Here is a 72,089-nt window from a genome sequence, read left to right on the forward strand (position 1 = left end):
GGCCGCTGAGCTTACTGGACACGACAGGGAAACTGTACGAACAGCTTCTGCGACCACGACTTACGGACGCGATACGGGACGGCGGAGGCCTCTCTGACCAGCAGTTCGGCTTCCGGAGGGGTCGATCAACGATTGGAGCGATCCAAGAGGTGGTTGACTCCTTCCGGTCGACAGACAGACATTGCCACGCTGTGCGACCCGTCGCGCTGCTGGTGACACTGGACGTTAAGAACGCCTTCAACTCGGCCAGGTGGGTGGATATCCTAGGGTCGCTGAGAGGCGACTTCGGGGTCCCGCCTTACTTGCTCCGAGTTGTTGAAGACTACCTTCGGAACAGACGACTGACGTACGAAACGACCGAAGGCCAAGTGACGCGACAGATTACCGCGGGGGTCGCTCAAGGTTCCATACTAGGACCCGACTTTTGGAACGGGATGTACGACGGCCTGCTCAGACTGGAGCTCCCACTCGGCGTTCGCCTGGTCGCTTACGCTGACGACGTGGCGGCAGTGATAGTCGAGCGAACTCCAGATCTGGCACAATACGCACTGAACCAGACGATGAGACGAGTCGGACGGTGGATGACTGACCACGGACTGCAACTCGCGACGGAAAAGACAGAACTGGTGCTTCTCACCAGGAGACGAATACCGACGATATTACGCATGACGGTCGGGACGGACGAGATCGAGACCAGAGGGGAAGTCAAGTACCTGGGGGTGACCCTGGATACGAAGATGACCTTCTGGCCTTACATACGACGAACGGCTCAGAAGGCGGCTGAAAGGATAGCATCCCTAAGCCGCCTGATGACAAACACGAACGGACCGAGACCAGGGAAACGGAGACTTTTGATGTCGACGGTGAACTCGATTCTCCTCTACGGTGCGGAGATCTGGGCAGACTCCCTGAAGACTAAGAAATACTGTCACGCAATGACGACGGTACAGAGACGAAGCGCGTTGAGGATCGCTTGTTCCTATCGGACGGTCTCAGCACAGGCCGTTCTGGTGGTGGCAGGCGTGATTCCCATAGACCTTCTCGCGTTCGAGCGCAGGAGAGTCTACGGAAGAGACGCGGACGTGACCCGACGGGACGCGGCAACGACGGAAAGAGACGCGACGATACAGACGTGGCAGGAACGGTGGACGGAAGAAACAACGGGAAACTGGACGAGACGACTCATTAAGGACCTGAGACCGTGGATCCAGAGGGGGTTCGGGGATGTGAATTTTTACGTCACCCAGCTTCTGACGGGCCATGGCTACTTCAGACGATACTTACACAACCTGAACCGAGTACGGACGCCCAACTGTACGTACTGCGGACACGAACGAGACGACGCGGAACACACGTTCTTCGAATGTGACCGCTGGACAGAACTGCGACAGAGACTCGAGACGGTCGTGGGAGGCATCACTCCCGACAACATTGTCGGGGTGATGCTCCATAGTACAGAAAGGTGGCAACTTGTTGCCACCTACACAGAGACAATTCTACGACGTAAGAACGCGGACGGCTGCCTGACGTAACGTAACTGACAAACTGCCTGCACGGGACGGACGGACGGACAGACTGACAAAACACACCGACAGAGCTCCCAGCTAGAAGTAATATCACCATAGTTCCTGGCTGGGAGCGTTGCACAGGAGGTGGCGGTTTAGTGGGTAGGCCACCCTGGAGTCCCACATCCGCGCTAGCCCGTATGACTGGTGCGAATCCGTAACTTGGATTCCGCAACTCCTCGGAAAAAAAAAAAAAAAAAAAAAAAAAAAAAAAAAAAATAATAATAATAATAATAATAATAATAATAATAATAATAATAATAATAATAATAATAATAATAATGATGATGATGATGATGATGATAATAATAATGATAATAATGCACAAGGTAAACAACGATATACCTCAGGTGGTAGCCCCAGCACAGGGGAAATCCACCCTGGGTTCCGATCGGGTGAAAGCCCCGGTGGCCCATGGCAGCGGCACGGATTCTGAGGGCCGCAAATTGTGCAAGGACCAGGTGACAAAGACGGCAACAAAGACAGCGGACACGAAAACTGGAACAGCGGACAGGACGATACTGGGACACCAACGACGAGACAGGACGGACAGCGTGTCGAGCACGGGCAGCGGAGCGAGTTGCGCTTCCGCTGTATCCACGATCGGCACGAAAACACGGATCACGGACGATATGGACATGACGGACTTATTGTCACTGATCCACAGTACGGCGACAAGGATGGCCGAAGCAGCGGCCATCCAAAAAAACATGAGTATGTCCGTCAAACTGGGCATAAAGACCATTCTCGAGGCTGCCGACGTTGCGCTTAACAGGCGCGCTAAAGCAGCCCCGAAAGACCACAAGACGGACAACGAGACGACGGAGACGGACGTTGAGACTGACCAACGGACACAAAACACTCCGCGGACGAAACGGAAACGGGAGGCGACTGGAGCCACTCCGGAATCCTCTCAGAAGAGGGCAACGGTTGTGGAACCGGTCGCTGACTGGCAGACAGTGACAAGGACAAGAAAGGAAAAAAAGAAACGGAAGACGCGGACGGACGGGACGAACGCGACAACGGACACGACGGCCGGGGCTGAGGGGCGCAGAGCGGCTCCCAAACACTGGGGGACGGCGGTGCTCGTCAAACCCGGGAACGACACGACGTACTCTGACATTGTCAGGAAGATACGGACCACGGTCGACCCTGCGAAGAGTCACGTTAAAGTGACGACTCTCAGGAAGACGAAGAATGGTCTGTGTCTCCTGAAGATAAAGACTGACGCCAACGGACGAGACGACTTCCGACGCGTCCTGCAGGACGCGGTCGGCGACGCAGGCAACGTCAGGACCGGGACCTCCAGGGTTCAACTGGAGATCATGGATCTTGACTGTGTCACGACCAGACACGACGTGATACAGGCACTGCGACGAGAGACGGGACGAGACGCGGACTTTGGGGTCCATATCTTCGGTCCGAACCGGGCCGAGCAGTTTATGGCCGTATGCGACCTAGAGTCGCAGGAAGCCAGAGCGCTGCTCGGCCGGGGACGGATCGGGATTGGATGGGTAGCTTGCCGCGTCCGACCACGATTGACGGTGACGAAATGCCACAAGTGCCTGGGATACGGGCACACAAAGACAAAATGTAAAAATACAGACCGGACGAAGTGCTGCAGGAAATGTGGCGAGACAGGACATTACGCCACGGACTGCAAAAACAGACCGGCCTGCCCACTGTGCGCCGAGGCGGGACACGGCGATGCGGCGCATGTCGCGGGCTCCGGGAGGTGCGCGGTGTACCGGGTTGCGCTGGAGGAGTGCAAGAAGCAGGCCGGAAGACGGACAGGATAGTTCAGGGCAACCTGAACCGTAGTAGGACAGCAGACATGCTACTACCACAGATAGCAGACGAACACGACGCCGACATTCTGATCCTGTGCGAGCCGTACAGGGTGCGACAAGCACAGGATTGGATTACGAACGAGACCAAGACAGCGGCTATCTGGGTGAGGGGCGCTGCCCGAGCCCGGATAACCGCTCGTGGCGTCGGGGACGACTACGTCTGGGCTAGGGTGGGCGCTGTCACTTACGTCAGCGTCTACCTGACCCCAAACTGCGCTGCGGCGGAGTTCCGGGCGAAGGTTGCGCTTCTCGAGGACGGACTCAGGGACCTGCCCGGGGACCTCGTGGTCGCGGGGGACCTCAACGCGAGGGCGGTCGAGTGGGGCATGACGACAACGAACAGACGCGGACGGCTGCTGCTGGAGATGGCCGCAAGGCTGGACCTAGTAGTGGCGAACACGGGAGACGTACCAACGTACAGACGGCCGGGATTTGGAGACTCCATCCCGGACGTAACGATGACGACGGACAGAACTCTGCCACGGATAGGGCGGTGGCGGGTGCTCGAGGGCTACACGGCCAGCGATCATCAGTACATCGCCTTCGAAGTGGCAGGAGAGACAAGGACGACACGGACGAGGACACGGCACCCCCCGCGGTGGGACGTAGACAAACTCGACGTACTGAAATTCTCGGCGGAGCTGGCGGCAGCGCCAGCCCCAACTACCGACGTCCCCCTAGAGCTGACTGGCCGGCAAAGGGCGGAAAGACTGGCGGACGAGACGGCCAAACTGACGAAGCGGCTGTGCGACAGCACAATGCCAAAACGACGGTACGGATGTAACAGACCACCACAATATTGGTGGACGGACGAGATAGCCGAGCTGCGGAAGAGTTGCCTGGCAAAACGACGACGGGTTACGAGGGCTGGAGGGAGACCCGAGAGGGAAACCCTTCAGGCCGAGTACAAGACTGAACGGAAACGACTGACGTACGCCATCAGAGACAGCAAGACGCGATGCTGGAAGAAGCTCTGCGAGGAGGTGGACCGCGACCCCTGGGGTGCCGGTTACAAGATTGTGACCGGTAGGCTGGGGGCCCGGATCCCGCCAGAACTCAAGGATGCTGAAACCGCACGACGGATCGTCGACGGACTGTTCCCGACGCACCCGACGCGTACGGACGCGACAGACGACGACGAGACGGCGGCGCCCTCCGTCTTCACCGCCGAGGAGCTCGTCGGAGCGACCAAAGCCATGAAGAGGGGTAAGGCGCCAGGACCGGACGGGGTACCGGCGGAGGTTCTTCGGCTGATGGCGAGCCTGAGGCCGGAGATACTCCTCGACCTCTACAACACGTGCCTTACGACAGGGACATTCAGCGACCGGTGGAAGGTGGCGAGGCTGGTCCTTATCTCAAAGGGTAAGGGTGACCCCAGCACGCCATCGGCCTACCGGCCGCTGAGCTTACTGGACACGACAGGGAAACTGTACGAACAGCTTCTGCGACCACGACTTACGGACGCGATACGGGACGGCGGAGGCCTCTCTGACCAGCAGTTCGGCTTCCGGAGGGGTCGATCAACGATTGGAGCGATCCAAAAGGTGGTTGACTCCTTCCGGTCGACAGACAGACATTGCCACGCTGTGCGACCCGTCGCGCTACTGGCGACACTTGACGTTAAGAACGCCTTCAACTCGGCCAGGTGGGTGGATATCCTAGGGTCGCTGAGAGGCGACTTCGGGGTTCCGTCTTACTTGCTCCGAGTTGTTGAAGACTACCTTCGGAACAGACGACTGACGTACGAAACGACCGAAGGCCAAGTGACGCGACAGATTACCGCGGGGGTCGCTCAAGGTTCCATACTAGGACCCGACTTTTGGAACGGGATGTACGACGGCCTGCTCAGACTGGAGCTCCCACTCGGCGTTCGCCTGGTCGCTTACGCTGACGACGTGGCGGCAGTGATAGTCGAGCGAACTCCAGATCTGGCACAATACGCACTGAACCAGACGATGAGACGAGTCGGACGGTGGATGACTGACCACGGACTGCAACTCGCGACGGAAAAGACAGAACTGGTGCTTCTCACCAGGAGACGAATACCGACGACATTACGCATGACGGTCGGGACGGACGAGATCGAGACCAGAGGGGAAGTCAAGTACCTGGGGGTGACCCTGGATACGAAGATGACCTTCTGGCCTCACATACGACGAACGGCTCAGAAGGCGGCTGAAAGGATAGCATCCCTAAGCCGCCTGATGGCAAACACGAACGGACCGAGACCAGGGAAACGGAGACTTTTGATGTCGACGGTGAACTCGATTCTCCTCTACGGTGCGGAGATCTGGGCAGACTCCCTGAAGACTAAGAAATACTGTCACGCAATGACGACGGTACAGAGACGAAGCGCGTTGAGGATCGCTTGTTCCTATCGGACGGTCTCAGCACAGGCCGTTCTGGTGGTGGCAGGCGTGATTCCCATAGACCTTCTCGCGTTCGAGCGCAAGAGAGTCTACGGAAGAGACGCGGACGTGACCCGACGGGACGCGGCAACGACGGAAAGAGACGCGACGATACAGACGTGGCAGGAACGGTGGACGGAAGAAAAAACGGGAAACTGGACGAGACGACTCATCAAGGACCTGAGACCGTGGATCCAGAGGGGGTTTGGGGATGTGAATTTTTACGTCACCCAGCTTCTGACGGGCCATGGCTACTTCAGACGATACTTACACAACCTGAACCGAGTACGGACGCCCAACTGTACGTACTGCGGACACGAACGAGACGACGCGGAACACACGTTCTTCGAATGTGACCGCTGGACAGAACTGCGACAGAGACTGGAGACGGTCGTGGGAGGCATCACTCCCGACAACATTGTCGGGGTGATGCTCCATAGTACAGAAAGGTGGCAACTTGTTGCCACCTACACAGAGACAATTCTACGACGAAAGAACGCGGACGGCTGCCTGACGTAACGTAACTGACGGACTGCCGGCACGGGACGGACGGACGGACAGACTGACAAAACACACTGACAGAGCTCCCAGCTAGAAGTAATATCACCATAGTTCCTGGCTGGGAGCGTTGCACAGGAGGTGGCGGTTTAGTGGGTAGGCCACCCTGGAGTCCCACATCCGCGCTAGCCCGTATGACTGGCGCGAATCCGTAACTTGGATTCCGCAACTCCTCGGAAAAAAAAAAAAAAAAAAAAAAAAAAAAAAAAAAAAAAATAATGATAATAATAATGATAATATGAAATTTTGCCATACGATTATTACACATTTCATTTTTTGGCAAACTTTTTTTTATTTTCTGAAAACTTTTTTCATTTTCTGAAAACTTTTCTCGTGGTAAACGAATGAATATGAATAATTGCTCGGTATATTAATAATAATAATAAATAAATAATTGTTAAGTATATAAATTCACATTTTTAAATCCATCAAATATCGTATTGATGGTGAAACGTTTCCGCCCGATGGTGGGTCGTCCGAGGCGTCAAACATCAAATATTTACATTAATTCTATGTCTACAGTTTATCCTATAGCTATTGGGGGGCTGGGACAAACCCCCAAGGTACGGTGTCGGTCTGTCCAGGTATCAATTGCCGCTTGTCATCCTGCCAACTCAGAGCCAATTTTTTTTGTACGATCGTGCTTACTTCGTGTTTTTTGCTGCGTATTAAACACTGTGGAAGAGTCAACTTTCGGTAAGCCGTCAGACAGCGCTTATAATCATCAAACGTGATGCTATTTATCGATGAATTTCTCACACCCTTGGCACGCTTACTCACTTTTACGCCACTGTCATATTTTTCCCCATCCTCACCCATCGTAGTAAGTGTGTACAGCTTTGCTCGCAGTCCCACATACTCAGTCATAATTTTACCATTATTTTCATCCTTCATTAGCCCTAGTTGTTTTTTGTTTTTAAGGGGAATACCATACACAGTGTCGGGCGGATAGTCAGAGGTGTCAAACATTGTATCTACATCACGTTTGATGATATCGTAGATATTAGGCACATTGAATTGATATATAAGGCTGTCTGTGTCGGTATACATCAATTTAGCCTGTTTATTCGAAAAGTTGGTTTTAATATAATTATAGTGGAAGTCGTAGAGAAAGATTTTTGACAGATCTAGAATTGATGCGCCGACGTAAATAGGTTTGGCGAAGTGAACTTTGACACGATTCGTTTCAATGATAACCATATCAGTGTCAAATACGGTGCAGCTGTGAAAGTTTGCTCGGGCAATAAGCGTTCTCGCACCACCTTTTCCCTCCCATTTTGTAACCAATTTAACATCTTTATGATTTCGCACATTCTCCATAGTCTTGCCGAACACAGCGTTATTCATGAGTTTGTAAAAGTTTTTCTCAAATTCATTCCTAGATTGCTCACGCATGTCTGTATTGAGCGTGATCTACGGCTCGAGCCATGGAGATTGCGCAAACTTCAAAATTCTATGCACTTTCGTTAATTTCAATCCTAAACTCAAACACTGTTTCAAATTTCTATAGTGCAATATATACTTTGTTTTGGGGTGAAGGGTGGTCGCGAGTTTGGCATTTTTACTACCTGGAGGAGTAAAATGTTCGGGACAAAGAGGTAAGTCTTTGTGATCCTCGTGGAGTTCTACAGGGTAGTCCAAATCTACCTCCAGAAAGTAACCGATCGGCGAATCGTCCGGATGGTTCGTTATATCGATGTGCTGATACTCCCACTCGAACGAACCGATTGGTAAATGCACGCTCATAGCTGCACCGTACAGGTTATTCACGTCAAAATACATGAGATACGATTCCGCTTTGTTTGGATCAAAATCTGTTCCCATGAATCTATTATTGGCCCGAGCGTGTCGATTAGAACATTGCGCTACGCCGCCTCAAATGGCTCTTTCAATAAATAACACCATTTCAGGGTTGTCTAAAAGTTGCAAATTTACATTAGTATGCTTGAGCATCGCGTCAAAAGCAAGCCCCGGTGCAGTGTAGTAGTGCAACGGATCTAAATTGTATGTTTTGAAGCAGCTAGCGCGGAAATTTTCGAAAATATCGGCAAGCAAAAGAACATCGGTCTTTAAATATAAATCTGAGTAGCCCCCCAATGACTCTAAATGGAATTCCCTCCAAACAGTTTTCGCGTGCTCGTAATCGGTGTCTGAAATATTTGCATCGCTGAGGTGCGAGTAGAAATGCTTCTTTGCAGGTAATCGCGGTTCATCGAGTTTCCCCCAACAATCGACGTATTCATAGGGAAAAACGCCTTTGCGGGTCATCAAACTGAACTAAGTCGGGTTATTATAAAATTTGCGTGTTATGCGTTTATCGGTATCGGTCAAATATGTGGAAAGTTTATCGATGCTGCTAGCCATAAATCGGAACGAATCGATGAATCTCAAGTGCATCATTGTTCCATCGACGCGTTTCGAGAAGGATATATTTTTCCTTATTTATGGGTAGCAGTGTAATTTTACCAGGAAAAGTTGACGCGAGGGATTTTATTAAAAAGTGAGAATCGTAACCGGACAAATTGTGGAAAACTATTGGAATTGTGTGCGTCTCTCTGAAATTCAAATTACACCGATTATGAGCAGGACCACGATATTTACCCGTGAAGTGACAGTGATCGTAACACTTTTTCTCCTCAGGGGTAAACGGTTTTTCACAAATATTACAATTCTTTGCGCGCATGTGACGATCGCGTTGCACTTGGGTAAGAGACTTCATCGGAATTATGTTTTTGATGCGTGACTCTACTTGAATTGATAAATCTTTAAGCTGTTTCATAAACCAATCTATGCAATCGACACCGCGTTTACCGTGGAACTCCGATAAAGTCTCATCGTACGTGCAATGTACATAGTACGCTACACTGTGCGGGATATGCTTTTGAATTTCACAAGTCTTACGAGTTTCAAATTCATCCACAGGTTCAGGGATTAATATACATTCGAGATCGGCGTATGCGACAAATGGAACGGTGCCTTTGTTTTGAAAATTGGAAAATACTAAATCTTTACACTTGGGAAATTCTATGCGTACTTTATTTAGCATAATACAATCTTGTCGATGATTGTCGTAGGCGTATTCCACGCTAAAGTGGCACAAACATCTGTCACATAAAAACAGCTGGCCATTATGATCAGACAATTGTTTGCTCACCAATCGGGAAAGATCTTTAATCCAAGCAAAATGGAATCTCGGTGCAAACTCACCAGTCATATCGTCTTCCGGATTACTCTCAACCATTAGAAGATGGATCGTGTCAATGTTTACGCTATGCAAATTTTTACTCAAATAAATTGGCACGATGACGCTTTTATTTGATTTTGCATGATGCGAAAAAGTTTCAGATTCTATACCATATACATTGATGCGCAAATTATTCAATCTCTCAAGCTTTTTCACATCATGTAGAGTAGCAGGGAATTTGATACCTGTACAGTCCAACTCGGAAATATATCGACGATAGTTGGGAGTCCTATCGGTGTGGGTGTCGACCGGGTGGAGGGCTGCTGTGACGGACCAGAGAAGGCATCTTTCGTCCTCGTTCCTCATGTTAATCACAGCCTTTTTATGTCGAATGTCTTGGGGCAGGTCGACGAATGTTGAAGCCCCCGCGGCGAGAGGCTGGTAGCGATTGATATTTACAGTGAGGTTAAGGATCTCAATCATACTCCAGCCGGAATCACGTTGCTCGAAATCTTCCACCTTTGACTGCAGATCACCCCGTGCACGTATAAACCAACCATTTATATCGCTTGATGGGAGGAGAATCGCCACGTTGGAGGTGTTGAAACTCTTAACTTCGGTGGAGATCTCCTCGTGCTTGGCATTTTCGAATTTGCACGATAATATGAGGTTAACCTTCACATTTCCCTCCTCGCGCAGTATCAGCTCCAACTTCTCGGTGACGACGCGCTGCACATCGTCCAGAAAGGCGTCCAAATTTTCATGACGGAGATTTGTGACAACCCCCGTTCTGATTCGGCTGGCAAAAGCGCTATCCACGTCGTCCCATTGTACACCCGCAGGAGTAACGATATTTCCACCCGTCACCACTGTGCGCTGCTGCAACTTCTTGATCTTCGTCACCCAAGATTGCTGGAGTGCGATCGTATGTTGGATCCGTATTTTCACACCAACGGTTGTTCCTCGTTGCATGGAAATATCGCGCAGAACTTGGATATTCGCAATTCCAATATCAGCCCAATGATTGATGACGGCGTCATTCTCTTCTCCGGGTGGTTGCTCTCTCAGCAAATTGTACGTCCTCTCCATCTGCTCCGCAAGTCCCATATACGCTTCGACTGCCATGACTTTGACGTTGATATAAGCCGAACTTTGTATAACTTTTTTGACTTGCACGTATCGTGTAAGACTGGCGAGTCTGCATCGGATACGTTGAGCTTATATGTATATAGGCCGATAGATTGCAAGAATTTGGGAACTGTGCGCACTGCGTTCTGTGCATATCGGAGGGTAAAATGACGTCAGAGATGCGGTGCGCACTGCGTTCTGCGCATCTCGGAGGGAAAAATGACGTCAGAGACGACTGGGCCCACCCTTTATCCGACCCGCCATCCCTAAATTTTTGGGTTTTATTGCTCTCCCGGCTCTGCAGAGATGATGAAATTCATGTAAAAAATGACGCCAAAGACGGCTGGGGTCCGCAGTCCCCGCCCCCACCATCCCTAAATTTTTGCGGCTTATCTGCCAGTTTGAAGTCACCCAGTTCCGCAGCTGCATCTTGCCTAAAAGCGTGTTGGAACAGGTTTTCACCCCCTCCCCCTTCTCCACGAACCCGCCGCTGCCTAATGTAGTTTTTGAGTTTTATGAGTCGTTAAGCAGCGTGGGCCATGTGGTGGGAAAAATCGGTCAACGAAAAGCGGGTGGCGAACAGTGTGTGGTGTGAGAAAAATCTTATCTTGCCCGCTCTTCACCGGATGGTATGTGTACACACAGTTTTGGGTTTTACGACTCTTTATAGCGAACAAGTCCGAGCCTGCACATCCCCCGCCATTCTCTATGATATGTATGTTCGGTTTCAATGAGCTACTATAACAAAGAAGCTGAGCCTTTGCTATCGAGGCGTGAATTTATAAACCGAGCTCCCCTTATCGTCATCGATTGCTCCAAGCAGAACGAAACATTGAAAACTGAACCTGTGGACATTCGATTGGAATTTGACTGTAGCATTACGTTCCCGCTACACACTTCTGCCTACTGCATGATCTTGCATGATCGCATTGTTGAATATAATCCGATCAGTGGTACTGTCAAGAAATTCGTATAAGTCAATTTTGAAATAATGATATGTTTAATTAATATGGATATTGAAAATAATATGTATTACCTTACTCGTTAAAATTTAGAATAAGATAATTGAGAATACAATAAGAAAACTAAATGTAATTGATGTTAAACAAAAAAATTGTTAAAAGCATTCAAAACGTCATTTTAAACCTTCCTTCAGGGGTCATTTCCTGGAATTTTTTCAATAGATTTAGCGGGTTTTTACCCTATCCGATTTATGTGCGGCTTTCCGGCGCCAAACAAGTCTCGAAAGGAATTATTGTGCGTGTGTGTGTGTGTGTATGTGCGTCGAATCCTATGAAAATAGCCACCGAACATGACCGAGGGGGGGGGGGGGGGGTGAGTTAGGGTGAGCCGTGGGTCGAGGGGGGAGCTAGGGGGGAGCTAGGGGGGGTGGTGGTCCAGAACTCTCATATATACACCACTCAATTCTGCACTTGCTATCCACTTCAATTCCTTATGTGCTTACTTTTCTTTTTTTCATCAATCGAAGCTTCCATTCGTTGGTTGAAAATTGGTGTTCCTTCTCTATTGATATCGATCCATCTCCTTGACTTGCTGAATTATTTTTGCTACCGCTCTGCCCGTTATTCTCCAAAATCACCTTCTTTATATTATTTTTTTCTCTATATTTGTGTTGCTGTTCACTTCGCAAAACACCTCTTTCTCTTGTGGTTAACATAGATCCTGGTCGTCCTCTTGTCTGGTTATAGGAATATTTGTTTATTATTATTTTCTGGCTTATTTCGTTATTCGCACTTACAATATTATTTTCCTTTTTTACTTTTGTGATACGTCCGACCATCCACCGTCTCCATCGCCTTGTCTGCTAGTTGAAACTCCTCCTTTCTGTTTGTTTATTGAAAAGCCAGTATGATATTTTTTGTTCGCTTCCCTATATTTTCGCTGCTGTTCTCGTCGTCTAATTTTCGCTCTTCTATGTCCATCACATTGGTTGGTCGTCCTCTTGATTTATTTTCCAAATCAATAATCACAATCGATTCTTCTAATTCTTCGACACCCTTTGTTGAATTATTTTTACTACCGCTCTGCCGGTTATTCTCCAAAATCACCTTCTTTATATCATTTCTTTCTCTATATTTGCATTGATGTTCATTCCGCAAAACACCTCTTTCTCTTGTGGTCAACATCGATCCTGGTCGTCCTCTCACCTGGTCATACGAATATTTTATGGATATTATTCTATGGCTTATTTGGTTCTTCGCACTTACGATTTTATTTTCCTCTTTCTTTTGTAATATTTCTGACCATCCACCATCTTTATCGCCTTGTCTGCTGCTTGAAACTCCTCCTTTTTCCATTGTCATCGTAAATCATGGCTGTCCTTTTGACTGTTTGGTGATATATTTAGATTTACTATTATTTGATTGTTACTTTTCATACTTATTACTCACTATCTGAATTTTATTTTGGTACTGCAAGACATTGAAGTGTCCACTGTCTCCGTCGCCGGTGAAGAGTAGCGAGAATTGTGTTTTATTTTGTGATCCGATCCGGTGTGGCTGAATTTGTTCTTCGCGATACACGATCAAACATATCTCAAAAATATCCGCAGCTGCATATATTTCATTTTTATTCATATGTGATTTGTAATCACCAGGTGACCTAATCACAGCACCGTTTGACTCATTACCCGTGATAAAACCCGCAAATGTGGACCAATTATCCACTATATTTGAAACGATACTCAGTCTCACCTCTGCGTGTCGATCTTGAGTGCCGTATACACAATACGCCAACGCGCGAAGAAGACAATTCCCGTCGGGAATCATCTTGATAATTTTCGTTTGCGTGTTCATTTTTTGTGCGTCAGAAACAGATACCTATAAAGATATTTGTCAAAGACTGTCATAAATAGCCGATGACAGCTGTCAAAGGGTTTGCTAGATGCTTTTTGTTTTGTTTTCGGCATCTCACCCCACCGCCAACTTCATGCGTATACTATTGTTATTATAATCTTTTTTTTTACTATTGTTATTATAATCTTTTTCTACGTTCATTTGTTTGAAACTTTTTTATTAGATAGAGAGATAATATTTAATTTACTTTTAAAAAAAGAGAAATTCAAAAAAAAAAAAAATTTTATTTACATTAATTGAATTCATTAAAAATAAATGTGATTATTGAAAAAATCCTACGTATTTTTTAATTATTTGCTCACATATTAATTAAAATGAAAATTTCATCCATTAAGAAAATGCCATTCAATTTACTTCATGAATTGTAGTTTGGAACATTCATACAATGGAATAGAACTTATTTCAATGTTTCAAGAAAACATACAGATAGATAGATGATTATTCATTCAATTTCATATTTTCAATTTTTAAAAATTAATTATTCTTCAATTCAAGAAAAATAATTTATTCAAATTATTTGTTTTCTTATTTCATTAAATTATTCAACTCAATTACCTCCATTTAGATTCAATTATATTAATGAATAATTTTTAATTTACTTTTAAAAAAAAAGAAATAAAAAAAAAAAAAATTTTTTTACAATTATTAAATTCATTAAAAATAAATATAATTATTGAAAAAATCCTATATATTTTTTGATTATTCGCTTAAATTCAAAGCAGGACGAGCTGCTATATTTGAAGAACATGATAAAAATCATCATGAACATATTCTAGGCATATAATTGATTAAACCTTCATGATTAAATAATCTTTGACTTCTCAAACGCTCATAAATAATATTCACTAAACAAAATAAACCTGAAGAACATAAACCATCAGATATTTATAATGAATAAGAACGATAAATTCCTCATCTTATTAAAGTTAATAAGCCAGATAATATTATTATTATATGAGCAATTGAAGAATAAGCAATTAAAGATTTTAAACCAACTTGAAATATTCTAATTGAACTAATATAAATTCCTTCTATTATTCTCAAAACAATTAAATAAACATTTGAAAAAATCCCCATATTAATTAAATATAAATAAACTCGCAATAAACCACACCCCCCTAACATCAATATAGTAGCAGCTAGAATCATTGAACCACAAACAGGAGCTTCTACATGAGCTTTAGGCAACTATAAATGTATAAAAAAAATTGTTAACTTCACCAAAAAAGCAAAAATTAAAAATACTAATAAATAAAATGAATGATCTTGAAATAAATTTTCTACAGAAAAAATATAATTTATATTGTTGAATTCATAAAATAAATAAATAATTCCTAATAATAAAGGTAAAGAAGCCAATAAAGTGTTAAATAATAAATGAATACCTGCTTGAACACGATCCAATCGACTACCTCATCCTAAAATTAAACAAAAAGTAGGAACTAAACTACATTCAAAAAAAAGTTAAAATAAAAATGAATTATTTACAGTAAATGTCAAAAATAAAAATAAAATTAAAAAAAATATTAATCAAATAAAATAATTCAAATAAATTTTGATTTCATAAATAAAATACCTTGATATAATTATTAATGCTCCAATTCATGAAGTTAATAGAACTGACCCAAAAGATAAATTATCACACCCCAAAAAAATATTTATACTCTTAAATTCAAATCTATAATTTCCAGAAAATGTAAAAAGAAATCTTAAAAAAAATAAATTAACCTGAAAAAATCAAAAATTATTCTCAGAAACTATAATTAAAAATAATGAATAAAACTAAAACTTTAGCATTAAAAAATTTTTAAAACTTGAAAATAATCATTACCATGTAAACGAATTATGTAAATCAAAAAAGATAAACCCAAAACCCCCTCACAAACTCTAAAAATTCAAAGAATTATAATAAAATACATCTCTAATATTTACATATTTAACAATAAAATTAATATTGAATATAATATCAAAATAATAAATTCAATTCTTAATAAAACTATCAATAAATGAAACCGATTTAATCTTGAACATAAGAATCCAATTAAAAATATAAAATAAACTAAATAATAAAAATCTATTAAAATAATAAATTATATATATGTATATATATATATATATTTTATGAAAGAAGTTCGTGACCAGGAGGTAGATTGAAGATGAACTTAGTCGAAATTCCGGTCAGGAGAAGAACGTTTAATAATTTGTAAAACGTGAAAATAATAATCGACGTTTCGGTCGGGCCCTGCCGACCATCCTCAGGAAAAATTTCTATAATAATTAACAAAAAGGATGCTTCAAAACACAATTCTGGATTAAAAGCATGGAAATATGTTCATACGAATACTTGTTGTTGTGAACAATAGGTGAAAAATTACACAGTTGCACGAACATGTCTGAGTGACAGTTTTAGGTTAAGTGTCAAAGTTTTAACGGATGGTTAAATAGAGGAAAAATACGTTAATACGAAATGAATTATGTCGGAAAAAGGACTTAATAAGAATGTGGAAATTAGAATTGAGGAAGAGATCAGTTAAATTTGAACAGATTACTCACAAAAAGTGACGACCAGTACATGCTTGGGTGTTGTTAATAGTTCAGCATTATATATATATATATATACATATATATAATATGTATATATCAATTTCAAAAAAAAGAAAAAAAATTCCTATCATTAATCTCCAAAATTAATATTTTAATGAACTATTTTTTGAAATTTAATATTAAATATAAGTTTTAATAGTTTATTAAAAATATTGATTTTGTAAATCAGAGAAAAAATTTTTTTTTTATAACTGATTAATATAAATTCATTTACATTAATTCGTTATAAAAATTTTTATACTATTTATATTAATCAACACTATAATAATATATTCAACAAAAACTACATTTACAATAGGATTAATCTTACTAATTCAAACATCTTCAATTTCTGTAACATTAGGAATGTTGAATTTAAGATTTTGATACTCATATATAATTTTTTAAAGTTTTTTAGGAAGATTATTAATTATTCTTATTTATGTATCAAGATTAATCTCAAATGTAAAATTTCTTTTTAACAAATGAATAATAATAAATATTATCATAATTGTTTTAATATTTATATTAATAATTATTTATCATAAAATAAATTTTTTATTTGAAGATACAATAAAATTCCCTTATATTGAACTAAATAAAAGTATATTAATTAAAATATCATTAAATAAATTATTCAATAAACCAGATTTCATTATTTCATTTATAATAATAAACTATTTATTCATTACACTAATTATTGTTGTAAAAATTTCTAATATCAGTTTAGGACCTTTACGAAAAACTTTCCAATGTTACCTTTACGTTTAAAAAATAGTTTATTAAAAATTATAAATAGATCTTTAGTAGATTCACCAACACCATCGAATATTAATTCAATATGAAATTTTTGTTCATTGTTAGGATTATGTTTGGTAACCCAACTAATTACAGGTATTTTTTCAGCTATACATTATACACCTAATATTCAAATAGCATTTGATGGAATTATTCATATTGACCGAGATATTAATAATGGTTGAATAATCAAAAATTTACATGCAAATGGTGCTTCTATATTTTTCATTTGTATATATTTACATAACGGACGAGGAATATTTTTTGGATCATTCAACTTTAAACCAACTTGAATGACAGAAACAATAATGTTATTATTAACTATAGCAGCTGCATTTTTAGGATACGTCTTACCTTGAGGGCAAATATCTTTTTGAGGAGCCACTGTAATCACAAACCTCCTTTCAGCTTTCCCGTATTTACGAGAATTCTTAGTACAATGATTATGAGGAGGATTTTCTATTAATAATGCTACACTAACACGATTTTTTAGTCTTCATTTTATTATTCCTTTTATTATTATTATAATAACAATTATTCATTTAATATTTCTTCATTATACAGGATCAAGAAATCCTTTAGGAACTAATAGTGATACTGACAAAATACCATTTCAATCATACTTTTTATTAAAAGACATTGTAGGATTTATTTTAATATACTTTATTTTAATTTATATTATTTTAATAAATCCCAATATATTAGGAGACCCAGACAATTTTGCCCCTGCTAATCCTATAATTACCCCACCTCATATAAAACCTGAATGATATTTTTTATTTGCATATGCAATCCTACGATCTATCCCTAATAAATTAGGAGGAGTAATTCTTCTTTTAATATCTATTTTAGTGTTATTAATTATACTTTTTTATGAAATAATGAATTTTACAGGATTGAATTTTTATCCATTCAGACAATTTCTATTTTGAATATTTATTAGAATTGTATCAATACTAACACGAATTGGAATAAGACCTGTAGAAAATCCATTTATTATTTTTGGACAAATTTTAACATTAGTATACTTCTTTTATTTTTTAATATATCCTATATTAACAAAAACCTGAGACTATTTATTAAATTGAATTAACCGTACAAATCAATGAACTTGAATAAGTTTATGTCTTGAAAACATAATATAAAAGTTTCAAATCTTTCATTGATTTGAACTTGAATAATTGAATTTTTAATATAATTTTTGATAAAAAACAATAAAATATAAATTGTGAACCCATAAATAAAATTAAATAATTTAATAAAACAGGTAAAATTTTTTTTCAAGCCATTATCATTAATTTATCATAACGTAAACGAGGCAAAGTTTCTCGAATTAAAATAAATAAAAATCTAATAAAAATCATTATTAAATAAAAAATAAAACTATATAAATCACCTCCTAAAAACATTAAAACAAATAATATGCTTATAAATAAAATTCTCGAATATTCAGATAAAAAAATTAATGAGAATCCTACACCTCTATACTCAATATTAAACCCAGAAACCAACTCTGATTCCCCCTCAGACAAATCAAAAGGTGTTCGATTTGTTTCAGCTAAACAAATAATGAATCAAACAAAATTTAAAGGAAAAGTTAAAAAAATAAATCGAATAAATTCCTGATATAAACTAAATAAATTCATTGAATAACCTTCAATTAAAAATAAAATTGATAAAATTACTATAACTAAACTAACTTCATAAGAAATTGTCTGAGCTACAGTACGTAATATGCCTAAAAAAGAATACTTGGAATTTAAAGATCATGCAGAAATCATAACAGGATAAATTCCAATACCTGAACAACATAAAAAAAACACCAAACTTAAATCAAATGAATGAAAATTAGTAACATAAGGTATTGTTATTCAACAAATCAATATTAATATTAATATAATTAAAGGAGATAAAAAATAAGGAAAAAAATTTGATATTAAAGGAACAGAAAACTCTTTAGAAAATAACTTAATAACATCAGAAAATGGCTGTAAAATACCTACAATTCTAACTTTATTAAGCCCTTTACGAATCTGAATTAAACCTAAAACTTTACGCTCTAAAAGAGTTAAAAAAGCCACTCTAACTAATACCATAATAAGTAAAATTAATCTTCTTAAAAAAACTATAATCAATTCATCGATATAAATTACTAATTGTATAATAAAATATACATAAATAAATTCTAAATTTATTACATTATTCTGCCAGAATAGTTAACAAATTTAATAAAATTCATTTTAAATAAAATTATAATAATTTAAAATTATGGTCCTCTCGTACTAAAAATTTTTAATAAAATCAAGGATAGAAACCAACCTGGCTTAAACCGGATTGAACTCAGATCATGTCAAATTTTAAAGGTCGAACAGACCTAAATTTTTAAGCTTCTACACCCAAAATAAATTTTAATCCAACATCGAGGTCGCAATTTTTTATGTCAATAAGAACTTTAAAAAAAATAACGCTGTTATCCCTAAGGTAATTTAATCTAATAATCTGAAATAGAGGATCAAAAATTCATTAATTAATGTAACACAAAATAAAAAGTTTATCAAATTTAACTATCACCCCAACAAAATAATTATATTTATTTCATGAAAATAAATTAATTAATAAAATAAATATAATCATAAAACTCTACAGGGTCTTCTCGTCCTCAAATGAAATTTAAGCTTTTTAACTCAAAAATTAAATTCAATAACTAATAATTATAAGACAGCCTTAATCTCGTAAAATCATTCATTCCAGTCCTAAATTAAAGAACAAATTATTATGCTACCTTTGCACAGTTAGAATACTGCGGCTATTTAAAATTTTCACTGAGCAAATTAGACCTTTTATATTTTTCCAAAAAGACATGTTTTTGTTAAACAGGCGAATCAAATTTTTACCGAATTTCTTATAATTAACTCTCATATAAATTTATATTTATAAATCATATAATATTTACTAATTTAATCATTATTTAAATTGAATAATTAGTAATTAAATTATTTTGATAAAAAATTAAATTGAAACTGAAATTCATAAATAATATGTATATATATATATATATATATATATATATATATATATATATATATACATATAATTTAATAAAATTATTACAATTCTCAAATTAAAAATAATTATTGAACATCGAAAATAATTTAAAATTAAATAGATCTTTTCAATTCGAGAGAAATATTGATTTATATTATTTTTTTAATTAACCCTGATACACAAGGTACAATAAATAAAATATACTTTTTTAAAAATTTTATTTTTCAAAACATTTCAAATTTCTATCAATATACAATTAAACGATAATTTGAATTATTTTTTCTTTTAACAATACTAAAATTATGAATTGAATAAAAATATTTTTATTAATAAAAAAATTTTAAATGTAAAAAATATAATTCATTAATTCCAAATTAAGTTGAATTGAACAACTATTTAATTTATTGTAAATAAAAAAATCCTTCTAAATAATTTGAATTCCAAATACACTTTCCAGTATATTTACTCTGTTACGACTTATCCCATTTTATAATGAGAGTGACGGGCGATTTGTACATATTTAATTCTTAATTCAAACAAATATAATTTTAAATTTTACTATTAGGTCCAATTTTAAATAAATATTTCAATTCAATATCCAAAAATAAAATTTCTATTGTTATTCATTTAAACCTCAATATAAGCTACATCTTGATCTGAAATAAAATTTCTATAAAATTTAATGAAAATTAATAATTTTAAAAAAATATTCTGTAAACGAAAATAAATAAACTCAATTGATTAAAGTAAGATTTATCGCGGATTATCGTTTAATAAACAAATTCCCCTAATTAGTTTTAAATACAGCCAATTTTTTCAATTTTAATGAACATAACTATTAATTATTGAAATATAATATTAACATCTGAAATAATAGGGTATCTTATCCTAGTTCAAATTTTATATTTCATGAAATAATATATATATATATATATATATATATAATCAAAAAATTTTATTTCACCATAAAATTGTTTTTAATTAAATATAAATAAATAATACAATTTATTAATTAAAAATAATAATTTGTATGAAACGTTTAACCGCTACTGCTAGCACAATTTTTTTGTCTCAACTTTTTATATTATTCATAATTCTCAATTTCTTCAATTATTCAAATTAAATGCTGCAAAAAAATATTTTCAATCAATTAAAAAAATACATGCAAAAAAAATCATAAAACTTATATAAAAACCAAAATCAAACTTCAATAAAAAATAAACAAAAATTGTAATATATATATACATATTATTTACTGTCATAAGCACAAAGATTTTTGAAATCTTCAGAAACAGTTTAATTCTATTATTAATGAAATGAGATTTAAAAACAAATTTTCACTTGAAACTTTGAAGGTTATTAGTTTAATTAACTTAAATTCTTAATTTTATAGTTAAATATATGTAACATTAAATTGCAAATTTGAAATTATAAAAATTATTAAAATTTTTGCAAATTAATTATTAAAATATAATGAAATAAAATAAATTATTAATATAATAAAAACATTGAATAAAATAATTATAAAAAAATGAAAATCAAATATGAAATTATTAAAATTTAATTGAAATATCAATTTTAAATATAATATAGTAGGTAAAATTAAATTTATATAATAAAATAAAACAATTAATGTAAAAATAATAAATATCAAACATTCAATAAAAAATTTATCATTTACTATTGAAATAAAAACAAAAAACTTTGGGATAAACCCAAATATAGGTTGAATACCAGCTATTGATATAAATATTATTCCGCCAATTGTATCTATAGACACTATTTCATAGGGGTAAGTCGCAGGACCTAATTGGGACATTAATCCAATTTTGTGCTTTCCTCTTGATTTATTTTCAATGCAAACTTCACAGTTTTCGCAAATTGTTTTAATATTTTGATTCAGATTTTTTGCTATGTAAAATGGTTTTATCTTATTTTGTATTTGTTTCATTCCTAAATGACAATAGAAGAGGTGTACTTTTTGTATAAGTTCTTTACTGAAATCTTCTGAGAGTAGAATTTTTTCACTTGTTCCTATTCTTTTATAATACGTGTTATTCTTGTATAGTAACTTGTCTTTACCGTTTTGGATGTCTTTATTGTTTTCTTGATCGTTCTGAATGTCTTCTATTTTCATGAAATTAACGGTTTTTAAAATTTCTTCTTCATTATCATTAGGTTCTAGTACTGGGTTTCTGCTGAGGCAGTCTGCTTCTAAATTGTCCTTTCCTGGAGTGTATTTTATTTCGAAATCGTATTGAGATAGATAATGCATTAAGTCACCTAATTCCTCATCTGTCCTAGACCTAATATTCATATTTTCTAAAGGTTTATGATCCGAGAAAATCGTAAATGATTTTCCTATAAGCCAGTGCTGCCAGAATTTTATTGCCTCTTTTATTGCTAAACATTCTATATAGATAGCTTTCTTTCTTTTTTGGGACACATTTAATTTTTTTGAAAAATATGCGACTGGTTTATCTTCTTTGTTTAATTGTGTTTGTTTTAGTACAGCCCCAATGCCTTGCAAGCTTGCGTCCGTGTGGATATATATTGGCAGATGTGGATCGAAAATTGTTAAAATCGGTTGAGAGCAAAGTAGAGATTTCATGCTCTCGAAAGCTTTTTGGCATTGTTCGGACCAAATAAAGTTTTGCCCTTTTCTTAGTAAGTTATGTAGCGGATCTAAGGTAACCGAAACGTTTGGTATATATTTGCCGTAAAAATTCACTTTTCCTAGAAATTGTCGAACATTTTTTTTTTGTTTTTGGCGTTGGAAATTTTTTTATTGAGATTAGATTGTCATTGAGTGGACTAATCGAGTTGTATCTTATTTCGTGGCCTAAATATTTAACTGAGTCTGATGCGAAGGTACATTTTGAAAGTTTTAGTCTGAATCCTTCTTTCATAATTGACTCTAATAGCTGTGATAAGTGGTCAATATGTTCATCAAAAGTTTTTGAAAATACTAGAATGTCATCTATATAATTTACGCTGAAGTTCGAGAGCTTGTGCTTTCTTATTATATTACTTAATATTCTCTGGAAAATCGCTGGTGATGTTTTTAAACCAAAGGGTAGGCAGGTCCATTGGAAATGGCCTTCTTGAGTTACGAATGCGGTTTTTCGTCTGTCTTCAATTTTTAGGGGAATTGACCAGAAAGCTGAATTTATATCTAAGGACGAAAAATATTTACAATCTCGTGTCTTAACTATCAGATCTTCAATTAATGGAAAAGGCTGCGCCTGAGGAATGACTATCTTGTTTAATTCCCGGAAATCTATGCATAGTCTAGCTTTCTTTCCTTCATCTTTTTTATAAGCTAATGTCACTGGTGCAGCGAATGGGCTATAAGACTCTTCAATTAAATTTTTTTCTAATAATTTTGTTATTTGGTGTTCTATTTCTTTTTTATCCTCCATAGTGCATCTGTACGGTCTTTTGTAACAATATTTATCAACTAATAAATCAATACGAGCTTCATAATCCGTTACAGTGCCTATGTCGTATTTATCTCTGGCAAAAATCGATTTATATTTATCGATTAGTTTGTCAATTTCGGATTGTTGTTGCATTTTCAAGTGGTTTATTACTATGTTAAATTCTGACGTATTTATATGTTCATTGAAATTCAATTGGTAATTTTTTGTTTTGTTTTCAATATATTTTTTATTTGTATTTTGTATGTTAGGTTTGTTTTTAAGTCTATTTTCAGGAATGGCCTGGACTTTTTGTGTAATTTCTAAATTTTCGTTTTGTCTTAATTGGAAATTTTTTATACAGTCTAGTCCGATTAAAAAATCGTGTTCAAAATGTTCGTTATCTATCATGAAAACATCAATTTCTTTTTCGATATCAAAAATTTTAGCTTTTAGAGTTATCATGCCGTTTGCTTTTCCTACACCATTAATCGTTTTTAAATGTGCGTTATGTGAGTTATGAAGTTTCTTTTGTTTTAAATGTAACAGCTTTGAATTAATTAAAGAAACGTTCGAGCCGGAATCGTAAATTCCTTGGATTTGTAACGCATTATTTAGCAATACTTTGATTTTGATTGATGGTGGCACTATAAGTTTTTTGGATCTTTGGTATTTAATTCTATTTCTAACCCAGAGTTATTTACATGCCTTATGTATTCTTTGTTCTGTTGATCGTCGGCTTTGTTCCTGAACCAGCATAAAGATTCTGGGTGGTAGCGATTGCTCTTATTTTTTTTCTCGCAAATCGAACATGGTTTATGGTCACTATTTTTCGCTTTACTTTTGTTTTCAATATTTGTAGTATTCTTTTTTTCTGAATTTTTTTTATTCACCAGGTGCTCTAGTCCTCTGATCTCCTTAAATATATCTTCAGTCTGATTTAACTTTTCTCTATCTATTCTATCGGATACAAAATTTGGTAACCCTACAGCAATAAGATCAATTAAGGTAGGCGTATCTATTGACTTGTTTGTTCCTAATAGAAGTCTTTCTTTCTTTAAAGCATATTCTAATAGCGAACCCTTTATGTATTTGAAAGATATTGCATATCTGATCCCAGTCCACCCTTCATTGGCGTAAGTTTCACAGAAATTTTGTTTCCATGTTCTCCACTCTGAATCTAATGTATATTTTATCAGCATTGACCCATACCAGTCGATGCATGAATCTTCTAGAAAAAGTCTAAAGATCTCGATTTTTTCAATATCTCTTTCTACACCTAATCGAGAACATTCATTTTAAAAAATATCCATCCACTGGGGCACATTTGAATTTCTGCCTGTCAATTTCTCTATTACAAATTTTTCTGATACCTTTCTTAAGTTACGGATTCCATAATCTTGGGGCTTATCTTGAGTTTTCTTTTCGGTAAATTTTTTCAAAATTCTTGATAATGCCTCTTCTGTGATGTTTGCTGTGGGTGTAGTGTCTTGCGCTGTTGACATTTCTTCAAGTAAGTAGTCGTTGCATATTATGTTCCCATCTTCATCCTTATACTGTTGTAGTATATCTCCGGCCAAACTAATCCATACTTTTCTCGCTTGTCCTCTTTTTTGTAGTGTAGCTTTTATTTTCTGATAACCCGCCGTAGTTGTAAGTTTCGCATGATGTCTCATCGGTTGAAGCTGGTCCGGGAGTATAAAACAGCGATCGTCGGGTGTGGTTATTGAGGTTATGGCGATTATGTTTGTTTTCGGATCTTCCGTCGAAGACTTGACCGTAAATTCAAATTTCAGTTTTTCCATTCTGTATTTTTTTTTTTTTTTTTTTTTTTTTTTTAAGCAAAAATGTCGTTTTATAATGTTCCTTTTTTAACTTTGTCGAAGCTGCGATGAGTTTCTCTGTAAATGGAGTTTATTGTTTCGTATACTATTACATTACATTACTTTTCTTTACATTACGTACTTATATTCTACGTTGAATAATAATAATATTACCTGTAAATGGAGAAACGACATTTACAGCTTATTTTCCTCTTGTTCTGACGTTTCCACGTGCGATTCCGCTGATAATAGCTTATGTACTAATCTGTCATAATGCCCTCGGCATTCTATTGTCTGTATTCGCTCATATTTACACGTACGTACTATTGACCGTGAAACTGCCAAAGGCGCTTATTGTTGTGCGGTGAAATTTCAAATTTGGGAGTGCGGAAGAAATATGATGAGGTGAATATAGGCCTCGTCATATTTGTATACATATATATATATATATATATATATATTATAGATTAATATAATTGAATATAAATGGAGGTAATTAAGTTGAATAATTCAATAAGACAAGAAAATAATTAATTAAAATGAATCATTTTTCTTAAATTGAAGAATAATTAATTTTTAAAAATCAAAAATATGAAATTAAATGAATAATAATCGATCTATCTGTACGTTTTCTTCAAACCTTATAATAAGTTCTAATCCATTGTATAAATGTTCCAAATTACAATTCATAAAGTAAATTAAATGGCATTTTCTTGTAGATAATATTTTCATTTTAATTAATATGTGAGCAAATAATTGAAAAATATGTAGGATTTTTTCAATAATTATATTTATTTTTGATGAATTTAATTATTCTAAAAAAAAATTTTTTTTCAAGAAATTCTCTTCTTTCAAAAGTAAATTAAGAATCATAATATATAAATATATATATGTAGGCGACGGACAAGGAACTTTGATGGAGTGGATTTGAGGTTATTAATCAACACTTGTATGATGTAGTAAACAACTGAAATATCAAATATTTGCAAGAGTTAACAAAACGATAAGTTATTTACATTAATCGCACACACTTACAAACTAACCTGAATCAATACAATTGCCGATAGCAAACCTTTGTTATGACTTTTGTATTGTCATTAGTGCTCGTAGCTCGGAGTCATCTTTCATACTGACTCTTTGCGCATGAGCCAACGCGCGGCGCTACGTAGCTTGGTAACGTACCCAAGCTTACATCCCCCCTCTCAAGACCGATGTAGCGCATCGTCAAAATAAGGAACCAGCTTGCTGGCATGAAAAATGTTTGATTCGTTTTTTCTGGCTCTACTATTTAACAAAAACATTACATCTGAAATTTTTTCTTTAATTCTAAAGGGACCTGTTCTGATTGGGTCCAATTTATCCTTATTTAGTTTATTAACGCTCTGAACATAAACTAAATCTCCTACCTTATAGTCTATTCGCTTTACATTCTTATCATAATATTCCTTATTTTGGTCGTGTATTTGTTTAGATCTTCTGAACGCTATTTCTCTGTTGCTGATTAAATTTGACAAATTGTTATCATTCAACTCATCTGGTAAAAATGACTTGTTAGAGCCTGTGAGCAAGTAATTCGGTGTGAATCCGGTTGAGCTATGAATTGTGTTGTTGTAGTCCTGTGTGCATTCTTCTGCTATCTGAGGCCATGATTTTTCTCTATGCTCATAGATTCTACATCTTATTCTGTTTACGAGAGTTTGGTTTGTTCTTTCGTTTAATCCATTAGAAAATGCACAGTCCACTGCCGTGAAAACCAGTGCTATGTTTTGTTTACTTAGATGTTGTTTGAACTGAGTTGAATTTATACCAGGGTATTGATCTGATAGAATTAATTTTATGTTTCCATTTTTCTCTATTTTCTTAATTAGATTTATGAAATCTTTTGCCATTTGAGTCTTTGAGGTTACTATGTAGGTGAATCTAGTGAAGTGGTCCACTGCCAGGTGTAAATATTTTTTTGTACTCTTATTGCCTTTAAAACCTCCTATTGTGTCTATGGAAATAATTTCGAAGGGTTCCTTTGCTGGACCAAGTTGAGATAAGGGTGCTTTGAAGCAGCCTATTCTGGATTTATTTTTAATGCAAGTTTCGCAAGATCTGCAGGTCATTTTTATGTGTTTGTACATGTTTTTAAAATAAAATTTTTGACCGAAAGTTAATATTAGTTGTTTTGTGCCTATGTGACCTTGATCTACATGCATGTCCTTGATAAGAGATTTTCCGAAATCTTCGGTGATCCAAATTTTTTCTCTTTTGTTTAATACTTTATAAATTATGTTTTCTTTTATGATGCACTTATCATCTACTCTTAATGCTTTTTGATTTTCTTTAATATCTATTAATTTTAATAAATTTGAGGTTCTAATTGCGTAGTCCAACTCTGTATCTTCTCGAGGTTCCAAAACTGGATTTCTCGATAAACAATCAGCTTCAGAATTTTCCTTACCAGGATTGTATATGATGTCAAAGTCGAGCATTGAAATATAATTTAAAATATTCACTAGTTCCATGTCACTACATTTTTTTATGTTGAAGTTTTCTAGTGGCTTATGATCCGTAAAAATAATGAACTTTTTTCCTATTAGATGGAATTGCCAATACAAAATGGCTTCTTTAATAGCCAGGGCTTCTATATAAATTGCTTTTTTTCTTTTTTGAGCATCAGTCAATTTTCTAGAAAAGAAAAATACTGATTTTAAGGAATTGTCTTTTTGTGGTTGCTTCAATATGGCTCCAACTCCTTTATTACTTGCATCTGTGAAAATAAATATTGGAGCTTGTGGATCAAATATTGCCAAAGCTGGAACTGTACATAAAAATTGTTTTGTTAAATTAAAACTATTCCTACATTCTTCAGACCAGTGGAAAGTTACATTCTTCCTTAACAAATTTCGCAAAGGATCTAGTAAGACAACATGATTTGGGATGAACTCCAAGTAAAAGTTTACTTTTCCTAAAAATTGTCTAATATGTGTTATTGATGTAGGTATAGGAAAGTTTTTGATAGCGACTAAATTATCATTTATTGGTTTAACCATATTGTTTTCAATTTCGTGCCCCAGATAGGTTATCCTTTCTTGAGCAAATTGACATTTGTTCTTGTTCAATTTAAAGCCTTGATCATGTAATATTTGCAATACTATATCTACATGTTGTAAATGTTCCTCGTATGTCTTGGAAAACACTAAAATGTCATCTATGTAATTTACGGTAAATGCATCCAATTTATTTTTTTTTATTATACCTGCTAAAACTCTTTGGAAAATGGCAGAAGCAGATTTTAAGCCGAAAGGTAAGCATTTCCATTGTAAGTGCCTATTATGTGTTACAAAGGCTAGCTTGTATCTATCCTTCGCACGTATCGGGATCGACCAAAACGCCGAATTAACGTCTAATTTTGTAAAAAACTTACAATTTCTGGCACGTACGGTAAGATCTTCTATCCTAGGGAATGGTTGACTCTCTGGAACTATAATCTTGTTTAGTTCCTTAAAGTCCATACATAAACGATTTTTTTGTTTTTTTCCTTCCTCTTTCTTGTAAGCCAAGGTTACAGGAGCTGCAAAAGGACTGCTTGACTCCTCTATTAAATCTGCATTTAATAATTCCTCTACTTGGTTTTCAATTTCTGCTTTATCTTGAAAAGAGCATTTATATGGTTTCTTTGAAATGTACCTATTTTCTGTCAACTTTACTGTGGCTTCATAACCCTTTACTGTTCCTATGTCAAATTTTGATTTTGCAAATATTTTCTCATTTTTTTGTATTATTTCATCGATTTTTTTGGCGCTCATTTTACTGAAATTACTTTTCTTGACCAATTTTGTATTTTCCTGTTTTTGAGATATCCTCAAATTTTCATCTTGGCATAACCTGAATTTTTTTATCGCATCTAATCCAATCAAAAATTCACCATCCATAGCATTTCCTTTAACAATGAAAAATTGAAAATTCTCCTCGATGTTACAAATTTTTATTCTTAAATCTACAATGCCCTCCGTTTTTGCAATCCCAGCTAAACCTTTGATGGTATCTCTCCCACTTATTATTTGTTTAATATTTTTTTTATTAGTTATGAATGTACTACTGATCAAAGAAACATTTGATCCAGAGTCGTATAAAGCTGTTGCTGGATTGCCATTTGCAAATATTTTTATTTTTATAAGTGGGAGGACTAATCGTTTTTTGATTCCTCTTGCCTAGCTAATATCTCCTGAACTTCATTATTATTTGTGACCCTGATATTTTCATTTTTAGGATTTTTACTTTGCCTATCTTTGTTATGGCATACTGTTTCCAAATGGAATCTATTTCTATATCCTAGTTTTTCGCAAATACTACATGGCCTTTTCTCATTTGAGCTTTTCTTGTTTACATTTTCATTTTTCTTATCACTTATTTTCCCAATTTGTTTTAGTTTTGACATGAGACTGTCTACACACCCGATGGACTTTCTATCTAGTTTATTTTGAATAAACTTTGGTAAACTAATCACGATCATGTTTATTTGAGTGCTTACGGATAGGCTATCATCCGCTTCTAATAATAAGCTCCTTTTCTTTAGCGCATACTCTAGTAACGATCCGCTGTAAAATTTGAAATTGTAAGCATACTCAATGTCTACCCAGGACTGCGCGGCAAAGGTGTCGATAAAAGAGTTATTCCACGCTTCCCAGTTCAATAAAGAAATCTGTTTTACCGATACGCTATACCAATCTAACGCTCCCTTCTCTAGGAACAATCTCAAAACTTCCGCGTATTTGTTTTGCGCGATACCCACTCTGTCACACTCCTGCACATATAAACGCATCCAATTACTCGCATTCATATTCTCACCATTAAACTTTTCCACTACCATGTCTTTCACGAGCGAGCTCGTTTTCCTCTCACTCGTGGCTGATGCCTCTCTGTTTCCGCTTGCCTCTTGCATTGGGGTATCCTCTTCAAGATATTCGTCATGAAAAACAACATTACCTTCCTCATCCAAGTAGATGTTTTCCAGTTCTTCAGACAACGTCAATACTACATTACGAAATTTGTTGCGTTGCTTCAGACTCTTGACTACGTTCTTCACAATAGCATTCTCGAAAAGCTTATCATGCTGAGCTCTCGTCTGCTTGTCCGCTGGAAACAAAAAACTTTCCTCTTGCCCAAGCAGCTGAATTTTTTTTACTTTCACTGCTGTACTTTTTGCTGAGTCTATGCCAGCCTCCGAGACGAAGTAAAATTTTGCTTTTTTCTCCATTGTATTGATTTGTAAGCGACAGACAAGGAACTTTGATGGAGTGGATTTGAGGTTATTAATCAACACTTGTATGATGTAGTAAACAACTGAAAGATCAAATATTTACAAGAGTTAACAAAACGATAAGTTATTTACATTAATCGCACACACTTACAAACTAACCTGAATCAATACAATTGCCGATAGCAAACCTTTGTTATGACTTTTGTATTGTCATTAGTGCTCGTAGCTCGGAGTCATCTTTCATACTGACTCTTTGCGCATGAGCCAACGCGCGGCGCTACGTAGCTTGGTAACGTACCCAAGCTTACATATATATATATATATATATATATATATATATATATATATATTTACATATATGATATACATTAATACATTATACATTGATATAATTGAATATAGATACATTTATTAATATATATATTATGAATTATTATAATTGAATATAAATGGAGGTAATTAGGTTAAATAATTTAATAGAATAAGAAAATAATTAATTTAAATAAATTATTTTTCTTAAATTGAAGAATAATTAATTTTTAAAAATTGAAAATATGAAATTAAATAAATAATCATTTATATATCTGTATGTTTTCGATAAACCTTATAATAAGTTCTAATCCATTGTATTGTATATGTTCCAAATTACAATTCATGAAGTAAATTTAATGGCATTTTCTTAATGAGTAATATTTTCATTTTAATTAGTATGTGAGCACATAATTAAAAAATATACAGAATTTTTTCAATAATTATATTTATTTGTAATGATTTTATTTATTGTAGAGAAAATTTGTTTTTTCAAATTTCTCCTATTTTAAAAGTCAATTAAAATTTATAAGATATATATATCTATGTATATATTATCCATTATTATAATTGAATATAAATACAATTATTTATATACATACTTATATATATTATACAATAATATAAATAAATATAAATACATTCATTCATATATATATGTCATACATAAATCTGATTGAATATAAATGGAGGTAATTAAGTTGAATAATCTAATGAAATAAGAAAATAATTAAATTAAATAAATTGTTCTTCTTAAATTGAAGAATAAGTAATTTTCAAAAATTGAAAATATGAAATTAAATAAATAATCATTGATCAATCTGTATGTTTTCTCTAAACCTTATAATAAGTTCTAATTCATTGTATAAATGTTCCAAATTACAACTCATAAAGTAAATTAAATGTCATTGTCTCAATGAATAATATTATTATTTTAATAATATGTAAGCAGATAATTAAAAAATATATAGGATTTTTTTAATGATTACATTTATTTTTAATGAATTTAATTACTGTAAAAAAAATTTTTTTTTTTAAATTTCTCTTTTTTTAAAAGTAAATTAAAAACTATATTATGTAAAGTATACATATATATATATGTATATATATATATACACACACATATATATATTATACATTAATATAATTGAATACGAATGGAGGTAATTGAGTTAAATCTCTCTATCTAATAAAAAAGTTTCAAACAAATGAACGTAGAAAAAGATTATAATAACAATAGTAAAAAAAAGATTATAATAACAATAGTAAAAAAAGATTATAATAACAATAGTATACGCATGGAGTTGGCGGTGGGCCGAGATCCCGAAAACAAAACAAAAAGCATCTAGGAAACCCTTTGACAGCTGTCATCGGCTGTTTATGACAAATATCTTCATAGGTATCTGTTTCTGACGCGCAAAAAATGACAATGCAAATGAAAATTATCAAGATGATTCCCGACGGGAATTGTCTTTTTCGCGCGTTGGCGTATTGTGTATACGGGACTCAAGATCGACACGCAGAGGTGAGACTGAGTATCGTTTCAAATATAGTGGATAATTGGTCTACATTTGCGGGTTTTATTACAGGTAATGAGTCAAACGGTGCTGTGATTAGGTCACCTGGTGATTACAAATCACACATGAAGAAAAATGGAATATATGGGGGAGAAGCAGAAGTAGCTGCAGCTGCGGACATTTTTAAAATATGTTTAATCGTGTATCGCGAAGAACAAATTCATCCGCACCGGATCGGATCACAAAATGAAATACAATTCTCACTACTCTTTACCGGCGACGGAGACAGTGGACACTTTGATGTCTTGCAGAACCAAAATAAAATTCAGATAGTGAGTAATAAGTATGAAAAGTAACAATCAAATAATAGTAAATCTAAATATATCACCAAACAGTCAAAAGGACAGCCCGGATTTACGATGACAATGGAGAAAGAAGGAGTTTCAAGCAGCAGACAAGGCGATGAAGATGGTGGATAGTCGGAAGTATCACAAAAGAAAGAGGAAAATAAAATTGTAAGTGCGAAGAACCAAACAAGCCATAGAATAATATCCATCAAATATTTGTATAACTAGGTAAGAGGACAACCAGGATCGATATTGACCACAAGAGAAGGAGGTGTTTTGCGGAATGAACAGCAACGCAAATATAGAGAAAAAAATAATATAAAGAAGGTGATTTTGGAGAATAACCGGCAGAGCGGTAGTAAAAATAATTCAACGAAGGGTGTAGAAGAATTGGAAGAATCGATTGTGATGATTGATTTGGAGAATAAATCAAGAGGACGACCAACCAATGCGATGGACATAGAAGAGCGAAAAATTAGACGACGAGAACAGCAGCGAAAATATAGGGAAGCGAACAAAAAATATCAAACTGGCTTTTCAACCAACGAACAGAAAGGAGGAGTTTCAACCAGCAGACAAGGCGATGGAGACGGTGGATGGTCGGACGTATCACAAAAGAAAAAGGAAAATAAAATTGTAAGTGCGAATAACCAAATAAGCCAGAGAAGAATAATAAACAAATATTTCTATAACCAGGCAAGAGGACGACCAGGATCTATGTTAACCACAAAAGAAAGACGTGTTTTGCGGAGTGAACAGCAACGCAAATATAGAGAAAAAAATAATATAAAGAAGGTGATTTTGGAGAATAACGGGCAGAGCGGTAGCAAAAATAATTCAGCAAGTCAAGGAGATAGATCGATACCAATAGAGAAGGAACACCAATTTTCAACCAACGAATGGAAGCTTAGATTGATGAAAAAAAGAAAAGCAAGCATAGAAGGAATTGAAGTGGATAGCAAGAGACAACGAGATAAAACGACAGACGAAAACGTGTGTCGACGACTTATAAGCAAGAATAACGTGTCGGAAATTCATGTTTGTGATGAAATATTAAGTGACAGTGATACGTTGAAATCGATGGAGAAGGAACTGTGTGTATTCAGCCAAACAATAGAAGATAACAGAGACAGGTTGGAATTAGACAGAAACAGAGAACGAGTGGAAGCAATGAACAGTGAATCAATCATTGCTGAGCATCGTTACAACGGGGATATTGAAAAAGGCACTTTTAAAACTGTAGAACAACTACACATGGGTGAAATGAACGTAAAATGTAAACATTGCAATGCAGAAAGGTTCAAATATGAAACAGGAAGGGTGGCAAATAATTGCTGTCATGGAGGAAAAATAACATTACCACCATTAACGGAATATCCTGATGTACTTCAACGTCTGCGAGAAGGGAATGACGAAGTATCAAGACACTTCAGACAACATATACGATCATATAATGACGCGTTTGCGTTTGCATCATTTAATTGTACCGTGGCAGATATGGGGAATTCAGGACCATATGTGATGAAAATAATCGGGGATGTGAGTTACAAAATGTCTACAAGTTTAGAGACCGCAAACAATAACCGACCGAGATATGGACAAATTTACATCTACGACGTACAAACTCAGCTAGCGCTGAGAGAAAATGATGCAAGAAGAGCAAATCTGTTAGAAATTATTGGTAGACTGATAATAGATATCAATCCTTATGCAGCAAATTTTAAAACAACGTACGAGCGATTTGTTAAGGGAGAAAGCCTGGTGAGATTAAACTTTATAGCACTCAAGGAAGACGATAGACGGCGGTACAATGCGCCAACTTGTGGTGAGCTAGCAGCTCTGATCGTTTCCAATGACGGGGCAGTATCTGAAAATATAGAAGTACAAGTATTTCCAAAACAAGACCGTGCAGTTGGATATGTGCCGAGATATTCGCATCACATTGATCCAATGACTTTTCCATTACTATTTCCGAGCGGTGATTTAGGATGGAGCTATAATATGAAACACGTAGGAACAAACAAGAAAATCTCTCCTGTTCAATATTATGGACATCGATTGGCCTTACGTCGAGGCGAAGCACAGAATCAGTTGTTGCGGAGCGGACGATTGACACAACACTATGTGATTCACGCATATCTCACAATTGAATCGCAGCGTTTATTGTTTTTAAGAAATAATCAGAAGCAATTGCGTGTAGAATGTTACAAAGGAATGACTGATCACATATCAAATAGTGAAGCGAATACGTCGGATCGAACAAGACTTGGGATCCAAATGATTTTACCATCATCATTTTCCGGCAGCATGCGACATATGCAACAGCAGTACCAAGATGCAATGGCAATAACAAGGAAAGTTGGACGACCGGATTTATTTATTACAATGACATGTAATCCTAAGTGGCCGGAAATATGTACGGTATTGAAAGATTTTCCTACAGGTACCACTGTAAATGACATTCCAACAATAGCTTGTCGAATATTCAACATGCGGCTACAACAGGCACTAAAGGAAATCGAAAGCGGTTCAGTATTTGGAAAGATTGAAGGATACGTATACACAGTTGAATTTCAGAAAAGAGGCTTACCGCATGCTCACATACTATTTATCTTAAATAACAATGACAAACTTTTGACTCCAGAAGCAATTGACAGTTTTATATCTGCAGAAATACCAGACAAACGAATACATCAACAACTATATCAATTTGTCACATCACACATGCTACACGGCCCTCACACATCCAAAATACCATGCTGGAATTCGGTAACGAAGTCATGCTCAAAGAAATTTCCGAAAGACTTAGTGGAAAATACTGATATAAGCGGTGGCGGTTTTCCAAAGTATCGCAGACGAAAAAATACAGACATAAATTATTACCGCAACCGCGTGGAAGGAAGAAATATCCAAGTAGACAACAGCATGGTTGTGCCTCACAATCCATACCTACTTGCAAAGTACGACTGCCACATGAACGTAGAATATTGTGCGTCAATAATGGCTATTAAATATGTCTTCAAGTACATCCACAAGGGACATGATCGTGCAAGAGTACAGATAACTGATTCAAACAGCGAGAGTGATGGTCAGCCAATAATCAATGAAATACAGGATTATGTAGATTCGCGTTACGTAGGACCGATGGAAGCAGCTTGGCGTATACTAGAACTGCCAATGCATGGACGAAGTCATGCCGTCACACGCTTACCTGTACACCTACCGGGGCAGCAATACGCAACGTTTGAGGAAGGTAGAGAAGTCGAAGCCGCTACAAATGAAAAAAAGTGGAGAACCCATCTTATTGCATAGTTTGAATTGAACAGCATAGATGAAATGGCAAGAAATATAACTTACGCGAACACGCCAGATTACTATTCGTTTCAAGAAGCAACAAAAACGTGGAAAAAAAGAAAATATGCATGTCAAGTAGTTAGTAGAATGACAAATGTTTCACCAAGGGATTCCGAAAGATTTCACCTCAAACTAATCCTTGGACATGCGACAAATGCAAGGAGTTTTATAGATTTACGCACTGTAAACGGGAAGGAATGGAATACATTTAGAGAGGCTGCAGTGGATATGGGTTTAACTGCGACAAATGACGAAGCTTTCAAAATATTCGACGAAGCTGTTTCAATACTTATGCCGAAACGGTTACGTCATTTTTTTGTGTGGTATTTAATCGGTGAAATGCCATCGAACGCGATAGATTTATGGAATACTTACAAGAAAGCACTATCTGAAGACTTCGTGGATCAGCATGAAAATAGAGCACTATGTGCAATTGAGCATCTTCTCAGAGCTGAGGCAAGATCATGTGCAGATTCTTACTTACCAATACCGGAGATAATTTTCGAAAATGAAGCGGACGAAATAACAGTGGAAAATATAGAAACCTTTGCAAAGAAAGGCAATGAACTGGTGAAGCAATTAAACAACGATCAGAAAATGATTTATACACAAATTTTTGATAATATTATGGATAACAAAAGTACTGATAGAAAGCAAGAAAAATGCTTTTACATCGATGGATCAGGAGGAACAGGAAAAACATTTTTATACAACGCATTGTACTACATGTTGAAATCTGAAAAAAAAAATGTTGCATGTGTTGCTTGGACAGGTATAGCAGCCATCTTACTACCATATGGCACAACCGCGCACAAAACATTTGGATTACCATTGACACTGCAAAAGGAAGGAACAATTTTCACAAATGCAACGATGAAGAAAAAAATACAAAGTATAGATGTATTTATATGGGATGAATGTTCGATGATACCGAAAATTGCTTTAGAATTGATCGACAGAACGTTAAAAGATATAATGGAAGACGCATCACCGTTTGGTGGGAAGACTATAATACTAGGTGGAGACTTCAGACAAGTTTTACCCATTGTGAAACGAGGAGGTAAACAACCAATAATAGAGGAAACAATTAAATACTCTACACTTTGGAGTATATTTGAAAAATTAAGCTTGAAAAAAAATATGCGAGCAAAGGAGGATGCCGCAAAGTTTTCAGAGTGGTTACTTAATATAGGTAATGGAGAAGTGGAGTTGTTTGTACCAGAGAAAGAAATACAAAGCAACAATTTAGTAGACGATTTATATCCAAGAAATTTGCCACTTGATGAATTAACAAACAGAGCCATCTTAGCTCCATTGAATGTCGAAGTTAATCAGTTAAATACAGAGATACTACGCAGAATGGATGGCAATATATTCGAATCAAAAAGCATAGATTACGCAACATTACAAGGAATTGATACTGCAGATGCAGCACTTGACGAAGAAGCTACTCTGCGATATCCGATAGAGTATTTGAATGGATTAACGCCATCAGGTTTACCACCACACAATCTACAGCTGAAAGTCGGAGCAATTGTGATGTCATTGCGAAATTTATCAATATCAGATGGTTTATGCAATGGAACACGGTTAGTTGTAAGAGAAATTCACTCTAGAATTTAGATTGGTGAACTTCTAATCGGAGAGCGAAAAGGGCAAATAGTAGAAATACCAAGAATTAAATTAGATACGCGGGGAGACACAGATATGCCATTTATCCTCCATAGGCGACAGTTTCCAGTCAGGTTGGCATTTGCAATAACTATAAATAAATCACAAGGACAAAGTTTTGACCACGTGGGAATATTCATTGACCGACCAATCTTTGGACATGGTCAACTCTACGTTGCATTGTCACGATGCAGGTCGAAGAAAGGTATAAAAATTCAACTGAAAAAAAATGAAAATGCAATAAAGAACATTGTGTACAAGGAAATTATTGAATAAATACTGCATAATGTATATTCATCAAGGCCACAAACGAACAAATAAACATGGATGAACTTAAAAGAGAAATGCACAGGAGGTGATAGGAGTTCGAGAGGCCGAGGGGTTGACCCCCTCTACTAACTCCACCGGGACCTCATACGAAGAAGGAAAAAAAAGTACTGTATAGAGGAGAAAAGAAGCGAAAGTGAAAGAAAAAGGAGAAGAGAATACAAATGAAAGGAATACAGAATCAGCAACGAAAGGAAAACCAACAAGAATATAAAAATCACTGAAAAAATGGACAACAGAGAAAAGAGAAAGAAAAGCCAAGAGGAGCAAGAAGATGCAAAAATAGGTAGCAGCATAAAACGATAAAGAGGAAATAAAGCACAACGTATGGAAATTTAAACAATCGCGATTTGTAATTGGATGTTCAAATACATAAATCATTTCCACTGAGTATTTTCTTATTTTGTGATTATTCAGATGTAAATTCACACGTGTCGGTCATTCGGTGAAAAAGCCGAAACGCATACAATGAAATAGAAACTTGTGAAAAAATAAAAGTTAGCCTATGAAATTAGGAAACAAATAGTAAGATTAGAAAAAAGATATAAAGATGTATTGACTGAGTTGAAGGTGAGAAAAAAATGTAAATTATCAGAAATAAAAAAATGATAAAAGTACAAATTTGTTGACGTAAAATTGCAAATATTTCTACGATATTCATACCATATTAAATTTCTAGATAAATAAAAGAAATATATAAGTACATATCTATTATACCTATACATGCAACTACAAAATTAATTACAAATAATTATATTCCGACATTTGACAGTTCAAATGAAACACCGTAGCTAATAAATAGAAGCAAAAAAATAAGAATACGTGAGCGCTACCCAGTTTAGTGATATTTTGTTTTGTAAACAGATAAATTAAATCAAACATGCCGAACAAAGTAAGTATATCATTGGAAATATGAATCAATAAAGAGCAAAGTAAGCAGTATGATAAAATTAATGAAAATTTCTCGAAACAGGACAGCGACGAGGTTTTGCAGCGGTCGAGCGAGAAAATACCAGGTGAAGCATATCGATATAATATAATAGTATGTAAATCCAAATTCAACTCGGCAGACCAAAGAGCCGGACACTTTTTGAGAATCATGACCAGTGAATTCTACAGCTAGCCATTAAAAATGGAAAAATAATTACTTATATACAATCATTTGTCAAAAAAAGAAAAAAATATCGACATTTGAAAATACAGTCAAACACGTATGAGTCCCTAAGCAAATAATTTAACGCCTATTTTACCAAAACAAGATGACGGATTAGATGATCTGCTGTGCGCAGCAGCAGAAGCAGCAGAGGAGGAGCTGTTGCTTGAGACGGACGACGAAGAGTGGTCCGTCTATGTATGGTAAATGAAAATTATACAAGGAAATGTAAAGAAAATGATAAAAAATTCATCATTCCACAGCAAAAACATCCCGAAGTCCCAAAAACGAAAGAGGTCAACTTCGAACTAAATTTCAAGTAAAAAATGTAAAATAAATTTATTTGAAAAGAAAAAAGGATTGATATCAATTATTTGTACATTATAAACCAGACACAGTATATCTATATGTAAAGCCTATCCAACACAAAACTCGATTCAAAAGAAGAAGTTTCTAGAAAGAAACAAAACTCATGGAAAAACAAAAGACCAATACAAAACAAACAACTTCAATTATTGAAAACATCAGTTCGTTGTTGTTCTCCGGCCGGCACGCACGCCGGCCGGGGCCTATCCTATACTCCCCAACTCCTCAACTCCTCGACTAATCAATTACGCAATTGCACAACTCTTCAATTCCCTCAAGAGCCCTTCTAAATATTGGTCAATAATGTGTGCAACAACTCGACATCGTTCAAAGAAAAATGATAATCGACTGAGAGCCCGAAGGAGGTACGTGACCAGGACTCCGTATTCACAGCTCAACATCAGTCCGCACAATGGGATCTCAACGGTCCAAGGAGCTGCGCCCGCATCTTGCTCCGCCTTGATGGCAACGAATGTAAGCTCTTTGAGAAGTTTGTTAATTAATGAAAAATAATTCAATTCTATTTTGAAAGATCCATAAAAGAACAAGCCAACAAGCCTACGCCGTTTGAAGAAAAACGGTAACCGACCGAGAGCCCGAAGAAAATATGTGACCAGGGCTCCACATTCACGGCTCAACATCGATCCGCACAATGGGATCTCAACGTTCCAAGGAGCTGCGCTCATCTTGCTCCGCCTTGATGGCAACGAATGTAAGCTCTTTAAAAAGTTTATTAACTATTGAGAAATAATTCAATTCTATTTTGAAAGACCCGTAAAAGAAGAAGAGATTGTGTTTCAAAATTTGCTTTCCTACAATTATTATTTTGTGCTACTGGTCTCCATTTTGTCAGTTTGATTTTCTACGTTGCACCTAATGCTTAGTTGGAATCGGGTTTCGGTCAACTTGATCTTCTGCGTTGTACCTAACAATCGCCCCGAGCGTTGCCCTATAATTAAAAGAGAATGATTTTTAAGATAGGCTTGTTCTTTTACGGGTCTTTCGAAATAGAATTGAATTATTTCTCATTAATTAATAAACTTTTCAGAGCTTACATTCGTTACCATGAAGGCGAAGCAAGATAGGCGAAGCTCCTTAGACCGTTAAGATCCCATTGCGCGGACCGAAGAAAGTACATATTCACGGCTCAACATCGGTCCGCGCAATGGGATCTTAACGGTTCAAGGAACTGTGCCCGCATCTTGCTTCGCCTTGATGACAACGAATGTAAGCTCGTTGAAAAGTTTGTTAATTAATGAAAAATAATTCAATTATAATTCCATAAAAAATCAAGCCTATCTTAAAAATCATTCAATTTTAATTATAGGGCAACGCTCTGGGCGATTGTTAAGTACAACACAGAAGATCAAGTTGACCGAAACCCGATTCCAACTAAGCATTAGGTACAACGCAGAAAATCAAACTGACCGAAACCCGATTTCAACTAATAAAGCGTTACCCCGCATCGAACCTACAAAATGGAGACCAGCTGTACAAAATAATGATTGCAAGAAAGCAATTTTTGAAACACAATTTCATGTAATCTTTGTGTTATTTCAATATAGAAAATCTATTGTACTTTTTTTTTGTCTTTCATTTAATTAGCTTTATTCCTTCATAAAGTAAGTATAGGTTAACCTACGCATGTCAAGAAAGTACAAAGATCTCTAAAAACTTGATCAGCCGTAGCTTCTGCATTAATAACCAAGATCGGAGCTGATAAAGAAAAAAAGGTTTGTTTTATCAACCAATCCTCACAAACCTCATGAATAGCTCTGAGGAGCTCTAAAGAAATGTTCGATTCTTCTTCACGAAAACGGGAACTGACTCGGGCGAAAATAGTTTCTGGGGAAACTCGCAAATAAACAATTGAATCTACTCTGAGCTCAGACGAGCGAAAGCGAATATCGAAATTTTTCATCAATCAATGAAATTCGAAGTCAACTTCAAACTAAATTTAGAGTGAAAAATGTTAAATAAATTTATTTAAAAAAACAAAGAATTGATATCAATTATTTGTACTTATAAACCAGACGCAGTAGACTCTATATCTCTATACGTAGATATACGTAAAAAAATCTGAAAATAATAACTATAGCAAAATAAGTCGCCGGATGCAATTGGGGTTGCATGGCATCGGGAGTTTTGTACATGTGAGTGGATTCGTTTACGAAAATAATCTGAGCACACCTACATAGGGAGCCAATAGCAATGTCGGGTTGATCGGAAACAACCGACTAGACAATACGTAAGGAAATAGTGAGGCGCGCGAAGCGCGCAGGGGCGAAGCCCCTAGTAATTAAGTGAAATAATTTAATAAAATAAGAAAATAATTAATTTGAATGAATAATTTTTCCTAAATTGAAGAATAGTTAATTTTTCAAAACTAAAAATATGAAATTAAGTAAATCATCATTCATCTATCTATATGTTTTCTTTGAACCTTATGATAAGTTCCAATACATTGTATAAATGTTCCAAATTACCATTCGTGAGGTAAATTGAATGGCATTTTCTTAATGAATAATATTTGAATTTCGAATAATATGTGAGCAAATAATTAAAAAATACAAAGGATTTTTTCAATAATTGAATTTATTTCTAATAGATATAATTGACGTGAAAAAATTTTTTATTTTTCAAATTTCTCTTTTTTTAAAAGTAAATTAAAAATCATAATATATATATAGGTATATATTTGAATATTATGCATTAATATAATTGAATATGAATACATTTATTTATATATATATTATACATCAATATAATTGAATATAAATGGAGGTAATTAAGTTAAATAATTTGATAAAATAAGGAAATAATTGATTTAAATAAATTATTTTTCTTACCGAATAATATTTATATTCTAATTGATATGTGAGCAAATAATTGAAAAATACATATGGTTTTTTGAGAAATTATATTTATCTTTAATGAATTTAATTATCGTAAAAAAACTTTTTTTCTTTCAATTTTCTCTTTTTTCAAAAGTTAATTAAAACTCATAATATATATATGTATATGTTTGAATATTATACATTAATATAATTCAATACATGGATACATTTGTTTATATATATATATTACATTATCATAATTGAATACAAATAGAGGTAATTAAGTCAAATAATTTAATGAAAAAAGGAAATAATTGATTAAATAAATTATTTTTCTTAATGAATGATATTTCTATTTCAAATAATATGTGAGCAAATAATTGAAAAATATACAGGATCTTTTCAAGAATCATATTTATTTTTAATGAATTCAATTATTGTAAAAAAAATTTTTTTTCAAAATTTTCTCTTTTTTGAGAAGTAAATTAAAAACTATATTATATAAAGTATATATATATATATACACACACATATATATATTATACATTAATATAATTGAATACGAATGGAGGTAATTAAGTTAAATAATTTAATAAAATAAAAGTAGAATTATTACAGCTAATGATCCTAATAAAGGTCAAGGTCTGTAATTAACTAAATGAAATGGATGTTGAGGAAATGATGTATTTTTATTTGACATTAATTTACTTCTATTTGGAATTATAGCAGGATTCATTCACTGATCCCCATCACTTACCGGAATAACATTAAATATAAAATGATTAAAAATTCAATTCACTATTATATTTTTAGGAGTAAATATAACTTTCTTTCCTCAACATTTTTCAGGTTTAAATGGAATACCACGACGATACTCGATACGAAATATTATCTCCACCATGAAATTCTTTTTAGGTAAATATAAATAAATTAGTACAATTTATTAATTGAACATACTAATTCGTATGAAACGTTTAACCGCTACTGCTGGCATAATTTTTTAGCCTATACTTTTTATATTATTCATAATTCTACATTACTTTAATTATCAAAATTAAATGCTGCAAAAAAATTTTTTTAATCAATTGAAAAAATACATGCAAAAAAAACAATAATACTAATAGAAAAACCAGAATCAAATTTTAATAAAAAATGAATGAAAATTATGATATATATATACATATTATTTAGTGTATAATTTTGAATTTACTTCAAAAAAAAAAGAAATTTTGAAAAAAAAAATTTTGTTTACATCAATTAGATTCATCAAAAATAAATAAATATAATTATTCAAAAATCCTACATATTTTTTCATTATTTGCTCACAGATTAATTAAAATAAAAATATTATTCATTAAGAAGATGCCATTTAAATTACTTTATGATTTGTAATTTGGAACATTTATTCAATGGATTAGAACTTATTATAAGGTTTTAAGCAAACTCACAGATAGATAAATGATTATTTATTCAATTTCACATTTTTAATTTTTAAAAATTAATTATTCTTCAAGTTAAGAAAAATGATTTGTTTAGATTAATCATTTTCTTATCTTATTGAATTATTCAACTTAATTACCTCCATTTATATTCAATTATATTATTGTATAATATGTATATATATATAAATGTATTTATATTTAATTATATTAATGTATAATATATATATATCATGATTTTGAATTTACTGTTAAAAAAAGAGAAATTCAAAAAAAAAAAATTTTTTTCACATGAATTAAATTCATTCAAAATAAATATAATTATTAAAAAATTCCTACATATTTTTTTATTTTTTGCTTACATATTAATTAAAATAGAAATATTATTCATTAGGAAAATGCCATTTAATTTACTTTATGAATTGTAATTTGGAACATTTATACAATGGATTAGAACTTATTATTGGGTTTAAAGAAAACTTACAGATAGATAAATGATTATTTATTCAATTTCATATTTTTAATTTTTGAAAATTGTTTATTCTTCAAGTTAAGAAAAATGATTTGTTTAGATTAATTATTTTCCCCTTCTTTCAAATTATTTAACTTAATTCCCTCCATTTATATTCAATTTTATTAATGTATAATATATATACCGGGACAATCTCTTGAAACTATACATATAGTGCGCATGCGCGAGTTTTATCGGCTGCTCGGGCAGGTTGGCCACTTCCAGTTTCAGCTGTCAAACTCTGTTTCTGGCGGCGTTGTAGTTCATACGAATTTTTGAGGTTAGAATCTTAAACAGTCGAGGTAGTGACTCGGAAAGTTGATGCTAATGCTCTTTGAAAATTGGCTTTATTCGACTAAAATGAGAAATCTGTTTAAATGTTGGGTGCTTGGAAGAAACGCAGCAGGTAGGTGCGAACACTTTATTTAATCATTTTTATTATTTCGTACATTAGAAATAACAATGGAATTTTTGTCTATCAACAGGTGATACGGCTAAAATAATCACATCTCTGATATTCACTGTTATCTGCCCATTCAATTTGTCAGACGTACAAAGATCATCGCCACTTTCAAGCAACTGAGCAACTTTCTCACTCTCTTGTGATTTCAGGCGGTAATATTGAATTTTATCACTTTCGAAAACGAAACATTAAACCGAGCGTTCAAGAAATTTAAATATCTCACTATCTGTAACGGAACTGTGAATCTTTTTTTTCTTGAAAATAGTTCAACAAAATTGACGAATAGTCGATAGTCAATGTATTTTTTCCGATTAACAAATTATTGCTACTACTATTTAAAATTTCCGAATGATTATCAGAATTTATTTCGCTAATTTTCAATGATGTTCGATTAAATAAATGAAGGGAACCTAATACTCAAATTGAAAATTCAAGTAATATTAGATTTATTAAAATGATTTCTGTATTTCATGTTAGTGCGGTTCGAAACAAAGAAAATCTAATCGAAAGCGTAGAACTCAGGAATGTAAATCACATCCTGTGACACAAGTTGAAAATCAAGTTTCTCAAAATGCGCCTCAATGTCACAATTAGCTTCAAGGACAATCATGTTTTAGAGTAATGTCAATTTTAAAGTAATGTAAAGATTGTGTCCCTTGTTCCATCAAAATAAATGAATATCTAATTTTTAACGAAGTTTACGAAGATTTTTTTCCAAATAATGTAATCCGATACAATATCTTGTTCATAGTCCTTCGAACATCACCTTCTAACAAGGATATTTGGAAAGAGTCCCTTTGTTGCAGAAACCATTATAAAATTCTTGGTTTTCAATTAGTGCTATTGAATAACTCTATGTTTCAGGTTCCATTTTCAATCTCAAAATGGGATTTTTTTTGCTCCAGATAATGCTAACATGAAATGCAGAGATAATTGCGGTACATGGAGATTCACAAGCTTTCAGTCTTAGCGTAGGACCCTATAAAGAGTGTAAAATTGAATTTGGTTTCAAGTTGTCGTGCAACTAGCTAGCCAGATGACACCGTCAACTAAGATTAAATTCAAAGACATTTTTAACTGAACTTATTTAACAGCTCTAGATTTAGATTGATTCAGTTTGCCTAGCAAAATTCAACCCTACAATCTAATTGAGGACTTGAAAAACTATTTATCTGAATTCAATGCCAAAGAGGGTAAAAGTAAGCTTCAAAATAAGATACCAAATCAAATGGTATAAAGTTTGAAAAACAATGCTGGTCAATAACAATGCTTAAATTACAATGGTGCACAGAATGATTCCTCGGTAGAATGAATTGGCAGCAACGGTTAAGTAACAAACTTATCGCTATTGGCTCGATCAAAGTAAAATGATGGGATATTCAGCCATTATGATCTGTAGTATATCCCGCTCTTCAATTTTGCCTCAACTGATGTTAAGAAGGTGGCGATGGCCTGATAAAATTCACTCTGGCACCTGATGTCTGACGAAACAACCAGGTTCGATGGTTCTAATGATTGCACCCCTCGAGAAACCAGGATCCTTGCCACCTAAACGTTTTGACCATCAGGTAAGGCATAATTTTCCTCGTGTTAATTAAAGTTTAAACTTCGAGCCTGCTGAAAAAAAAACGAATTTTATTATTGAATCCATGTTAAAATATTGTCATTGTCAAAGATCACGTAATTGGAAATTTACTTACATGTTTCCATGCCTGACAAATTTAGTCCCGCTTTGACAATGAATTATTTCGTACCTGAAAATATTAGAAGCTATTATTATCAAATAGGATCTTTCGGTATTTTTGAAGGCAAAAAAAGGCAGCACTTTTTGAAAGGCAACCAATGGCCAGACGAGGGGTGATCAGAAGAGTGGAGATTGGTCTCCCAGTGTTATCGGACGATTGTCTTGTAAGTTATTGTTTTGTTTCCTAATTTTTCATTAATAGCATGATTTACACTGTAATATTAACTGTTGTTCTTTTTCTCTTTTTATTCTTGGATATCTGGTGAACCCTCTTTGTTAACGGAACATTGATTGTTGTACAATGAAGTTGCAAAAACTTTGTCAACTAATCAATGATCTCGGCGAGGGTTTTTGTGAGTATTGCATCGGGTATGTTTTCTGTTAATTGCTACTCTTTGTCCTCCTAAGCTTCGTGTTTAAGATGAATAATTTCTTTATTCCTTGTTACTCATTTCTTTTATTTATTTCACGTTCATCGGCACTAATTACTGACTTCTGGAGCACTGCACCGTAACGAATCTACTCTGGAAATACCTTCTACTGGGTCTCAACCATTCATTTATTTTTAATTTTATGTAAATAAAGAATCTGTTCACAATAAACATTGTTTTTACTTACCTACCTCTGTTTGTCCAGACTCCCACTTGTTAATGACATTTCACGTTGAATTTCAGATTTCTTCTTTCAATAAATAACACCCAATTTCTGTATCATTTGATATTTGCTTTTCCGTTAAATTCTTTATTGCGTCGGTTGAATATCTTCCGAAATCAACCACGGTATTGCTGAACGATACTATTCTTCTTAGACAATTCACGCTACGTAAAAATAAACAGCAGCATAACCTCAATCCACGGCTTTACGCGCGAGAGAATTACAGCTTTTGTTTCATTTTGTGTACGTTTGCGCTTTGCTCAGCAGATGAAAACATCACCGTGGCGCGATTTCACCGACCAATGAGATTAAATTATTTGGCGCATGCGCGTTATATGTGTAGTTTCAAGAGATTGTTACGTCCAACATAACACTTCTTTCTATTTTTCCTACTCGCTAACTCTCCCACAGTTCTGTCCTGTCCTCTTATCTCTACGTAGTCTCACGCTATTCACTATCATGCTTACTCTTCCAATTCCATTCCCTACTCCTAGCTTTGTCACACCTTTTCTGCACCCGTACGTTTCACGTCTCTAGGTACACTCCTATTCTGACACTCGACAATTCCACATCTAGCCTTCATATATATCTTTTCGCAACACACAACTCATTCCTACCGCTATCTCATGTTCTACGGAATAAACTTATGATCGACATATCAATATACTCCAGTTTATTCAATCCCATCCTGATTTCCGGTTGACCTGAAACGTAAAAGCGAAGCCAACCAGGTTACTCCTTCCGCTCAGGAGTAAACTCTACCCACGGACGTAACAAGATTGTCCCGGTATAAATAAATGTATTTATATTTCATTATATTATATATTATATATATATATTATAATTTTTAATTTACCATTAAAAAAAAAGAAATTTAAAAAAAAAAATTTTTTTTTTTCATAAATTAAATTCATCAAAAAGAAATATGATTATTAAAAAAATCCTACATATTTATTAATTATTTGCTTACATAGTAATTAAAATAAAAATATTATTCATCAAGAAAATTCCATTTAATTTACTTTATGAATTGTAATTTGGAACATTCATACAATGGATTAAAACTTATTATAAGGTTTTGAGAAAACATACAGATAGATAGATGATTATTCATTCAATTTCATATTTTTAATTTTCAAAAATTAATTATTCTTCAATTCAAGAAAAATTATGCATTCAAATTATTTATTTTCGCATTTCATTAAATTATTCAACTTAAATACCTCCATCTAGATGTAATCATATTAATGTATAATTTTTAATTCACTTTTAAAAAAAAAGGAATAAAAAAAAAAAATTTTTTTTACATTAATTAAATTCATTAAAAATAAATATAATCATTAAAAAAATCCCATATATTTTTTAATTATTTGCTCAAATTCAAAGAAGGAGGAGCTGCTATATTTGAAGAACATAATAAAAATCATCATAAACATATTCTAGGCATATAATTCATTAAACCTTCATTAATAACTAATCTTCGACTTCTCAAACGCTTATGAATAATATTTACTAAACAAAATAAAACTAAAGAACATAAACCATCAGATATTAATAATAAATTAGAACGATAAATTCCTCATCTTATTAAAGTTAATAAGCCAGATAATATTATTATTATATGAGCAATTGAAGAATAAGCAATTAAAGATTTTGAATCAACTTGAAATATTCTAATTGAACTAATATAAATTCCTCCTATTATTCTCAAAACAATTAAATAAACATTTAAAAAAATCCCCATATTAATTAAATATAAATAAACTCGCAATAAACCATACCCCCCTAACTTCAATATAATAGCAGCTAAAATCATTGAACCACAAACAGGAGCTTCTACATGAGCTTTAGGCAACCATAAATGTATAAAAAAAATAGGTAACTTTACTAAAAAAGCAAAAATTAAAAATACAAATAAATAAAATGAATAATCTTGAAATAAATTTTCTACAGAAAAAATATAATATAAATTGTTGAATTCATAAAATAAATAAATAATTCTGAATAATAAAGGTAAAGAAACCAATAAAGTGTTAAATAATAAATGAATACCTGCTCGAACCCAATCCAATTGACTACCTCATCCTAAAATTAAACAAAAAGTAGGAACTAAACTACATTCGGAAAAAGATAAAATAAAAATAAATTATTTACAGTAAATGTCAAAAATAAAAATAAAATTAAAAAAAATATTAATCAAATAAAATAATTCGAATAAATTTTTAATTCATGAATAAAATACCTTGATATAAATTATTAATGCTCCAATTCATAATGTTAATAAAATTGACCCAAAAGATAAATTATCACATCCCAAAAAAATATTTATACTCTTAAATTCAAATCTATAATTTCCAGAAAATATAAAAAGAAATCTCAAAAAGAATTAATTAACCTGAAAAAATCAAAAATTATTCTTAGAAACTATAATTAAAAATAATAAATAAAAATCAAACTTCATCATTAAAAAATTTTTAAAAATTGAAAATAATCATTACCATTTAAACGAATTATGTAAATCAAAATAGATAAACCCAAAACCCCCTCACAAACTCTAAAAATTCAAAAAATTATAATAAAATACATCTCTAATATAGTGTCAATATTATGGTCAAGTATGTTGTTGATGTAGGAGCGTCTCTTATTAATTTGTTGTTGTAATAGGCCATGAGGGTAATCATTCGATCTTAGTACATTGTATATGAGCGCCAGGTTTTTTTCCTGGAACTCTGTACTAGCTAGTTTGATAGCTCTGTCAACAAGGTTGAAGATGGTGCCTATTTTGAAGGACAAAGGATGGTGAGAGTTAAAATTCAAGTATCTTTGTGACCATGTTTTTTTGTGAAACCAATCTGTCTTAATATTATTATTGCTGTGTATCAACAATACGTCTAAGAAACTAATGGCATTATTTTCTTCTGTTTCGATAGTAAATTGTATTCTAGGATGGTACCCGTTAAAAATATTAAGAATGTGATGTATTTTTTCATTTGGAACGGCAGTAAGAATATCATCCACGTATCGAAAGTAGAACGGTAAATTATGACCTAGATCGTTTATGCAGGAAGTTTCAAGGTCTTCCATGACGAGGTCTGACAGGATTGGGGAAAGAGGAGATCCCATAGGCAAACCATATTGTTGTGCATAAGTCTGGTTATTAAATTTAAAAATTGCGGAGTCAAAACATATTTTTAAGGCTTTTTCAAGTTCACTAAGGGGAATTGGGATCTTATTTTCTAAAGAAGCCCAACGGTTGTTTATTGCACGCAATGCGAGATCTGTAGGAACGTTAGTAAACAGTGAAATTACATCTAAAGATATTAACGTGTAATTGTCCGGGATAATCAATGTCTTAATTTTATCAACTAATAAACTAATAAAAAATAAACTAATAAAAAATATCAACTCCTCTTTCCCCAATCCTGTCAGACCTCGTCATGGAAGACCTTGAAACTTCTTGCATAAACGATCTAGGTTATAATTTACCGTTCTACTTTTGATACGTGGATGATATTCTTACTGCCGTTCCAAATGAAAAAATACATCACATTCTTAATATTTTCAACGGGTACCATCCTAGAATACAATTTACTATCGAAACAGAAGAAAATAATGCCATCAGTTTCTTAGACGTATTGTTGATACACAGCAATAATAATATTAAGACAGATTGGTTTCACAAAAAAACATGGTCACAAAGATACTTGAATTTTAACTCTCACCATCCTTTGTCCTTCAAAGTAGGCACCATCTTCAACCTTGTTGACAGAGCTATCAAACTAGCTAGTACAGAGTTCCAGGAAAAAAACCTGGCGCTCATATACAATGTACTAAGATCGAATGATTACCCTCATGGCCGATTACAACAACAAATTAATAAGAGACGCTCCTACATCAACAACATACTTGACCATAATATTGACACTGCTCCTGTTGAAGATAACAATAGACCTGCTACTACATATATCCCCATTCCATATGTAGCCGGCCTATTTGAGTCACTTAATCGTTTATTCGCTGAATATAATGTAAAGTTTGTTGGAAAAAATTCAAAAGACCTACAACTAGTTTTTGATACAGGCAAAGACAAGATCCCCATAGGCAAACGATCTAATGTCGTGTATAAAATACCATGCAATGACTGCAATCAAGTCTACATAGGTCAAACGGGTCGACATCTCAATACTAGAATTAGGGAACACCAACGCAACATACATGAGACAGTAGAACGGCACACAGCTCTAACGAAACATAGTATCGATAAACAACACACATTTAATTACGACAACACAAACATCCTTTGTGAAGAACACAATTATTATAGAAGACTGTTATTAGAAATGTGCAACATTGTAGGTCATACCAATTCGGTTAATCTCAGACAAGACGTTGAACATTTAAGCAATATTTACAAACCTCTAATCTCTGCCCACACAACTAATATTGTTTAACCTTAACTATTTTTTATTTTTTAAAAAAATTATTTTGTCTCCATTTACAGTCCTTTCTACATAACCCTTCTTACAAAATATTTATTGTTATTCTGTATAATTGTTTATATTAGGTTCACCTTCACTCTGGATTATATTGTTTTCTCCCATCAGTCGTTATTCACCTGTTGACCCAATTGGTTCAACCAACAATATTTCGTTAGACATGTAGAACTTAGTTATAAAGAGCCTACCTCCACTTAATTGACACCTGTGAATTAATTTCATTGCTAAAACGACCTTCTTTAATAACCTTTTAACACTATGACATACTGACTGTGAAGAAACATAGTTCTTTAATCTTTTTAATTAATGACTACCAACTTTTAACTCCCACATATAAAACAACTTGAAGACTGACATTGTCTACCGTCACTCAAAAGAACACTGTTTCCACCAATTGTAATTGTGAATTCGACTACATCTTATTACACTCACTTAATTCAAAAGGTAAATAACACCATAAAACATCCTTATCTCAATTAATCATAAGGTTCTTACTATCAACAATATTTAATAGCTCTAAGAGTATGACATCTACAATATTTATGTCCGATTACTTCTAGTACCATTATTTATTATAAAATCCTATTTTTGTTATTTTTGACAGTTTTTAAAATAAATCGTTCTGAGGAGGGCCCATATCCGGGTCGAAACGTTAACTAAAAATACGTTTTCTTAATTGACCGATCACCAAGACTCTATAATATATATACATATATTATACATATTATATTATACATATGTATATATATATATATATATATATATATATATATATATATATATATATATATATATATATATATATATATATATATTGTAACGTGGCATTTTTGATGCCCGTTACAAGGGGCTCTTTGAACCCTGGGCGGAACCAAAAATTAAGGAATTTCCGAAATTGAGTCGCGAAGTTTTTGGAAAAGAGCGCCAGGACTAGAGTCACGCATCCGAAACTACGAGAGGGGACACTTTAGCGACCAGCGTAAGACATTTCAGTTTTTTTTGTTTTTTTATTTTTCGAGCTACAACGGCATCAGGCAAGAAGTCGACACCGATTTCGAGGAAAGTGCGAAATGGCGGACTAGCAACAATTGCGAAGGAAGGATGTCGAGGCTGCGGAGGGGGAGCCGACGCAGATCCCCGCATCGCGGGAATCCAAGGTGGACGCGATTCCCGCTGGCGGCCGGCGCGCCGCAGCCTCTCCCCCCCTTCACCCCGCCAACAATTGACCAGCGAACTTGCGACGGACCGACTAGCGACGAGGGAGCACCACGCTCACCGCCAAGACGTCATGGAGCTGCGCGGAGGACGAGATTGCGAGCTAGCTTTAAGTTCTGCGCAGCGATGCTATCGAAGGTGCGCGTCGAGTTGCGCGATCGACGAAATCGATGACGGATCGATTATTGCGTATTCTTGGGGGTATGACGTCACGTGTGGGATGGCGTATCGAGATCCGTGTTGCGGCAGGTGGTAGGTTTTTGAAATCACTCTAGTTCTGGCGGTCGTGATTAGTGGTCACGTTTTGGGGGAGTTTCGCGAAGCAATGGAGTCGCCCAAAAATCGCGAAGGGAATGGAAAGGGGGTTGCAAGGATGTAGAAGGTAAGCGCTGCTTCTATCCCCGCGATTGAATTTCGAGCATAATTGCGAAAAGGCTTGCCGAGTAACGGATAGCCGTTTTGAATTTGCGTTGTAGAAAAGTACTCGAAATTTTTTTGCCGATTCTCTTGCTTGATGACCGTAGCCTGAGTACGCGAGTTAGAGTAAAGTAAATTTTGAGTTTCTGAAAAAGTTGAGTAGAGTCACGGGTTTTAGTTGAATCTTTCTCGTTAGTGAAACCAAGTATAGCCGAATTTCGCCGTACCGGGTCGAGCCGCGTTATCGTTTTCTTTTTGTGTCACCTCTCGAGTAGGTCGGGAAGCACCGAATTGGAGTGCTCGGATTAGCGGGTAACGTTTTGGGGAATTTTGAAAAGAATTAAGTTCGGATGCGTTGCGATTGCGTATAGTTAAGTTTACGTTTAGTTGCGCCTGCATTGAGTTCCGTACCCGTTAGTTAAGATAATGTAGGTTTAGTTGAGTTACTTTGAGCTTGTGTATCGTTGAAGTTAACTGTAGTGGTGCTTGCGCTTAGTTAAGTTTACGTTTAGTTAAGATAGTGTTTAGTCGAGGTTAGGCGATGTATAGTCGAAATTGCCGTTGCGTTGCGCAGCAGTTGAGACGAGAAGTTTGAGCATGATGTTTTAAGTTGCGAGACCTGACGGCGCCCCGTCGAATAATTAGTTTTAGTTTCGTTTCGAGCAATCATCGCCATGGAGAACAAATGGCGAATTTGCGAATTGAGAATTGCGTATGAGGATGTTGCGATCGTCGAGTGACGTTTTGAGAATTGCGTATGAGGATGTTGCGATCGTCGAGTGACGTTTTGAGAATTGCGCATGAGGATGTTGCGATCGTCGAGTGACGTTTTAGTTAGGGAGCCGCGAGCTCATTAGAGTAAGAAATAGAGTAGGTTACGTGTAATTTTCTGTTTAGTTTTAGACTCGCGATGAGCGATTTTTGAATTATGTTTTTTTTTTGTTTTGTATCACCGCTATTGTGAAATATAAGATTTTATTTTACTTTTGTTAAATAGCGTGTGTATTTCGAGTGTCTCTCTCTCTCTCCAAAAATTACCCCTCCCCTCTCCGCGGTACTGAGCTATCGGGCATATGCCCGAGGAATAGCGTATTAATGATTTCGAGGCGTGTTAATCACGCCAGGCGCCCAACAAAAACTTTGCGATATTGTTTTAGATCCAGGGTACATCGTGGACGCCAAATTATTGTGCACGCGGTAAGTTCTCGGTCATTTTCTCCGAGTGACCGAAGAGCGGGAAAAATCCACGTCACAATATATATGTCAGATATACAGAGTAAAATAAAGAGTATAACACAATTTATTTAATTGTAAACCGCAGAGGCACGGAACAACACAACTTTATTCCAATCGTTTGAAAATCATTCTGAAAGAAGTAACCAAGTTAACTAAGAACAAAACAAATCCAACCAAAACAAGTTCCATCAACGTCATACAACCGGTGCTCAAAATATAACAAAGACACAATATCGTGATGCGACACGGCCATACTGACTAGCACGCGTGTCGAGTGCCAGTTTTTTCATTCTTCTAATTTATTTCTGAAACAAAAAACATCGAAGAAACCTTCATTAAATCTCGTTCGGCTTTCCTGATCATACAAGCCTGGCATCCTTGCTCAGTCAAATCCCTTGTTATCTCTACATCATGTGTGCAACCATGTGCTTTGCTTTATTTGTTTCACGACTTCTCTCAAATTCCTTATCCAAGGCACCAATAGCTCTGCAGGCATGCCTTATGCATCCGTACACGTTCTAACTATTGCCTTCATCCACAATAGCTCTGCAGGCATGCGTCACGCATCCGTACATGTTCTAACTATTGTCTTCATCCACAATAGCTCTGCAGGCATGCCTTACGCATCCGTACATGTTCTAACTATTGTTTTCATTCACAATAGCTCTGCAGGCATGCCTTACGCATCCGTACATGTTCTAACTATTGTGACTTGCCGAATCATTCTCAAGTTACATCAAGGCTTTGGGTTCAAGGATTCTGGGTGATCAAGTCCAGCGAGCCTTGAAAGCCAAAGTCGCACTCTCGAAATGAAACAGCGATAGCCAACAGAGTCTCATGCTCTCTTCGGATTTCTTCAAGTAAATCCGGCTAAACCAATTAACAGAGTTCCCTGCTCTCTTCGGATTTCTACTTCCAAATCCGGCTCAACCAGAATCATGTTTCTGCAAATTATCGCTACATTTGTTTTCAACAACCGATTGTATTAACCCACAAGGGTTCATGGTTCATCTCAGCAAAACATGTTTGCACTCATGACTTTGTGCACTACAACATTTTTTTTTCTCTTTAAAACAAACAAGTCACTTCGGAACTTTGTTCTTACCTTCTTCACCTTCTGCGACACAGCTGTCCTGACTCGCGCCATATCCAGGAGCTGCGATCAGTTTATCGTGAGACACCTTAACGCTATTACGACCTCTAAATCCAGAAGAGCCTATTTTTTTAACTAAATACCTATCATTCGGAAGCTCCATGACAACTTCCAAAGGACCGCGATATTTTGCATCTAACTTTGTCTTAATTCTATCGTTGTTTCTAACCATAACAAAATCCCCAATTTTAAATGGTTTAACTGGTTTATTCTTTTTATCAAACCGTTCTTTGTCTTTTATGGCTTTTGCTGTAATGCTACTTGTAGCCTCTGACCTGAGCTGTGTTAAATTTACATTGTCAGTCTTTACACACCTATGCTTCACACGTCCTATAATTATTGAATTTATTTTTGTGCCAAACAAAATTTCAGCGGGACTTTTTCCTAACGTTTTCTGAACAGTTGAATTTATTGCAAGCTGTACTTTACCCAACTCGGACTGCCATTGTTTCCCCTGAGCTTTGCATACTGATAACATATTCCTGATGGTTGACATAACTCTTTCAACTTGACCATTAGCTCTAGGCGTTCCTGAAGCTATGAAGTGAACCACAATATTCTTTTCATCGCAGTATTTCTTAAACCGTGTATTTGTAAATCCTGAACCTTGGTCACAAATGATTCGTCTCGGAGCTCCAAAAATAAACGAATGTTTTTCCAACTGATTGATTGCTGTTTCTGTATCCAAACAACTTATCAAATTTAGCGTAACAAATTTCGTAAATCCATCTATAATTACAAAAACATACTCTTTCTTGTCAGAAGGACCTGATAATTTTCCGGATATATCTATGTGGATCGTATACCACGGAATATCTTGTTTTTCTATAGGATGCAGCTGAGCTTGTGTCGGTCTTGACACTGATTTACAAGTTTGGCACAAAATACAATTTTCAACGAATCTCTTAAGACGCTTTGACATTTGAGGAAACCAATACAGCTCGTACAACTTATCTAAAGTTTTTTCCCAGCCCAAATGGCAGATATTCTCATGTACGTGATGTATCAGTGACCACACCATCAGTCTCGGCACTACAGGTAACGTTATCTGTTTCGATTTTCTGTTTATCGTCCGCATCAAAATTTTGTCTCTAATTGAATATGTTTTTGCTCTCTCTGATCCTTCTATTACCTCACGGTACAAAGTTTTTATTTCGTCATCTTTCTGCTGAGCTACCATCAACCAGTCATCAGCTAATTCAATTATTTTATTCAAATCTTTCTTAACTATTTTGAGTACACTTTTTTTTTAACTGGATTTCTTGACAAAAAGTCCGCATGCTTCATTCGTTCACCCGCGCGATATTCTATTTCGAATTCAAATGACTGCAAATATGCCCACCAGCGATAAACTCGTGGAGTAAGATCTTTTTTAAGGCTTGCGGCTTTAAGCGAATTACAGTCAGTCACAACTAAAAATTTACGTCCTACTAAATATTGTCTAAAATGTTTTATTGCGTTAACAACTGCAAGAGTCTCAAGTTCGTAAGAATGGTAACGAGTTTCAGCGTCTATGATACGTTTGCTATAATAAGCGACGGGATGTTTTTCTTTTTCAACACATTGTAACAATACGGCACCATACCCGAGAGCACTAGCATCGGTATGTAGTTCGATTGGAAGATTAGGGTCGAAAATTCTCAGTAACGGTTCTGATGTTAAATAACTGACAAGCTTGGCCCTGGCGTCAGTGTGTTCGTCTGTCCATGTAATCGTTTTGGAACTACCTGCTGTGAGTTTGTATAAAGGAGCAGCCACTTGTGAAAATCTCGGTATAAATCTACGAAAATAGGATGCTAACCCTAACAATTGCCTTACCTATGTCCGTGTCTTAGGAATAGGTGATTGCACCAGGGCTTCGATTTTTCGAAGGTTGGGCCTCAACTCTCCATGTGACACAGTGTACCCCAGATAATCAATTTTTGTTTTCAAAAATTTACATTTTTTTAAATTGAATGAAAATCCTTTCTCCGCAAGTTTTGCCATCACGACTGCCAACCTATCCAAAGCTTTCTGTGCAGTTCTACCGGGTATAAGAACATCATCCAAATAAACAATCGCAAAAGAATATCTCAATTCACCCAAAGCGTTATTGATTGCTCTCTGATATACGGCAGGTGCATTCATTAGCCCGAATGGCATTGTTAAATATTCAAACTGTCCGTCCGGTGTAATAAAAGCAAGCTTTTCTATTGAATTTTCTTTTACAGGTATCTGATGAAAGCCTGCCGTCATATCTAATGACGAGAAATAGTACGCACCGCACAGTCGATCTAATTGATCTTGAATCAACGGTAGCGGATAACGATCTGCTACTGTATTGGCGTTTAACTCCCGAAAATCCACACACAATCTATCTGATCCATCCTTTTTCTTAACTAAGATAATTGGACTAGAAAACGGACTCCTGCTTTCTCGAACGATTCCTGCCTCAAGCATTTTATTTACCATATGTCTAACACTCTCACGCTCTAAAATTCCTAGCTTATAAGGTCTTCGCTGTACAATTTTATTTTCATCTTTCAGTCTAATCTCAAAGCTGCCAGATGTTACACGAATCCTAGGAGTATCAACACTCATATGTTCCGCGTGCAGTCTTAACAATTTCAAAAGTGATTCTCTCATCTCTTCCACATCGCAATCTACAGTATCAAAATTAGTAGTTGCAACACACGCACCAACAAACTTGTGTAATTTTGCAAATTTAACTATGGTTCCATCTAATGTGACTGAGATACCATTTGCTAACAATTGTTTACCCAGAATTATTTTTGTGGACAAACTTTCGTCCGGAACTACATATAAATCAATTTCAACATTGATGCTATTCAACTCTGCACACACTGAGATCATCTCACGGCAATCCACATACCCATTTCCTAAGCCCCTCAAACGCATACAAACGACTTGTCTTTTACCAGGCAACCTCTCCGCCAAACTCTCTGTTACAAGAGAACAGTCCGAACCAGAGTCAAAGATGAACGTCAACACCTTACCGTCAGCAAGCTTCAGAGTATTCTCAGTGGAGGTAGAATGACAAAGCCTCACTACCTTCTCGTTCTTCTTAGGGCAACTCGGGGCAATGTGTCCCTCTTCCTTACAGTTGTAGCAGGTTATCGGCTTCTTTGACCCCAAACCTCCACCGTCCAGTTCCTTGATGACCCGTGAGTAACTGCCACGCTGTGTCTGCAGAGCTGATCGACATTCGGCCTTCCGATGTCCTTTTCTTCCACAATTGTAGCACTCGATGTCAAAACGGTGCGACTTACCATCTCGCGGCGCCGAAGTCTTAGTATGTGGACCAGGGGCTCTGGAGGATGCACGCGGTTGATGGAAGTCGGTCGTTCGTCCATCAAGGTACGTCATCGCTTCTTGTAGGCTTTTAGGAGATTCTCGCACAAAGATGTTGCGAACGAATCTATTTTGCGCCGAATAGGATAATCCCGTAAGTTGAGCTGCAGTCTCGTCCACCGTTTTTCTCTCGTTGAGCCACGCTTTTAATTTTCTCCCTTTCTTCATAAAATTTTCAAGTGTAAACTCTGCGTCTTCCATCCAAATCGTGTGCAGCTCCGACGCAACGTTCTTATTTTTCGCATACGCACTTAAAAACTCAGAACGTATTTCTACCCAGCTTTTTCCTGAGGGATCCATACCAGTGAACCACTGTGCCGCTTCGTCTTTAAATGCTTTCGCCAAATGCTGGACAATTTCATAATCATCAGGATTATAACGGCGAATCCACTCGTCAACCATTTTCACCCAACCAGTCGCGTCAGTCGTTTTCGGATCAAATTTGATGAGATCCATCGGAACACGTTCTCGTCTGGAAAGCAGTGCAAGCAGTCGCAGATTTTCCTCCTCCAATCTTGCCTGACGTTTTCTGTGCCTACGTCTTCCGTGCTTCCTTCTTCGCAAATCATCGGAATGTTCAGATTCTGATAACGCCGGGGATCGGTGATTTCTTTTTCGTTTTCGAGAAGTTTCTACTATGCCTGTGTCACTCTTTGCACTTCTCCTCACACTTTCTTCTACATCTTCTGCCACACTGAAATCTTCCTCGTTTTCCATCTCTATCTCGAAAATTTACTGAGTTTTTTAATACTTCTACACGCTTAAACGTTCTTTATCCCACTTCTGATGTCAGATATACAGAGTAAAATAAAGAGTATAACACAATTTATTTAATTGTAAACCGCAGAGGCACGGAACAACACAACTTTATTCCAATCGTTTGAAAATTATTCTAAAAGAAGTAACCAAGTTAAACAAGAACAAAACAAATTCAACCAAAACAAGTTCCATCAACGTCATACAACCGGTGATCAAAATATAACAAAGACACAATATCGTGATGCGACATATATATATATATATATATATATATATATATATATATATATATATATATATATATATATATATATATTTATTCAAAGTGATTTTTAAGATACTTATCTTTGATACACTTTTTTTTATGAGATCGTATAATGTTACAAACAATAAGTTTAAAATTGAGCATGTGAAAATAAAAAAATAAGAAATATAGAAAGGCTTATATACATTTTAAGGCCGTTAAGTAATGTGTATTGAGTTAAACAGAACTAGTTTGGCGTGATACTGTTTAATAACTCTGAACACGCTGTTCAATAGTTTGATAAATTTTTGGAGCCAGATGTGGAATAGTCATCTAAAATTATAATTAAGTTGATGGTCGCTGTCTTCCTTGGATATTTGCAGGTATTCGGAGCGAGGAGAGCTGAAGAATGTACAGTTTATCAGAAAGTGAACTATTGTTTCCTTTTCTGAGTTGTAACAGAAGCGGCATAATTCTGCCGGTTTCAATTTAATTACCCCTAGCTTCGTTGATATGTTGCACGAGTATATTTTGCATGAGTATATGACTCTTAGCTGTAATTTAGGTGTTATTGTGTGGAAAGAGCCTCTTGTCAGGTATATTGGGAGCGAGTCTTCTGGCGACCTTGGTATGGGTGATTGACATGATTCAGACTTTGAGTAGCGTTTAAGTTCTTGAAGTTTGAGGAAAGAGCGGTACTTGTTGAGGATCCTGTCCTTATTTACCTTCCAATGAGTTGCGTTCATGTCCTCAAACATTTGTTCTTCACCAATGAGAGAAAGCAACGACTTAACTTGTAAGGTCCAGTTCAAGTTTTGACTTTTGTAATTGGCAGATGGTTGAATAAGTCTAGTCAAGCCGAGCTTGGGCAGTCGGTCTTCTCTCATCTCTAGTATTTTAATTACCCAGTTGTATGCGTATTTTAGTACTTCCAGAGAAATGTGTGGTATGTCGAATTCGAGGCGTAGAAAATAATGTGGCGTACAGACAGGAAGATGGAAAATTCTTTTAAAATAAAGCAGGTGAGTTGTTCAAGATTGTCTAGTATTTCTTTCCTGAGACCCCAAATGTGCACTGCGTTGTTTTGATCATGCTGTCATGGAGTTTCTTTTTGCTAAGCCAAGTTTCTGCTCTGAGCCTAGAAAGAATTGAGTAGGTTGATCCGATTGCTTGTTTGCCTCTTTTGGATGCTTCGGTGGCTGCTATATCCCCTTGCAGGTTGCTTGAAAACGCAACACCCAGATATGTGTATGTCTTGACCACTTCAATACTTTTGCCTTTGAATTGGAAGCCTTTATCCTTTTTCTTGATCCTTCCTGATGTACGACAGGCCATTATTTTTGTTTTGCTGATGTTGACTTCCAGGCCGTTTGTGTCACAGTATTCCTCCAATACTTTCAGTGCTTCTTTTAAACTTGAGGCAGAGTGAGATAAAGCGGCAATGTCATCAGCATATAATAACATGAGTATCTGACGGAGATTGTTCAGGTTTAGTCTTTCGACGTCGCGATTCTCGAAGAATTTAATTATATCAGCAATAAATAGAATAAACAGCAACGGGCTGAGTATGTCGCCTTGCAGTACTCCTTCGGTTATGTCAATGGGATCAGACAGGTGGTGGTCTTTCCTGATGTGCATCCTGCTTTTGCTGTAGAAGTTGATGAGTATCCATATGAGTTTATTGCTAATACCGAGGTTTTTTAGTTTAGCCCAGAGGATGTTATGAGGTACTTTATCAAAAGCTTTTCTGAAGTCTATAAAGAGAATGTACGCCGTTATGTCAGGAAATCGTAGTTGCATTTGTATTATCGTTTGCAGCAAGAACACGTTGCCTGCGCAACCTTTCCCCGTGCAAAATCCGGCTTGTTCTTCTGGTATTAGCTTGTTATTTTCTGCCCATTGCCTTAATCGGTCATGTAAAATGTTGGTGAAGACTTTGGCGATTGAATTTATCAAAGCTATACTCCTGTAGTTGTCTGGATCTGAGCTATCACCTTTTTTATGCAGCATAAACATGACTACCTGGGCCCAATCATCAGGAATGATTTCGGTTTGTATAATTTTGTTGAAAAAGACTTGAATGTAATAGAGCCAATTTTCCGGCAGCTCTTTTAGAAAGTCATTACTTATGTTGTCCATGCCTGGTGCTTTGCCACATTTGCTTTTTTTCAGGCTCTTTATTAGTTCTTCCATCGTTATTTTCTCGTCTAGCATATCGTGTTGTTCCTGCACCAGTGGCATCTCTAGTGATAATCTAGGAGGATATAATTTAGTGAAGTATTGATTCCAGGTTGTGATTGAAACCTTATTAATTGCGGGTGTGCAACCTTTGACTTGTTTGATGACTTTCCAAAAATCAGAAGGGTTATTGCTGTTGTTAAATTGATCTATTAATGCTAGGCGGGATAGTTCTTTCTTTGCTTGTATTACTGAAAAGTATTCCCTTTTTTTTTTGTAAGAATATATTCCACAGGGGAGTTGCTGGATACTCTTTTTTGCAGTATTCCAGTAAGAGAGTAATCTCACGCTTTTTGGTCTTACATTCAAGGTCGTACCATGGTTTGGATTTATATCCGTTGGATGATTGGGCGTTCTTTTTTCTCATTCCCAAACTGCAAGCTGTCGCCGTAACTGCCTTGCAGAAGTTTTCATGGAGAGTATTCATTGAGGACATCGTAAAATTCAGTGAGATCAAGTGTGAGTTTTGTAAGTTTTCGCGATAGATGTCTGCGAGTGCTGGGCTCCATTTTAATCTGTGAGTGTGTAAGGTGTCTTCGGATATGTCCGGTGTACTGGAGATGTTCGAGAACAGGCTGACTGTGATTGGCAGGTGATCTGAATTTGATATTATATGTTCGATTCTTACATCTTTGATCAGATTAATGCTGAGAGTATTTATCCAAATGAGATCTATTGTGCTCTTGCCCATTGCGCTTCTGAAGGTGAACCCACCAAGTTCATCACTTGCTGTGCGTCCGTTTAAAAGGATGAATCCATTGCTGTTCATGAAATCTAAAAGAGTTTTTCCTTGGTGGTTTGTTATGTGGTCACTAAAATTCCTCCTGGAGTTGAGCGTGGTACCTTCGAACAATTTTTCGTCCTCCGGTAATGGATCACCAATTCTTGCGTTGAAATCACCTTCGAGAATTATCGCGTCTGATGCTTGGGCGAAGATTATATTTAGGCTTAGTTGCAATTGGTGAAGTAGTGAGTTCAGATTTTTTTGATCTGGCTTTAAGTATATGGAGCCGATGATGAGCGAGATGTGGTCTGATTGGTATTTGTTGAAGATCCAGTTATCAGTGATTTCTATTATTGCGCTGTTCTTGTTTTTGCATAATGTAAGCAGACCTCCGCTGGCTCTACCGAATGTTTTGCTTTCGGTGGCTGGAGAACCGGTTGTATACCAATCTTTAAAGTTAGCTAGATTTGTTACGTTCGAGGTTGTCCAGGTCTCCGATATGCAGAGTACGTCTCCGTGGAAGTTTTGATAGTCTTTTAGGTTAGATAGACCTCTCACATTCCAAAAACATATGCTGAAAAAGTTGTGCTTTCTGTTCTGTTTAACTATATCACTTGAGCCGGCTGAGTTATTGAAAGTTCTGTTGAAAGTCCATTCTTTCTTGCGATAAATTACTATTGCGAGTTTCGTTGGGCGAAGTTGAAGTATTTTCTTTGCTCGTTTGGGTAGATTTGACTACTTTCTGAAGCACCGGGTCGTATTAATGGCACACACCGTCTACATAAATGCGCTGGTGTCCTATTTTGACGGTCTAGCCTTCGTCTCTTAGCTTTTTTGTTTCTAGGCGGAGTTTGTATGCAGCTAAGCTCTCTGTAGGCGTTAGATCATAGTCAATTTACACAGGTTTTTTTAGAGATTTCTTCTTCGCCATTATTTCCGCTTTTACTTTTTGGTCCTTGAGGGTGGCTTTAATGAACGGTTTGTTACCGTGAACCCAGTTTGCTGAGCAAGCGGCATCCTTAATTTTGAGGTTTTCTTCGATGAACTTGTTCAGAGATCCGGTAACATTGTCTCCTGAAACTAAACCTAGGCCTCTCACTATAATATTATTTTTCCTGTTTAGTTTGTCTATAGATGAGATACTTGCCTTTACTAGTCGTTTCTCAAGGAGAGCCAAATTGCTTAGGTTGACGGATTCCTGAGTATCTCCAGCTTGTGAGCACAGCTCTAGGGCCGTAACTCTGTCGCTTAGTTCCTTTATTTGAGAGCGAAGTTCTTTATTTTCTTCACTCAACTTCTTCGTCTGTTCCTTGAGTAGACGAGTGTGTTCTTCCCGTGATGTTGCGATCTCCCCTAACAATTCCTTTTTCATTTCTTCTCTGTCCTTTTGGTCCTCTGTTCTCCACTTTTTGAGCGTTTCGAAGATTTCTGTTACTGATGACACTGTGGTGGGAGAGTTTGGAGGAGACATTGTTGGAGAGTCTGAAATAGTGTATCGTATAAAAGGAGGAGAAGAGGATGATCGTTGTAGTTTCGATGGCGGAGAGATTTCTGGCGACGAGGCGGCTAACGTTTGAGTAAGGCAGCCTCCTTTAGAAGAGGTGGGGGAGAAGTAACTAGTTATTGAATTCACCGAGTTGGTTCGGTTTTTTAAAGCAAGCGAACCTGGCGGTCGACCTCTTTTTCTTTTGCTAGCGGACGCTGTAGCAGTTTCTTTAACTATTTTTGCATGATTGGTGTCCTCATGATTTAAAGAGACGAAGACTGAAGCTGCTGGGTTTAGTCTGGATAGAAGCTGTTCGGGTGCCTCTACGTTTTGGCTTGTTGTGGCGGCAGAAGTGACGTCCGTAAATATTATTGGGTTAGTGGTGACACCTGCAGGAGAACCAAGCTGACTCGGTGTGTCGGCTTGGACGGCAATGTAGGTTTCTACTTCGGTTGTGGTTATTCCATAAGACATAACCTAAATCTGTGAAACGTATATAATTTTTGAAAAACTGGTAAATTCGAAAAATTAACGACGGAGCCAGGAATCGAACCTGGTATCTAGCGATGCTTTACCGGAGCCTTACTCCACTAGACCACCTAGCGCCCTAGCGCACCTAGGGCGGCTAGGTGGTCTAGTGGAGTAAGGCTCCGGTAAAGCATCGCTAGATACCAGGTTCGATTCCTGGCTCCGTCGTTAATTTTTCGAATTTACCAGTTTTTCAAAAATTATATACGTTTCACAAAATGAAAATTACCTCGTGATTAATATTAATATTGATGATGCATATCCGCATTTCAATATTAGTCGATCCGCATTTTAATATTAGACGGTCATTGACTGTCTTACGAGCTTCGCACCAAGAAGCGTAAGTTTCCAAAATGTAAACACACTTACAGACACTCTTACAATTGTGCTCGAAGAGGAAGAACACTTTCTATATTCATAACCTAAATCTATTGCGAGGTGAATTAATAATTATATTGATTAAATTGTAGTCTATATTGTAAAACTTATTATTCACGATTGATAAGGGTTTTTTTCCGATGAGAATGGTTATTGTGAGATGATTTATTAGCACTAGGATGCCCTGGATAACATGTCACTAATCACGAAGGAAGAAAAATACGTGTTGACACTTGCGCAGCCTATGAAATCAAATAATTATTTGTTCATCTATCTGTATGTTTTCTTCAATCTTCTTAATAAGTTCTAATCCTTTGTATAGATGCTCCAAATTACAATACATAAAGTACATTAAATGGATTTTTTTGATGAATAATATTTTTATTTTGAATAATATGTGAGCAAATAATTAAAGAATATATGAGATTTTTTTAATAATCAAATCTATTTTTTAAAAATTTAATTAATGTTGTTACGTCCAGCATACCACTTCTCTCTATTTTTCCTACTCGCAAACTCTCCCACAGTTCTTACATTAATCTCATGGTCTCTGTCCTGTCCTCTTATCTCTACGTAGTCTCACGTTATTCACCATCGCGCTTACTCATCAAATTCCATTCCCTACTTCTAACATTGTTGCACCTTTTCTGCACCCGTACGTTTCACGTCTCGAGGGACACTCCTATTCTGACTCTCGACAACTCCACATCTAGACTTCTTATATATCTTTTCGTGCCACACCATTCATTGCTACCGGTATCTCAAGTTCTACGCAATAAACATATAATCGACATATCAACATACTCAAGTTTATTCAATCCTCATCCTGATTTCCGGTTAACCTGGAACGTAAAAGCGAAGCCAACCGGGTTACTCCTTCCGCTCAGGAGTAAACTCTACTCACGGACGTAACATTGGTGGCAGCGGTGGCCTTCGCTTTCCGGAAATCCAGTGATACAATTTTACGTGTGTGCTACGCATGAAGTGCCATCTGATAGACCGGTTCTGAAGTGTGCAAGCTCAGTGATGTTAATACAAAAGTAATACCACTGTGTGATAGTGTTAAAGACACTCTGAAAGCCATATTCTATGTTTAACGCAATCAACGATCTCTGATACACACGAACGTCACAGGCAAATCCGTATCTCCAAATCGATATTGCTGAAAAACTATCTCCTGCTGCTACTACAACGACATCTTCATTCTTCACGACTTCTAGTACAACACAACGCACACCGACGTCATCACCGCCTGCAGACACGAAATCGCTGGACCAACATCCTCACGGAAGAATGCAACATTTGTTCGATTCATTTTCTTCATCTTCACTTTGTAAGTCGACAAATCCTAGATTGAAATTTACAACATGGCTACCGAAAGCACTCTTCCGCACCTGCCTCTTAAAGATGCATTGGCTCTGATTCCCACGTTCAATGGCACTAATATGCCCGTATCCGAATTCATAACTAAAGTAGCATGCGCGAAACGAGCTGTCTTAGCCAGAGAACTGAATTTATTCTCCACACTCATTCGCACGAAAATTGAAGGCGACGCGAGTAAATATATAGAGTGAGATAATCCGGATTCTCTTCGAGATTTGCTAGACTGCCTAAAACAGGCCTACGCGTCTAAACGACACCTCCCAGATATCCAGCTAGACCTCGCACAATCGGCAAAGAGGCGAAACGAGAGTGTTCTAGATTACGGTGCTAGAATAAAACATCTGTTAAGACAAGCGTGCGAATCAATAGATGCCTCAGAATCTATCAGTGATGCTCAAGTGCTGAAGAAAAATATCAAAGAGACCGCAAGACTAAGATTTATCAAAGGGTTACTAGACGAATTAGAAATAAGAGTAGCTCATGAGAATCCATAAACCCTACAAATGGCTATAGACACGGCCACCAAGACTGGAAAACTATTATCACATAGACTTAAACTAGCCTTATACTGTGATACTAACTACGAAACACAAAACCATATAAAATGTAGTATATGTAAATTAACCGAGCACATCGATAAATATTGTCCTGAACAACCTTCCGTATTAGTAGTGTGTAGATACTGCAAGAAGGCAGGTCATAGTATAGAAGAGTGCAGAACGAGGCTGCGCAACAACACAACTTGCACGCAGTGTGGTGGCAAGGGCCACTCGAACGATAAGTGCCGCTCAAATCGGTCCCAATATCCCCAGAATCCAAAATTCCACCAAGATTCAAGAGTTTTCCAAAATAACACTAATCGTCAACAACAGAACAATCTCAATACCCAATATCGAGCAAGAGACCCGACAAACCAACCTTCAGACCAGATGCGAAATGACAGTCAACGCTCACAACACTATAACACACCAAATCCTTCACGATCGAACTTCAGAGTTAATTACGTAGCACAAGACTACTCGAACGAGAGATGCGATGCAGGCGTCCACCCGGAAGTTTCATACGAAGCAAAGCAACATCGCGAATATTCAGGCAACGCGAGCCATTTAAACGAGTTCAGGGACGGCCGCGCGGACGCATCGACCTCCCTCAAACCGGAGCATCGTCCAAACCAAACGTCAGCTCCGTACATATGGAATCTGGCCCTCCACAGATTCGAACACAATGCCCGCAGTCTTTGAATGGGTACGTGACACTAATGATAGATACTGGCGCTAATATTGATTTGTTAAAAATCGATAAAATCGACCCAAGAGTCCACGTCACAAAGACGGACATTAGGCAGATTTCAGGGATAACGGAAGAATCCATCAGAACAATAGGAAGTCTCTACATCGAGTTAGCTAATACACGCCACGAATTCCATCTTGTCGATAACTCCTTCCCTATCATCGGAGACGGTATACTGAGTTCAGACTTTTTACGTTCGGAAAAGGCGACTATCTGTTTCAAAAACAACTACCTTATCTCTCGCGAAACCGGCGTCATTCCCTTTAACACGCATAGAACTAACACAAAAACACCACCGCGTATCCTCATAACATCTGTCACACAAACACCGAAGGTTCGAATAACCACCGGTGAACTCACACGACAACCCAGCACATTTATAGTTGACACCGGTGCTGATGTAAACATAATTAAATTCGGAGCAAGACATCCGCATGTTCCGTGTGAATTACTCGAAGGTCAGATCCACGTTACCAGTGCTATACATGAGCCAATAAAAGTAGTAGGAACAACTAGCATTCGAATCGGTGACAACCTTTATATATTTCATATAGTCGACGATCTGTTCCTGACACAAGAAGACGGAATCTTAGGATCGATATTTTTACGGAACGAAAATGCAACGATATCTTTCGATACAGAAAAAATAATACCGAACAATACTAGCAAACCATTCAAACTCCTAAACGAAGACTACATATTCATACCACCACGAACGGCTCAGGTGATTGCACTAAAAATTTCGAATCCCTCGGTAAAAACGGGATTCATAGAACAGTTGGAAGTAGGAGCTAACATATTCCTGGGACAGGCCCTGGTTACCAACCAACAAGGGTTTGCATACGTTTATGCGATAAATTCCAACGAATCAGCTGTGGAAATAAGAAGACCAGTCGTAACACTAGAAGAAGTCGATGAACTCGCGAGCACCGCCACGCTCAGTGCAAAAACACACCTAACGCATACAAGTACTGCAAGCAGCGGACAGGTCTTACTAGCACAGGTCTTACACGAAAAAAAAAGGATCGAGAATCGCGTTCTTCCCACATCCCCAAATTACTATTCGAGACGCCTTGACATTTTGAAAGAAAACTTACGATTGGACCATTTGAACGACGAAGAAAAACAATTAATAGTTAATCTTGCTATCCAATTCAACTATTTATTTTTCCTCCCAGGTGACACCCTGAGACTTACAAACTTAGTCAGCCATACGATCCCTACTACCAATGACGCACCAATTCATACCAAACAATACAGACAGCCAAGAGTACACAAAGACGAAATACAAAAACAAGTGACCAAACTCCTTGATCAGAACATTATCACACATTCTTCATCTCCTCACAATTCTCCGGTCTGGATCATCTCCAAGAAATCAGATGCTAGCGGCAAAAAAAAGTAGCGAATGGTCATTGATTTCCGGAAACTGAACGAAAAAACCATCGGCGACGCTTACCCGCTACCAAATATCGTCGATATCCTGGATCAACCAGGCTCCGCAGAATATTTCTCAACGTTCGACTTGGCTTCCCGGTTCCACCAAATTCCAATGCATCCCGATCACAGCGCTAGGACCGCTTTTTCGACTCCTCACGGCCATTTCGAGTATACTAGAATGCCATTTGGTTTAAAAAATGCCCCATCCACCTTTCAACGTCTAATAGACCAGGTTCTATCGGGATTACAGGGTACAGATATGTTTGTGTATTTGGATGACATAGTCATTTACTCCCGATCCTTGGAGGAGCACGAAACCAAATTTCGGAAACTCATGAAGAGATTGTCTGATGCAGGACTAACCCTGCAGCCAGATAAATGTGAATTTCTGCGTGAAGAAGTAGCATACCTAGGTCACATCATCACTCAAAATGGATTGAAACCTAATCCGGAAAAGATATCAGCAATAAAAAACTACCCAGTTCCCAAGAATCCTAAACAGATTAAACAATTTATAGGCTTGATAGGCTACTACCGAAGATTCATTCCTAACCTTTCAAAAATTGCTAGACCCATTAATAATTTGCTAAAGAAGAATAGCCCTTTCCTATGGACAGCAGAACATCAATTTGCGTTCGAAACACTACGCGATAGTCTGTGTCGAGAACCGATACTGCAGTATCCAGACTTCGAAAAACCCTTCGTCCTAACAACCGACGCTTCAAAGTATGCAATAGGAGCAATACTTGGTCAAGACAAAGATGGCGAGGATTCACCAATCGCGTATGCATCGAGGGTGTTACAAAAGGCCGAAATCAATTACTCGGTGTCCGAAAAAGAATTCTTAGCAGTCGTTTATGCCGTCAAACATTTTCGTCCTTGTCTTCACGGTAGAACCTTCACGCTGGTAACAGACCACGAACCACTAAAGTGGATCAAAAACGTACGGTACCCGACTTCTCATTCAATGCACTGAAGACTGAAGTTGGAAGAATATTCGTAGGTCACAAAACATAAAAAAGGAATAGCGAACTCCAACGCAGACGCGCTTTCCAGAAATCCACCTGTCGACTCTTTCCGAATTCTACCTATTACCCCAAAACGGCCACGACCCGATACAGAATGCTCATCTACTGACGCCCACAAGCGCGCCAGAGTAGCTCACCAATACCCAACACGTGCTCGCGAACTAGATACGCTATCTTCGTCTACCAGCGCTCACAAACTTACCAGAATAGCTCACTAACACCCAACACGTGCTCGCGAACCGGATACGCTATCTTCATCTACCGGCGCTCACAAGCGAATGAAACACGTAGACCCGCACCCAATACGAGCGTGTGGATCTGCACACGAATCCACCAGCCCTTCCCCACGAAGACGAAACAAAGCATTACAAGACACTTCGACTTCTACTGTTACCTCTGACTCAAGTGCCAGTATGACTGACAATAGTAGCGCAACGGAGGCACCGATCGTTGTCGATAAAACGATCAAGCAAACTACGGAACGAGTTCAACCACTTACCTCATCTAAATGAAACCAAAACTCCGATGAGCCCCAGGGTTGTGGTGTTAAAATACGTGAAGAACAGTCCGACACACTGAATAAGCCGACACCCGAAGTGTAAGATATGTGATGTACGAATGTGTACGAATGTGTGTATCTATAACGATAGTACAGAATGTGAGAAGGCAGGCAATAAAAGCAGTTGGTTCTAATCCGTAACAGAGTATAGTCTTCATCATTTAACTCTTCCTCGCATACACAATAACTGGCGACGAGGATAAAAGCATTGTTCTAGAAACTTCGTCGGCATATGACGAAATAAAACCAAATTAAAGTGTTGGAATGCTGATTGAAATAAAAGGGACTGCATGGATCCAGAATTTAACAAAAGTCCAATTGCAAAAGTTGTGTGAACTAAATAATATTGATGGTGAAGACGATAATATTAATGAGTTACGAAGAAAATTTCGAGAATTTGTGAAAGAAAAGATTGAGTGTGGCCAGCAAAAATTAATACGGATAGCAGATATAGTGGATAAAAAAACGTTCGAAATAGTTGATCCAGATAGTATAAATGAACAATTAAACAAAAGCATAATGGAACGTAGTGCAAATTTGGATTTTGATATTACGAAAAATGATTGGGAAATGTTTTGTGATCGACTAGAGCAGTATTTCATCGCAAACAAAATAACAAATGCTGAAGAAAAAAGAGCAATTTTGTTGAGTAAAGTGAATGCAGAGACGTACGAAGAGATCGCAAAAATATGTAAGCCCGTTAAGCCTAAGGACAAAACCTATGAAGAAATTATAACAAAGGTAAAAGATTATTTGAAACCGCCAGCATCATACCTTGTATATAGATATGAATTCAGACTCAGGAAGCAATCAGACGGCGAGGGTATAAAAGAATACGTCACAGCGCTGAAGGTTATGACAGACAAATGTAAATTTACGAACGAAGACGAGCAAGTACTCGATCAAATGATTTGTGGCTTAAGAAGTAAAGCAATAACGGCGGAATTATTAAAACTAGAGAAACCCGATCTGGAAACAGCATTAAAA

The 72,089-nt window shown here is 36.3% G+C and overlaps 5 protein-coding genes and 2 long non-coding RNA genes across 9 annotated transcripts; 4 read left to right on the forward strand and 3 right to left on the reverse strand.

Annotated features, from left to right (window-relative positions):
- Nucleotides 1-2,146: 2,146 nt before the first annotated feature.
- Nucleotides 2,147-17,344, reverse strand: LOC124309691 (uncharacterized). The gene is made up of 3 exons (XR_006909299.1): nucleotides 17,115-17,344; nucleotides 15,487-15,490; nucleotides 2,147-2,156 (listed from the first exon to the last, which is right to left on the reverse strand). It is a non-coding gene; the product is annotated as an uncharacterized LOC124309691 (long non-coding RNA).
- On the forward strand, nucleotides 6,986-19,397 carry LOC124309690 (uncharacterized). 3 transcript variants are annotated; one of them, XR_006909296.1, is made up of 3 exons: nucleotides 12,735-12,744; nucleotides 13,598-13,606; nucleotides 19,167-19,397. It is a non-coding gene; the product is annotated as an uncharacterized LOC124309690 (long non-coding RNA). The 3 variants fall into 3 exon arrangements; XR_006909297.1 differs by lacking the exon at nucleotides 13,598-13,606 and adding an exon at nucleotides 16,952-16,958; XR_006909298.1 differs by lacking the exons at nucleotides 12,735-12,744; nucleotides 13,598-13,606 and adding an exon at nucleotides 6,986-7,013.
- A 10,014-nt stretch (nucleotides 19,398-29,411) lies between these two features.
- On the reverse strand, nucleotides 29,412-30,803 carry LOC124309694 (uncharacterized). The gene is made up of 3 exons (XM_046773533.1): nucleotides 30,645-30,803; nucleotides 29,696-30,568; nucleotides 29,412-29,557 (listed from the first exon to the last, which is right to left on the reverse strand). The coding sequence occupies exons 2-3, from the start codon at nucleotides 30,480-30,482 to the stop codon at nucleotides 29,412-29,414; spliced, it is 933 nt and encodes a 310-aa protein (XP_046629489.1). The 5' UTR covers nucleotides 30,483-30,568; nucleotides 30,645-30,803.
- Nucleotides 30,804-33,738: 2,935 nt separating this feature from the next.
- On the forward strand, nucleotides 33,739-35,970 carry LOC124309695 (uncharacterized). Its single transcript, XM_046773534.1, has one exon. It carries the CDS (start codon nucleotides 33,739-33,741, stop codon nucleotides 35,968-35,970), a length of 2,232 nt encoding a protein of 743 aa, XP_046629490.1.
- A 129-nt stretch (nucleotides 35,971-36,099) lies between these two features.
- Nucleotides 36,100-37,635, forward strand: LOC124309696 (ATP-dependent DNA helicase pif1-like). The gene has a single exon (XM_046773535.1). It carries the CDS (start codon nucleotides 36,100-36,102, stop codon nucleotides 37,633-37,635), a length of 1,536 nt encoding a protein of 511 aa, XP_046629491.1.
- Nucleotides 37,636-61,089: 23,454 nt separating this feature from the next.
- LOC124309698 (uncharacterized) lies at nucleotides 61,090-64,970 on the reverse strand. Its single transcript, XM_046773536.1, has 4 exons — nucleotides 64,676-64,970; nucleotides 63,910-64,492; nucleotides 62,590-63,584; nucleotides 61,090-62,477 (listed from the first exon to the last, which is right to left on the reverse strand). The coding sequence occupies exons 1-4, from the start codon at nucleotides 64,968-64,970 to the stop codon at nucleotides 61,090-61,092; spliced, it is 3,261 nt and encodes a 1,086-aa protein (XP_046629492.1).
- A 2,318-nt stretch (nucleotides 64,971-67,288) lies between these two features.
- Nucleotides 67,289-68,026, forward strand: LOC124309699 (protein AIR2-like). The gene has a single exon (XM_046773537.1). The coding sequence runs from the start codon at nucleotides 67,289-67,291 to the stop codon at nucleotides 68,024-68,026; it is 738 nt and encodes a 245-aa protein (XP_046629493.1).
- Nucleotides 68,027-72,089: the final 4,063 nt, after the last annotated feature.

This window comes from Neodiprion virginianus, unplaced genomic scaffold (assembly GCF_021901495.1).
Source record: "Neodiprion virginianus isolate iyNeoVirg1 unplaced genomic scaffold, iyNeoVirg1.1 ptg000023l, whole genome shotgun sequence".
In the NCBI taxonomy this organism is placed as follows: Eukaryota; Metazoa; Arthropoda; class Insecta; order Hymenoptera; family Diprionidae; genus Neodiprion; species Neodiprion virginianus.

Bases quoted from the DNA above. Each gene is read 5' to 3' on its own strand.
- LOC124309694 (XM_046773533.1), bottom strand. From the start codon at position 30,482: ATGGAGAAAAAAGCAAAATTTTACTTCGTCTCGGAGGCTGGCATAGAC. The intron at 29,558-29,695 runs ATAGAAAGTCCA...GCGAAAAACTAG, and splicing joins GTTTATTCAAAATAAACTAG to GATATAGAAATAGATTCCAT.
- LOC124309695 (XM_046773534.1), top strand. From the start codon at position 33,739: ATGGAGAAGGAACTGTGTGTATTCAGCCAAACAATAGAAGATAACAGA.
- LOC124309696 (XM_046773535.1), top strand. From the start codon at position 36,100: ATGACAAATGTTTCACCAAGGGATTCCGAAAGATTTCACCTCAAACTA.
- LOC124309698 (XM_046773536.1), bottom strand. From the start codon at position 64,970: ATGTCTTATGGAATAACCACAACCGAAGTAGAAACCTACATTGCCGTC. The intron at 64,493-64,675 runs GTTCGCTTGCTT...ACACTATTTCAG, and splicing joins AAAAAGAGGTCGACCGCCAG to ACTCTCCAACAATGTCTCCT. The intron at 63,585-63,909 runs GTAAATTGACTA...CAACTTTTTCAG, and splicing joins AAATCTCTAAAAAAACCTGT to CATATGTTTTTGGAATGTGA.
- LOC124309699 (XM_046773537.1), top strand. From the start codon at position 67,289: ATGGCTATAGACACGGCCACCAAGACTGGAAAACTATTATCACATAGA.